Raw genomic sequence first — 72,089 nt, 5'->3', positions numbered from 1 at the left:
CTGTCTACCAGTAACTCACTCTTCACTCTAATGCTCCCCTAACGTTTCTATCAGGAGAGAACCAGATTCCCCACCTCTCTTTCCAAACACAGAGACTGAGTGTTTCAGAATGCTTCTTAAGTGGCATCATTCAGTTTTGCAGTTATTTTGAGAAAACTTGGGAACAAACAGAATGTTTTTCAGCTAACACAAAAGCAGAGTATATCTGAGTGAAAATGTATCTCCTTTTCCAAAGGCATCTCTGTCATTACATTTTTTGAGGATACACCTGTTTAAAAATTCATAATTAGTTTACCGTTCCACAGACTTAAAAAATTAGACCTTTTTCTATGTAACTGTACCTGGGTACCAGTAATTCCATGACTCAATGTAATGAGAATAGCAGATATGAAGCCATGTAAAAAACAAATTTAATTCTGTGAAGAGGTCCTTGAAACATCATGAACTATGAACATGGCAGTTAAGCATTTTGCCATTGGAATCCTAAATGGGTAATTTCCTTCTTTTTGGCATATTCTCATACCCTTGTATTTGTTTATATACCACACTAACTAAAATAATCTTTCTCAAGTGATCTTGGTTTTATTTCATGTCATCTTGTCATTTCTCACACTACTTGAATGAACTGCAGTCTCTGAGATGATATGGAACTGTATGTGAAATTTAAATTTTCTCTTTCAACTTTTTACCGTACTAACACCCACCCTCATTTGGAACTTAATCCCTTGTCTTGACTCCTAAACTTTCATGAGATTATGATTCATTCAGCTATGTTTATGAATTAACAGTCTCTCCCAACACCTTTATTTCATGTCTTTTTTGCCCTTTCTCTTCCTCTACCCCTTTCTCCTGTCAGGTAAAATAAAACATTCTTTTTTTTTTCTCTTCATCATCATGTTTTTCCATGGAGTTCAAGGCTTACCCATTCCAGGTGAGTCCAAGCAATAGTCCTGATCTACAAGCTACTGCCACTTATTCATGTGTATATTAAAAATTTATTTTGCCAAAGTTTGGAAGAACAGTAACAGCACCCTCTAATTATTTTTTTTTTCCTTTCTCCTGTTATTACTTCAAATATCAATATACAGATGTTGTTCATCAATCTATCATTTAGGAAATTTCAATGTTGCCTGAAGACCTGTTTCTCCAGAATATTTGGAATGTTCACTGACAACTCTAAGGGGAGGAATAAGTGAAGAACACTGCTAAACAAAATCACTACAGGTAAGAAAGACTGAGACCAAGCTATTAAAACATTCACCAAATGTCTGCAAGAAAAGCGAAGGTCATTTCATTCCAGATGATATCACAGTGCACTTCATTGCATAGAGCATTCATTTAAGAGACCATATCCTTATGACTTAACCTACTTTTAAATCCCAGATGAAATTATGCATTCTAAGTCTATAGTTTTATCACTTTTCAGGCTCAGGACATGAATAAACATTTTGTACATCAACTGTTTTCAGTTTGATTTGTTTGATTGCCCTTTTAGTTAATATTTAACACGGTGGTGCGTCAGATAAATTATTTTATCAGCCAGGCAAATGTAGTTGCTCTCTTACCAGCAAATAAAGTAAATTTTGTACACTAACTCCAAACTGTGCATACTATAAAAATTATGCATTTGCACAAAATATTGAAAATCTAGGCCTTTCTTTTATCCCATGGGTATTGCATTAACTAATAAACTGTATCAAATTAAAGGTACAGTTGGATCAAGCAGACTTGATGTAAGCAGAAAAATATTAAGGAAATTTGAAACCAAATATTAAATCTATTCTTGGGATTGTTTACAAAATAAGTGTTAAAGTCAGCCTAGCAAGCACAGAAAGATGCTGAAGAAATATATTTGTTTCTACAAAGCAGAATTACCAAGTTTCGTAACTGCAATAAAGTGTCTTTTTTTTGTTGTTGTAACACAATTATAACTGAATTAATAAAAGATCTAATGCTTCAGGAGAGAAATCTTGGAGCGAGACTTGGGGTGAGGGAGTTGTTAATTTGATTACTTCCTCCATAATACAAAGCACAGTTTTCAATTAATATTCACTCATATAAAAAAGGGTCCACTTTTTTTTTTAAGGAAACAGTGAGGCTTATTCTTGTGACTGATAACTGAATTCAGATGACATCCTTTCTAACAGGGCATTCTAAAAGATATCTTGCAGTAAGCTTCATCTCCCTAGACACCTGGAAAATAGACCAACGTAGTCATCTTCCTTTATCTAATGGTGAAAAACAGGTGTTTCCAAAGGACAACTCATATTTTCTATTAAAGGTATTATTCTCTGTAGGTGACTCCCTCTCTCTTTTACAGTCTTTTTGTCTATAATGGGACTTACATGACTAAATTGAATTAGGTAGGTAAGTGCTGGTTATTTTCAGATGCAATTCAGCTGCCCATGCATTGACAACACATACCATATAAGTGCCCAAGGACGTCCAGTCACTCACATGGGGTTGGCAGAGGAGGTACAGAAGATATGTGCTTTTCTGGAGCAATAGAAACTTTAGGGCACCTCAAAAAGTGCTACACATCTGTGTCTTGGCATCAAAATCATTCTTTTAATGTCCTAGTCATATAAATACTGCTCATGCATACACTGTAATTTATACTATTTCTATAATGAACTACTCAGTGAGATATGCTGTTACCTCAGTGTTATGTGAATGATTTGGGAAGAAATTAAACCTTTAGATTTAGTAATACTTCAATCAAGTCAGAGGTCCCAGAAAAAGCAGTTGTTGTCCTAGAACTGACTGAAAGACAATTGTTATAGAGGCTTTCAAACAACAACCAAAAATTAACATTTTATTATTAACACAATTAACTAGCCTTCCACAACCATTCAACAGCAGGTTCGAATGCCCGTGAGAGCAGAACAAAACACCACTTCCTAGGGTTTAACGACAACACAAAATGCTCTATCAGTCACCTAACAAATGAGGACTCAGTCTTGAGGAACTTCTCAGGGCAGTGTCCCAACCCACAGGAACTTCAGCAGTTTCCTTGGACAGTGTCCTGACCCAAGGGAAGAGTCCTTGACCTCACCATGTTGCTCCAGGGGCGGTCTAGCTCAAAATGGCTCCCCCAAGGGACTCCATTTACACCCAGCTGAATCTGATCTGTGGTCAATAGCGGCTCCCATTGGCCAAAGGCCCCAACTACCGTGAAACCCTGATAACAAGGGCATGGAAGAAGGAAATCAATATCTGCTACACTTCAGCAGCCAAGAGGCACTATAAACATTGGATGGGTGCACCTGTCACACAATCCAGCCCGTGACCATAGTCATGATTTGGCTGGTTTCCTTGAAGTGGTGGGGCAGTCACCTTTGCCTTCAAGGTTAAAAGGGAGTGCAGTCCTAGTGAGTTTCCATACTTCTTGTGGATCATCATTCCTAGATAATTATACACTCTAACACAGACACTACTACATACAATCTATTACAATCAAAATTGAAGGTAGTTAATTAACCATTCTAACAAGGAAGATTCAAATATATCCAGTCAACCGATTAATGCTTAACACAACAACAATTGCCTCAAGTCTCTTGCCATATTCTTCATTTGTTTACCTACAGTGGCATTAACACAATCCGGATATAAATACTCTTTCCTCCCTCAATAGCACCATGTTCAATCATATTCATCTGAAAGGTGCTAAGTTCATAAGATTCATTTACCACCATGTTGTCATCCAAATCTTGATTGCCTATATGGATCACCATCACTACTGCCAATCAGGATGCTGAAACCATCTGTTTCTTCAAGATCCTAAAAAAAAAACCCCACAGAACTAGGCTTGGATTACAACCTGGTCATCAAGTTAAAAGTCAGGGATTATCCATCGGGCGCTAATACAGTGTGGTTTTCCACCCTTATCTAAGGCCTCCCAAGTATATAAACCCCTAAGTTTTACTAAGGTTATAGGCACAATGCCAATTGAAGGTAACTTCACCATGATAGGTTGGCCTGAATATATTTTCAATGGTAACTGGCACTTATGATTGTCAAATATACAAGTATTACCAACCTATAACCCCACAGGGCAAAATGCTTATATCTTTGGGTTCCCACAATTTCCCCAGTGGTTATTAACAATAAAAACCATTTGTGATAATCATATGTCCCAGTTAGGTCATGAGACATTGGCATGTCTCTTGATCAAACCATTAATTCACTGGACTATGACATTAGCTTGAGGGCAGTATGGGGTATGAAAAACCCACTGTACTCCTTGTATGCCCACTCCTGGACCACATCAAAGTAAAGTGGCTCCCGTTATCTGGTTGAATTGATCTGGGTGTGGACAGGTAACTAAACCATTGTTTTAACCCCTTCACCATATTTTCCCTAGTAAAGAACAAAACAGGCCTAGTAAAATGAGACAAACAATACACATAATAAGTCCCATGGTGAGCTTCTGAAAACCTGCAAAATACTGCTATAAAGACAAACTATAGACACTATAAACACTATAAACATTGGGTGGGTGCACCTGCCACAACAATGTGCTTTCTCATGCTTTATTTACACGTTCAGAACCTATGTACACAACAAACTAAGTTGAAACACCATCCTATTTTCTCCTTTAAATCTTTAATGGAAAGAATGTGAGGGGCCATAGATAAGAGATGAAGCTTTCATAAAATTTAATGATTCTTTTTTCTCTTTTGTTGTTCCTTCAGATGTATGTGTGTCTCAGCAACACACTCCATGCAACATTGATGAGTTCCCTGGTGAAGTTCTGACCACCATCAGGAATAAACATTGAGAGTTCTTAGTTTCTAGTGAACAGGATACAAAAGGCAAATTTTTCACATGAAACCCCAGTATTAGACCAATAAAAGTTCAAATGAAAAGGATTTCCTTTTGCAATAATGTCTGTTCTATTTCATTTATATTGGTATGCTGTTCTAAGTCAGCAGGGTGAATTTCACTGCCAGTTAATGGAAATCCACTCCTTCTTCATTTACCATTAAATATCTTTCAGGAAGAGTCGGATCCAAGTAGATTTGCAAGTTAAAGAATGTGTCCTGGTCCAGTTATAAACAGGTTTTCTTACGTGTTATAGAGGGCATACCTTGTATTTATAGTACATTTCATTGCATTTCTGAGTTATGCTTCTATCTTATTCAAAGCAAAACTTCTTCTTTTTGTAGTGCCTAAAACCATTTTGTCTTGAATGATAAATCATTTTTTAATAAAAAAGAGTGAGCTAGTGTATTCTGAAATGAACATGTTATGAAATCCTCTACTGTGTTAGGAAATTTATTTACATTCATTCAAGTAATAAATATTTTATTGTGAGTTGAAGAAAATTGTTAGGACAGCTTGGAAGAAGCTTTCTCCTCTGGTTATTGTCTTGCTACTCACCAAATCACCCATTGCTTTAGTGCTTAAAAAACCACAGGGGTATCTATTGAACCTATGTGTACAGAGATATTCTGAAAAATATTGACTACTCCAGAAAGAAAATAATAAAATCTCTCAAAACTTTTTCATTTTCTGATTGACTTTTTAAAAATCATTTGAATAGAGCATTACATTTTTAGACTATAAAAGTTGAAATTAAATACTATACAGTTTCAGTACACACCTTACAACACAGTTTATTAAATTTCTAATTAATTGCTTACATTTATCTCCATATAAAAGTCATGCATTCAGATGCAGTGGCTGCCCTGCTCTGATCCATTTCAGTTTGGGAGAAGCTTTGGCTCTTAACTCTCCAGCTTAAGTTTCATTTTGGTGTTTTCTTGATGTTGGTCTAAAGGTCCTTCTATGAAAAAAACTGCAAAGGGATTGTTCCAGAGTAATTTAGTTACCAGAGGAATTAATATTCCACGGAGTTCCTCAGCCAAATCCTTATGTCTTATAAAAGGGTCTAGTAATGGTGTTTGCGTACAGAGCTCCACATTTGTGCAGGGGTAATTTTTCCTGGGCTGGGCACAATGATTTAAAAAAGCAAGTTCTGCAGCAATATAACATAAAAGCATTTGCACAATAGAACAAACCCAGCTTGTTGATGTCATTTTAGCAAATCAATAAAATAATACTATTAGATTACTTTTGTTATTGCATATTTAGAGTAACACTACTTAACATTTATCTAGTATATTAGCAAATGAGTTACATTCTAAAGCACTTCATAAACATTAAATAATTAATGTCACTTGTAGAAGGCAATAAAGATTTTTTTTACTTCATGACATTTACAAATCCACACAGCAATTGTAGCATACAGATACCTCATGCATTACAAAAATATATCTTCTTGTGATGCACTTATTTCAGTGTTTTTCAGATATAGAATTCTCTATATAATTTCTCTTTAATTGTACCCATAATAGTTTTTAAAGAATTTTAGAACACGGTGGTATTTTCTACACACTGCGTGTATACAAAGGATATGCATCTCCACATCTGTAATTCAGCCATTTGGTTTCTGGATAAGGTGGTGAATATCAAGGTCTTTACTTTTTCCAAGTTTTTGTGATTCTTCTGAGTAGTACATTCTGGTACTAATATGTAACTGCACTAAACTGTCATAAAATCAGTATTGCAATTTGGAAAAAAGTCCCAGAATACTATTAAATGCATATTTATATAGTTAATATATATATTTATAGGTGATAATGCAATCTCCTTATCCAGATACATTAAGAAATCAGATTCTAAGTCTGAAAATGGTTATAAACAAGGTGGTCTTGCAAGAGTTTTGTAGACATGCGTTTTCTTCTAATGTATCATGTTAACAATTAGATATTTTCATAATTTTTTTCTTCAAATTCAAAGCTGTTTGAATATAAGTGCAACGATATGGACTTTGAGCCAGAGATGTATGACTGTCTTTATATTTGAAAGCATCTCAGGACTCCCAGTGAAGTCAGAGAGCCAAAACATGCATTGCAGTCCAAAATGGAGTGTCTTTCTTGGTTTGAATCATTTAGCTGATAATCATAAATCAAGCAGTGGATACAAAAACCAGCAACATTTATTTTTTAAATAAACATTTATACATTTAAAAAATCATTGAATTTCCAACCCCTAATATTTGAGCAATCTTTTTCTAATAATACCTTAAAGATAGTCAGTTAAAAACACTAAATTGTGATGAAAGAAATCTCCTGTTAAGGTTTTGGCTCTTTCTCCAGTGTCTGCAACTCCTATTATTCAGGGATTCTGATCTCTCCGATCAATAACTTAAGCCACTATCAATACTGTGATTGAGGTAGTATCACAGACACCACAGGAGCCTTGTACTGCTTACAAAATCATCATTGCCCCTACAACTGTCTCACAGCTAAAAGTCCAAAGGCTTTGCATCTTCGGACAAGAACACTTTTTACTTAATATCACTTTTACACGACCCTTGATACATTGCTTTACTCATTAAATGAACAGTTTGCTTAGGCACAGTGCACAACTAAACATTCTTGAGCTGTATCTACTCAATCAGTTTGCTATTTCACAAGATGGAATATAAATCAGTTTAGTTATTAATGTTAATTATTTTTCTAAATGCTTATAGCTTTTCATGGTACTGTATCAGAAGAGATTCTTTGCATTTGGCTATTCAAGTTCATTTATAATTAGTCAAGCTCAAACATACCCACTAATGTCAAGTGAACTGTCAGACTTTATCACTGTTTTAACATCAGGGCTAGCTGTGCATCAGTTGCCTTAGGCATAAGACAGTTCACGGGCTGCCATTTTGAAATGGAAAAGCACCTTACTAAGCACAGGAAGACATCCTTCTTCTGGGACAGGCACAGTTTTGGTGTTAGAACACATGCTACTATCTTTAGGTAGCTTTGACACCAAAGCTCATTTCTGCCCCTATCTCCAGCATGTTTGGCTGTATATAAAACAGTGTGAATCACTGTGGATCAATATGATATTCAGACCAGAAAAAGTCTTCTGGAATATCCATGTGGGCAAGATGTGTAGAATTTAACAGTACTAAATAGAGATTCACAGGATTCTCTTGCTCTCTAAAATTTGAAAGAGAATGGTCTTTTACACCATTTCCCATACACTCTTTGGTTTATTTCCACATTTTCTAATTATCTAAACCATTTATAATTCCTATATAAATTAAATGGGATATTTCTAATATATATGTAAATGTGTTCATATTGTTTAATTCTAGATCACTGTTCTGTAGCATAATATATTTTGATAGCTACAACAGTAGCTATCAACACTATTACAACAGTAAAACAGTGTTAAACACTTTTACTAGTACACTTTAAGACATTTAATAAAGTACCATTTTAGAAAAACATCTGTCAGTGATTAATTTCCTGAGTAATAAACAATGCAGAAATCTATCTTCTTGTTAGTAAAACTAGCATATGAGTGGATTAAAATAAATTATCAGCTTCATCATTAGGCTTCAGCCTGAGGACAGTGTTCCACTGGCTTGAAGGTTTGTGTCTAGCTACATTTTTCATTTTTAAACAAGCATTCAAGACTGAATGCAAAAATTCAGATGATGCCTTAGGGTCTTAAGCCACCTGATCATTATACACCAGAAACTGGCCAAGCCAGAAGCCATTATTACTCAAACAAAATTAATTACTGAAAAGTTATTTTCTGGTTTCACATATTGCCTAGAGAAAAAGTAGATGCACTTCCTCAGCAAGCACGAAAAAATAGCCCGGTGTGTTCTTTGACGTTTGAAGCCTCTCCACCTGCTGGAAACAAAGAGGTAGATATGTTAACAACAGCAAAAAAGGTATCCTGTTTTACAGGCTCTGATGTGTGACTGCAACATATGTTTCCTGTTCAGTAAGATAAGGAAGTGGTGTTCTGCCCAGGAGGAATATACGGGGCTATCCATGTTGCTGAAAACCAGGAGTGTGCGTGGCTGGAGACGTTTCTGGCTGGATTTGAGACGAGAAATTGTGAACCTATCTTCATATCTGAAATAGCAGTGAAAGTGTGGCCTGTGTGGACTTCTGTTAAGTCAGACATGAATAATATACTGAAGTGTTTCTGCATTTTTTCTTAGTATGTTTGTCTTTGCTAAGGCTGAAATAAAAGCTTGCTGTCTCTTAAATAAGATGAGCCATTTGCTTCCTTCTACACATAGGTACTGCTTTGGGGACTTTTTTTAATATATATATACACATAATTAAAGTTTAATATATGAAAATAGATAAATAGAAGATAAATAGAAAGAACTAGGAAAAACTTTCAATTCTATTCCATTTTATTTGCATTTTTTATAGTCCTGTTCTGTGGCTTAAAATCATCACTTGATTTCTAAGTTATCTGTGAATTTTGAAAATATAGAGTTGCATTAGTATTTGCTGTTTAATGTCAAAGAACAGTTCCCCTGTCTCCATAAATATATCATAAAAAAATTTCTAAGAAAAATTCCTGAAAATAAATATTGATTATTCTTAAACTGATTATTAGAAATGGCAGAATCCATTTAACTTAAACTTCTATAAATGCACAGGAGGATTAAAAAAACCTTTGTTGAACATTACCTATAAAAATAGAAAATAATGAACAAATTAATATCAGACCTAAAATTGAGCCTTAGATTAATTGCTGATATCTTTTCCTTATGCAACTACTTTTTTCAAATGTGTGCCATAAGGTTGCCAGTCATAAACAATGCGGTTTACTTGAACAAGTCACAGTGTAAAGAGAAGTGTTCACTTACCATTGTCAAACCTAATTATTGTTGTGCTGGTTGTGCAGTAAGTTCCAATATGCTGAAGTCTGAACTAAATGAAATATATCCTAGGATGAAATGCTGCCTTTACACTAGTTTCCAAAGACTGGGACCTTTGTTACTGCCTTTCACTGTAGGTATTGTCAGGTTTACAAATAAGATCTTCAGAAGTTAAGAACTAGCTTGTTCCACTGATACTGTATCAACTCTGAAACCTCTGACTTCTGAAAAAACAGACATGAGAAAGCTGTGTAAAAACCATGAGGCATTTCATAAGAATAATTAGAAATACATACTTTGTTGCAAAAAGATTACACACAAGACAAAAACAGCCACTATTTTTTTGTTACAGCATGTACAACAATACAGGGGGGTTTTGTTCAAGGAGAGCCAGGCTTAAATGAAATAAGCTTGTCTATTTCTATTTTTTCTCATTGAAGCATTTTTTTAATCTTTCTCTAGAATAAAATATACCAAAACAAATGTATGTACACTTCAGGATGACCTGAGAAGCATCTCATTCTGAAAAAAAAAAAAAAAAAAAGGTTATCACGTAGAAAAGAACACACTGATGGCGTTGGTACCTTCTCCAATCCTTGCCATGTGCTGTCAAATACCCCCCAGCAGCGCTACAGGCTTGGGAGGAGTGGCTGGAAAGCTGCCAGTCAGAGAGGGACCTGGGGGTGTTGATTGACATCCAGACGAACATGAGCCAGCAGTGTGCCCAGGTGGCCAAGAAGACCAATGGCATCCTGGCTTGTGTCAGAAATAGTGTGGCCAGCAGGGACAGGGAAGGGATCTTACCCCTGTACTCGGCACTGGTGAGGCCACACCTCGATTACTGTGTTCAATTTGGGGCCCCTCACTACAAAAAGGACATTGAATTACTTGAGCGTGTCCAGAGAAGGGCAACGAAGCTGGTGAAGGGTCTGGAGCACATGTTGTATGAGGAGCGGCTGAGGGAACTGGGGTTGTTTAGTCTGGAGAAGAGGAGGCTGAGGGGAGACCTCATCACCCTCTATGACTAACTGAAAGGAGGTTGCAGAGAGCTGGGGATGAGTCCCTTTAATGAAGTAACAAATGATATGAAAAGAGGGAATGGCCTCAAGTTGCGCCAGGGAAGGTTTAGACTAGATATTAGGAAGTATTTCTTTACAGAACAGGTTGTTAGGCGTTGGAATGGGCTGCCCAGGGAGGTGGTGGAGTCCCCATCCCTGGAGGTGTTTAAGAGTCGGTTTGACATAACACTTAGAGATATGGTGTAGTTGGGAACTGTCAATGTTAGATCAATGGTTGGACTGGATGATCTTCAAGGTCTTTTCCAACCTAGACAATTTTGTGATTCTGTAAATTAAGCTAAGAATTGGTTCTTCCCTCCCATTTTATCTTTATCTCAACTTGTTCCCAGCAGACCAGTTATTCAGAAACTTTTTGCACTAAATGTGGTGACAAACTCCATTTTCAGTAGTGATTAATCCCACTACTATAAGTGCATGTATCATTTTGAAGTTAGTTTGAGAGCTGCAGGCTTAAATTAAACTATTTTTAACTATTTAGACTATGTTAGACTATTTAGATTATTAAAATAAATTACAGTTCAGCTATTAGTAAATGTGATCCTGCCTGGGATTTGTACATGTTACTACAGCATTAATATTATCAACATTATTGAATATATTTCCCATAGGTTTGATACTGACTTTACTGACTTCACAGAATCTAAATGGCGTCAGCTTCATCCTTTTAGCTAGTTTATATTCTCCACAGATCTTTTTAATTATATCATATGCTCACATAACAAGAAAATGCAATTATTTATTTATTTGTTCATTCATTTTACATGCATCATTAAATAAACCATTGTGACTAAGCTGCTATGCTTATTTCAGGAGTTATTTATTTCAATCACACAGGCTTATTCCATGTACTTAAAATATCAGACAGTATTAATTTATATGATCATGCATTTTTTATAATCAATAACTTATATTATTACATCTAAATTTCATTTTCTGAATATGTTAAATCTCAAGCACTACAATCAGTCTACCCACAAATTTGTAAATTCCTGTGAGTCTAAACTCCCACAGCAAAACAGAAGCAATACAGTTTGTTCCTACAGTGTTGTCCAAAATGAAAGACAGTACTGTTGTTTTCATTTTTTGGTTTTTATCTGGAATTATTTTATGTGGTTTTAGTTCTGAATCCAATGTTATTCAGTAATAAAGTCAATTCTTTTTGACAGCTTCTTAAAATTCTCAGGAGCATTCCTCCAAAATGAAACCATATTGCTCTCATAAAGGGAACTCTGTGTGGCATCTTGATGACTTTATGTCAAGGAACATACACTTGCTTCTATGGAACTGAAGTTTAAAAAACAAAAAAAGCACAGAACTGTGTTTTGCAAAACGTACATACCAATGAGTTTGCCCAGGAAGAAGATGCTGAATTTGCATATATGCACATATATGGAATTTGAGTGTACCTTTGTATGAATTTTCATACAGTTGCGTGTTCAAAGGTAGACTTTGTATAAGACATTAGAACATTTTTAGCATCTATTGTAATAAATTTGGTTCACCTTGACTCACAAAATATTTTAAATTAAATGGGTTGGACTGGATGCACAACAGTCATATTGTGGATATGTTACTTTACAGAGGCAATCTGAACTGCTCAGACAGCTAATATACATTTTGAGAAGGGCGTAAGAGCCATAGCACTTCATGGGTCTCCTTCCAGACTATTTACCCATAAATCTGGCTGGTACTTAACAATATAGTCTATCCAAATGCCTGCTCTCTTGTTTCATTTCACCTGCAATAAATATATTTTAGTTGAAACCATTTAACGCCTATACACAAATCAATTATAGTAGTGAAGCTATTCAGTATTCAAAATTACAGAAGAAGACACAAACATAAAATTATGTAGTGACTCCAAGACACTGTTCAGAAAGGAACAAAACAGTTGTGTCAGAAGAACTTTATTGAGCAATATGTCAACTTGTTCCGTTTTTTTTTCCCCCCCTATAACAAAAAGGTGGATTGTTCTGCATTGAGAAACATGACTGTCCTTTCAGCTGTCTGAGACACAATGACCTAAGCTGGAGCCTTCCATGTCAATCATAACTGTATTTTCACCTATGATGTTCATTGGTGCTGCAAGCCTAAGTCTTACTATGGAAAAAAATATAGAGCATTACTCTCCCAATAGAATATCTATATTTGAACATACAACATCCTCTCAGTTCACAGCTTTCAAAAGTTATTAATATTTTTGCTTACTTGACACAGTAGCTTCTGTTACATTTTAACAAGCACAGTAATTCAGACTGCTATAAATACTGATGATGTTAGCAAACAATCCATTTGCATTTACATTTGAATGCTACCCTCAAACAAAACTGATAGTCCTTAATCCAGTACCATGAGATAGTTGAACAGATAGATAGATAGATAGATAGATAGATAGATAGATAGATAGCAAGTAACATCTCAGGCAAATGTTAAGAATCATGGTTCTCAACAAACCAGATCATAAATCAATGAGTAAGCTGACTGATAGTGAAAAAGAGAAATAGTAGAAGAAATTGCATTTAAAAAGACTGATAGTATCCTTTTATTTAAAGTAGATTCTGGTTTCCTTGCCCTTAGAGATGTTATGGCTATCGAGGCCAGGTACATCCAACCAAATGAAACAAAGCAAAGTGTAAAATACCTGTAGAGTTACAGCTCTTTAAAGGATCCTTTTGGATACCTCTCTTACAACACAAAAAAAAAAAAAAAAAAAAAAAAAAAAAAGGTTGCTTTTACAATTTCAATTATAAATAATGCTCAACAGATCTACTTTCCTTATGCAGCAAAGAGATCAAAGAAAGGCAAAAGGCTAAACTATATATACCATCCAAAAATACTGGTCCTTTTTATTAAAAAATATAGGACACAAGTCTGCTGCAACCACTGGAGTTTCACAAAGACAAACATAAAATTTTTCTCCTTTCCTTATTCAATTCACAGAGCTACCCTGAACAGGCACTGGGAAGTGGATTTACCTTTCATGAGTAAGAAAAATATGTCAGAAGTACTGTTACACTAATGCCCATGGGGTTCCTATAAAACAACTTCAAAAATACATGTATTTTGAAAAGACTGTTTCTCAGCTGTCATAGCCCCCTGCCAATGGATCTTCAGCCAGTGGAGAAGTTTTTAAGCAAGTCAGAAGAATCTTATATAAATATTTCTGGAAAAAATTTTATCAGATCCTTCAAACAAATTAATCTTGAATTAATATGTTAGTTTCCTTCAGGGAAATAGCTAGATGAGACATTTTAAACTAAATTTTTAATTTTATTTTTTCATAGAAATGTTTTTTGAACTGAAATGAATTTTAATGGTTTTTTCCAACTTAAAAAGTAAATATTACAACATATGTTCTGATTTTATCTTGGTTGAGTGAAATAAACATTGTTTTGTGTTCATGTCACATGATATTTCAAAATTCTGTGGGTTTATATTGCAAAATGCCAAAAAAGTCATGTCTGTGGAAATTCCCAGTGGAAAAAAAAAAAAAAAAACAACCAAACAAACCTATTTCAAATTCAGCTTAACTAAGCAATGTCAATGACACAATTATTAGTCTTTCCTAATGGTGGGAGGAGAAGGAAGGGGAGAATGGGAGATTTCAAAAGTGCCTTTTGGTACCACAACACCCCAGTAAAACTCTTCAGAGTTTAGAATTTAGTTAGAATTCTGGGCTTTCTAAATTTAAAAGGGGCAAGGAGGTGTTAAAATTATTCTGCTGTCCTCCTAGGTCCCAGTTTGTCTGCATGTTAAGAAGATTATTAAAGTCTTTCAGTAAAAGATTAAGATACTTTTTCTCCACACCAGTCTGAAGTTTGGTCCTTTATATGATGTAAGTTAAACAAATATTTTCAGCTTAAGATTTTCACCTTGCTCTAAATATCATACAAAAGGCCTTTTACCTTGCCTTTTTGTAGTCAGGAGAGGCCTTGCCTTTAGCAAAACATTCTTCATCTCTTTGGAGCACTCCTTCAATGTTTTGTGTCCTCAATGTACATCTTCTAGGTATTGTATATTATTATAGTTCAATTTGCAACTAAATTTTTTGATAAATCAATTAGCTGAATGTTCTTAGATGTTTCCTAACATGTTACCTGGACTAGACTACAGATCATTCTCATAACTCTTCTCTGAACCATTTATAATCTTTGTCTTTTTAAAACAGACTCCAAAATTAGGCAGAGCAGTCTGACCACAGTCTCAGACATAATAAACAGGGGGAAAAAAAAAAAAAAAAATAATTCCTGCATATCGTGGCTTAACATTTTTCAGACAACATCTCAAAGTGTAAGAATTTCTAATGGAACATGAGCTATGGTGTTATGGTTAGGTATCAGCAGTGGTCTTGTAGTTGTTCTGCAAGATATAGTGAAGAGATTTACAAATCTTGAAATTTTATTGTTTTCTATGTGCACCTTGTGCCTGGTATTTCTTCTAAATTCAGCGCATACCCAGAAGAAAGGAATGCTTGAAGTCCAAAGTATCATTCCATTCTGCAAATATGGCAGCATCAAGGGAGTTTCTCTAGTCTTTGTAAATGTTGCATAAAAATAACATCTCCTGGTGAGGTTTTGTAGATTTTCATTTTATGAAAGGAGCTTAGAAATTGTCCCATTGCATTCTGTGACTCTGTAAGCAAACCATGTACTTCTTTGGTTGGCTTTACTCTAAGATTTGAATGTGAAATGGATTCCTGTCTTAAGACTAAAAGGCTAGGGTGGAAACCAGTTACTTCTGAATGCCAAAAGTGTCTTGCTTTTATAGCATTATGACGATGGCAGTCTCAGTAGTCTCCTTCTCTGTTTAACTCCAAAAACATTAGGAACTCCTTAAGTTTGGGATAATTTTCTCACAGGATCAGTTACAAAATTTGATCTAGACCTGTAATATGATTTTAAATATCCCTAAAGCAAGTTTCCTTCATTTCTGGAGACACTTAATTTGCTTTAAGTAGTTGGAAACAAAGGATAGCAAAAGCTTTGCCAACATTTCTTTGCATTACTGAAAAACAAACTTTTTTTGCCTATTTGGTTGATTTAATTTATCATATTCCAGTTTCTTTAGAATGACGTAGTAGAATTTTCACTTGCAGAGGCAGCCCTCACTTGTATGCTTATCCAGCTTCTACATCTTTGCTGTGGGTTTAAATTCTCTTCAACAGAATTTGGAAATAAGCCACCATTTTGAGTGATTCTCCTATGGTACAGCTAACTGCTCCTTAATGTCACTTCTGAAATAGAAATGCTTAAAATATGAAATCAGTTTACATAAAAAATGTCAAGTAGTCAGTGCTGTAGGAAACATTGCGACTTCTTAAGACTACAACACTATTCTTTTGAAGACATTATCTCAACCTCTATAAGATATTTTATTAGGTAAAACATTTATTTATGTTTGAACTGGCAAATGCAGTCACCCAGATAATTAAGTAGCTGAAAATTATTGATCTGTTAGGCATAATGTGGTCAATGTCAAAAATGTTTACTAGAATAACATTAACATTAATACATTCTATTCCCTTATACAATTATTTGGTTGGGTCTTAAGACCACATCTCTTTCCAATAATCTTCAAAGATTCAACAGAATCCTAGTTCCTTCTATTTGTGAGGAGTGAGGCAACTTAAAAATGTTTAATACAAGTTTATTTTTGAAGCCTGTAAAACTATCCCTTGAGATATACTCAGCATGATACTGTAATATCTGTCATGATCAGTCTGGTCACGAATTTCACAAGAAGTTTGCAAAAGATATAATTAATTAACAGTCTGTCGCCACAATGAACATTTAGAGCCATTAATACAGACACATCAAAACACTTGTGTGAAAATTTCTTTCTACACAATGTGCCAGCAAAGATACTTCCAGTGCTAGTTTGGCTTGTCATCATAGATATAGCACATTGTTCACTAGAAATAAATTTGAAACTTCATGGTGAAATTAGCAACTGAAAGCAACAGTAAACATTCTTTGCTTTCAGCAGGGTTATGGCTTGTGACTTTTCATTGCAAAATCCGTTTACCAGTTATTTACAAAAGTGTTATTTAAAACCTGGTAATTAATTTAGGCTAGATAGGCCAACCAGATTTTCCAACTGATTTATTTCTGTTGTACATACTTTCTCTCTACATTTCTGCATTATCATGAACTGTATGACATCAAGCACCATCATTCTATAGGTTGGCACCCAAATGGTTCCAGTCATTTAAAATAAAGATTATATTTGCACCTGTTAGACTTTATCTATAAAAGCCCAAGTGATATAAAGAAGGCAAATAGCTGATGATTGTTCATAGTCTTAATAAATACAAGAACTAAGGAGTGGTAAAAAAAGCTCAATGTGCTGGTTCAAAAGAGAAGGAAGCTGTTCTTCATGTAATTAAGCTGTGGAGCTCTTTGCCAAAGACTGCATACTAAAAATCCACAGAGGCTGAAGAAGTACCTGGCTTAAATCATGGAAAAAGATCTGTAGCGGGCTATTAAGTATGAAAACATCCCCATTGAGTCAGAAAGTCCCTGAACTGCAATTTGTTTGAGACTAGAGGAATAGTCTGGGGAACTATTACTGCTTACTTGTGCTTATATTTTTTCCTAGACCTCCACTGTGGACCATTGTCAGAGAGTCATGATGCTGAGCTAAATAAACTTTTAGTGTGAACAAAAGCCCATTTTGGATTTCTTATGTATCAACAATATCACCTGGCACCTATAGTTCTAGTTTTACTTCTATTTACTTGAGGTAAGGCTACTGGAAAAAAGAATAAATCAAAACTATTTAAATTTAATTATTTACATTACTTAAAATTAAGATGTCAGATACATGAATGTTCTTTAAATACATTGTCACAAAGTTTTTATTTCCATGTAGATGGCTGAGGAATTGTATAATTTCTTGCTGATTGTTTCTCTCAATGCATAGAAGATGTCTTTCCATTTTTTTCCCCAACAATGGAGCTGTAGGTTTGCTTGTCTTGTAACTGTGTCATTGCACAGAAGTTTCAAGTCTGTGCAAAGGATAAAGTCTTTATTTAAAAAAAGAAAAAGAAAAACTCACATTTAACAAGTAGCAATAACAGGTACAACAAAGTTACCAGAACAAAAGCTTCATTAACCGCCTTTGCAAATTTTTCCGTGGCTAGAATGTCTTTCTTCTATGCAAATGGCTGTATTAAGACTCAGGATTTTTTCAAAGACTTCATTATTTTTATTAAAGGCTAAGAATTAATATCAATTTTAGTGAAATATTCACATCTCCAACTGCATTATAGGTTTGTACATCCAAAATATAGACACTAGAAATTACTGTATCCTCATATAGTGTTTAACACTATAAGCTCCTGATTTCACTATAACTTACATTTTCACTAGAACCCTCCTCTCAATATCAATGTGATGTCTCTGCTATGACAAATTCAGCACCCAACACATGCATCAGTACTGTCTGTCATTCACAAACTAGGAATCTCTTCTGCCTAACTCAGCTCTAATCTCTGAACTAAGAAGTATACTCTGAGCACACCTACTTCCACACAGACATAAACAAGGAGAAAAGTCAGTGACAGCAACTGTTTTTTATATCCCAATACAACTTGGGATACAGGAGACTTCACTTTACATTCCTGGTCTGGAATAGACTACTCAGACCAGAGATTTCTGGATAATTTTTCTATATGACATTACCCAGGGTGAAGTGATAAGCATCAGCAACATACAAAATGTAAGATCACCACAACCACTTCTTCCTCCTCCAGTCTTTTGTAAGAAGGTCAGGCAGCAAACATCCTTTCAACCAGGATATCTATGCCCATCTCCTCTTTTCAACATTTCCCAGTGATGTGAATCAGCTCAGCACTTACCTGAATTCTGTTCTTTGACTTATCTCTCCTCAGGCACTGGAGTTTCTATTCTATCTTTTGAAACAGCATCTCCAATTTAGGCATGGTGATGCTTAAGTCCCCTTCATATATCTACCCCTTACTGTCAAATATTACATTCATTGATGTCAATACCATTGTCCTGGTTTAACCAGGATAGGGTTAAGTTTGCCCAGCAATGGGGGGGGAGCTCTAGCCGGGTTCTTCAGATACCCTGTGGATGTCACATCCTGGCAGGTCACATTTTCCTGGCGCGGAGCGCGGTGCACTCGTGGTTTTGTACATCGTGCTTCTCACTGCTGTATTTGGTAGCTATTTTGCTCTGTTCATTGCTATCACTATTACTGTTATTGTTATTGTTGTTGTTGGTTGTGTTGCTCTTGCATTGTTGTATTAAACCTTTCCTTATTTCAGTCTTGGGGCTTTGTATTTCACTCCCTTTGTGGGGGAGGGGCAGCGGCCGCGTGGTCTCAGACCCCGGCAGGGGCTAAACCACCACAGCTTTGGCGCCCAACGTGGGGCTGGAGAAGACTGAAATAAGGACAAAAGGAGAAGTGTGTTAGAGCAATCTGTTAGGTGTAATTTTTCTGTTTTACTTGTATTGTTTGATAAGAAATGTTTGCAATGCTGGGCAATTTGCTTGCGTGGTGGGGCTGGATTAATCCTCATATCCACTCTATGCTCCTAGTGCTGGTGTTTGTTCTCGGTGGAAAATGTATCAAGGGACTTGTTTTGCTCTACTGGTTACTGTCTGCTTATAATGGGCTCGTTTCGCTGCTTGTGGGGGTGCACCGCTACCTGTTTGCTGCCTGGTCTTTTGTTTGGGGTCTCACCCCCTCTATGGGTGAGCCAGGGGAAGAGATTCTCTCAGTTTTTGAGAGTTTCAGCTATCCCTGGAGCCTCCTGGCCACTGTGTTCGCGGCACAATGCTTTCTAAATGCCTGCCAGATCTTGTTTTGGGCCATGTGGTACTTCTCCAACAATAGCACCACCTGGAAACCTGCCCCGGGGGCAGATAGTTATAAATGGCAAGGTGTGTGGGAGAAGATGGGCAAGTGCCTGAGTCAGTGGTCACCCCAATGCTTTGGGATCTCACTGTTGAACAAGTGCAGAGTCCTGATAAACTGGTGGAGTGTTTGGAAAAGGTGTGCTGCCAATCTGACAAATCCCGGAAGACACAAATCCTTGCGATGTGCTGGGGGCTTGCCCATGCTTACCGTGTCATCTTTAACACTGTTCACTGCCCCCAAGGGGGCAAAAGAGCTGCAGGGTCTGAAAGTGAGCCTGCTGGTACAGCAGCTGGGCCAGGGGGACAGGCAGCGCCAGTACCGGTCACCTCCACCAGCACAGCAGCTGAGCCGAAGGGACAAGCAGTACCAGTATCAGTTGCCCCGATATGGAAAACCAAATATACCAAAAAATCCCCTCGCAATGTACAGGGTGATAATGAACCAGGCCCACCACAAGAGCAGGAGGAAGAGCCGGAGGTAATCATCCGATCTCTATCCCTCAGTGAGTTACGAGATATGCGGAAGGATTACAGCCGCATTGCAGGCGAGCAAATTTGTACCTGGTTGCTCCGGTGCTGGGATACTGGAGCTGCTGGTTTGGAATTGGAGGGGAGAGAGGCCAAGCAGGTGGGACATTTAGCCAAGCAGGCTGGTATTGACAAGGCAATAGGGAAACAGGCTCAAACCCTCAGCCTTTGGAGGCGACTCCTGCTCGCTGTGAGGGAGAGGTACCCCTACAAGGATGATTCTCTATGTCGGTTAGGCAAGTGGACCGACATGGAGAAAGGCATCCAAAACCTCGGGGAAATGGTTGTGTTTGATATGATCTATGGTGATCTGAATGATGAGCAGTCACCATTGGATCCAGATCAGGTCCCTTGCACACAGCTGATGTGGTGGAAGTTCCTGCAAAGTGGACCAGAGGGACATTCCAAAGCATTAGCAGCAGCATCCTGGTGGCGAGACAATCAGACAGTGGATGAAGTGACTATGCAGCTCCGGCACTATGAGGGAAGTCTCCCTTCCTCCCAACATGCTTTGGTTTCAGCCGTAGAGGAACTGTCTCAGAGGCTCCAGAAAATGGAACAGGACATGTCCTATGTTCCGCCTGCACGGGCCGATGTCTCAGCCATTAGAAGCAGGCGTTTCCCCACCCAAGAGAAGGGCGGTAGAAGGTACACACCACGGGGCACCCTGTGGTTCTTCCTCCACGACAATGGGGAGAACATGAGAAGGTGGCATGGACAGCCCACTTCCGCCCTAGCTGCACGAGTACAGCAACTGAAAGGGAAGATCACCATGAAAGGGGAGTCTTCCAAGAGAGATGCAGCTCCAGTGTCTAGTCAGAAATCCCCCAGACAGAATAGAATGGCCAACAGTATGCTTGACCCTCTTGAGGGGACCAGGAAGTCATTCCTGCAGGAGTCACTCTTAGATCAAGTGAGTGATGGTGAGCAGGATTAGAGGGGCCCTGCCTCCAGCCAGGTGGAGGAAAGGGATAATCGGATTTACTGGAAGGTGTGGATCCGATGGCCTGGCACATCAGAACCACAAGAATATAAGGCCTTGGTAGACACTGGCACACAGTGCACTCTGATGCCATCAAGCCACAGTGGGGTTGAATCCATCTGCATCTCTGGAGTGACAGGGGGGTCCCAACAGCTGACCCTATTAGAAGCTGAAGTAAGCTTAACTGGGAAGGACTGGCATAAGCACCCCATTGTGACTGGCCCAGATGCCCCGTGCATCCTAGGTATAGACTACCTCAGGAGAGGGTACTTTAAAGACCCAAAAGGGTACCAGTGGGCCTTTGGTATAGCTGCCCTGGAGGAGGTTGAGCAATTGTCCACCTTACCCAGCCTCTCAGAGGACCCCTCGGTGGTGGGGTCGCTTAAGGTCGAAGAGCAGCGAGTGCCAATTGCTACCAAGACGGTGCACCGGCGGCAGTACCGTACTAACCGAGATTCCCTGGTCCCCATCCATCAGCTGATCCGTCGACTAGAAAGCCAGGAGGTGATCAGCAAGACTCACTCACCTTTCAACAGCCCTATATGGCCAGTGAGAAAACCTAATGGCGAATGGAGACTGACTGTGGACTACCGTGGCCTGAATGAAGTTACGCCAGCGATGAGTGCTGCAGTGCCGGACATGCTAGAGCTCCAGTATGAGCTGGAGTCGAAGGCAGCCAAGTGGTACGCCATGATTGACATCGCTAACGCGTTTTTCTCCATTCCAATAGCACCAGAGTGCAGGCCACAGTTTGCGTTCACTTGGAGGGGTATTCAGTACACCTGGAATCGATTGCCCCAGGGGTGGAAACACAGCTCCACCATTTGCCATAGACTGGTCCATACTGCACTGGAGAAAGGTGGGGCTCCGGAACACCTGCAGTTCATTGATGATATCATTGTATGGGGGGACACAGCTGAGGAAGTCTTTGAGAAAGGAAAGAAGGTAATTGAAATCCTTCTGAAGGCTGGTTTTGCCATCAAGTGACAGAAGGTTAAGGGGCCTGGAAGGGAGATTCAGTTCCTAGGAATAAAATGGCAAAATGGGCGTCGCCACATCCCAATGGAGGTGATAAACAAGATAACAGCCATGGCCCCACCAACCACCAAAAAAGAGACTCAATCTTTCCTGGGCGCTGTGGGGTTCTGGAGGATGCACATCCCAAACTACAGCCTGATTGTGAGCCCTCTCTACCACGTAACCTGCAAGAAGAACGATTTTAAATGGGGCCCAGAGCAACAACAAGCCTTTGAACAAATTAAGCAGGAGATTACCCAGGCAGTGGCTCTCGGGCCAGTCCAGACAGGGCAGGAGATTAAGAACGTGCTCTACACTGCAGCCGGGGAGAATGGCCCTTCCTGGAGCCTTTGGCAGAGAGCAGATGGGGAATCCCGAGGCCGACCTCTAGGCTTTTGGAGCCGGGGATACAAAGGCTCTGAAGCTAACTATACCCTGACTGAGAAGGAGATACTGGCAGCGTATGAAGGAATTCGAGCTGCCTCAGAAGTGGTCGGCACTGAGACACAGCTCCTCCTGGCACCTCGACTGCCGGTGCTGGGATAGATGTTCAAAGGAAAGGCTCCCTCCACACATCATGCAACAGATGCCACGTGGAGTAAATGGGTTGCGTTGATAACACAACGGGCTCGAATAGGGAACCGCGACCCCCCAGGATTAGTGGAAATGATCATGAACTGGCCAGAGAGCAAGGATGCTGGGATGTCACCAGAACAAGAGGTGAAACATGCTGAGGAGGCCCCACCATATAACGAGCTGCCAGAGGAAGAAAAACAATATGCCCTGTTCACTGATGGGTCTTGCTGCATTGTGGGAAAACATCGACGATGGAAGGCTGCAGTGTGGCATCCCACACGAGAAACCACTGAAGCTGTTGAGGGACAAGGTGAATCGAGCCAGTTCGCAGAGGTGAAAGCCATCCAATTGGCTTTGGAGATTGCTGAGCGAGAAAAGTGGCTGAGGCTCTATATCTACACTGACTCGTGGGTGATGGCAAGTGCCCTGTGGATGTGGTTGCAGCAATGGAAACAGAACAACTGGCAACGCAAGGGCAGACCCATCTGGGCCGCTGAAGTATGGCAGAACATTGCAGCCCGGGTGGAGAACCTCGTTGTGAAGGTGCGCCATGTGGACGCCCATATACCCAAGAGTCGAGCCACTGATGAACATCAGCATAACCAGCAGGCGGACCAAGCTGCTAAGATTGAGGTGGCTCAGGTGGACTTGGACTGGCAGCGTAAAGGTGAACTGTTTATAGCCCGGTGGGCCCATGAGACCTCGGGCCACCAAGGCAGAGATGCAACATATAGGTGGGCTCGAGATCGAGGGGTGGACCTCACCATTGACACCATCGCAGAGATCATCCACGGATGTGAGACGTGTGCTGCAATCAAACAAGCCAAACGGGTGAAGCCCCAGCGGAATGAAGATCGATGGATGAAATATAAATATGGAGAAGCCTGGCAGATCGACTACATCACACTGCCACAGACCCGCCGAGGCAAGCGCCACGTGCTCACAATGGTGGAAGCAACCACTGGGTGGCTCGAAACTTATCCAGTGTCCCACACCACCGCCCGAAATACCATCCTGGGCCTTGAAGAGCGAGTCCTGTGGCGACACGGCACCCCAGAGAGGATTGAGTCGGACAACGGGACTCACTTCCGAAATAACCTCATAGATGCCTGGGCAGAGAACACGGCATCGAGTGGATCTACCACATCCCCTACCACGCACCAGCCTCCGGGAAGATCGAGCGCTACAATGGACTGTTAAAAACTACATTGAGAGCAATGGGGGGTGGAACCTTCAAACACTGGGACACACATCTGACAAAGGCCACTTGGTTAGTCAATACAAGAGGATCTGCCAATCGAGCTGTCCCGGCTCAGTCAAAACTTCCACGTGTTGTGGACGGGGATAGAGTCCCTGTGGTGCGCATGAGGGACCTGCTGGGAAAAATGGTCTGGGTTAGTCCTGCGCCAGGCAAAGGCAAACCCATCCACAGGATTGTTTTTGCTCCAGGACCTAGGTGCACCTGGTGGGTGATGCAGAAGGATGGAGAGGTCCGATGCGTACCACAAGGGGACTTGATTGTGGGTGAAAACACACCGTGAGTTATACTGTGCTTTTGTTAATTTTTCTTTGTCAATGCTAATTGCTAAGTGGCAGCTGGATGTGATGCACATGGTATAGAATAAAGGGGTGGATTATGTCCTGGTTTAACCAGGATAGGGTTAAGTTTCCCCAGCAGTGGGGGGGGAGCTCTAGCCGGGTTATTCAGATACCATGCGGACGTCACATCCTGGCAGGTCACATTTTCCTGGCGCGGAGCGCAGTGCACTCGTGGTTTTGTACATCGTGCTTCCCACTGCTGTATTTGGTAGCTATTTTGCTCTGTTCATTGCTATCACTATTACTGTTATTGTTATTGTTGTTGTTGGTTGTGTTGCTCTTGCATTGTTGTATTAAACTTTTCCTTATTTCAGTCTTGGGGCTTTGTATTTCACTCCCTTTGTGGGGGAGGGGCAGCGGCCGCGTGGTCTCAGACCCCGGCAGGGGCTAAACCATCACAACCATGAACTTTATTCTCTGTTAAAAATTATAGACCAGGTCAAAAATTTTACATCTTTGATTTTCACTCCTGAGTGTGCTTATTAGTTTTCTTGGGCCTGATTCCAGTTTTACCACATAAAATGGAAAAATGGTAAAATGGAGAGACCTCTGGAGGGAGCAATACCCATGTACCACAGAAGGTAAGGAAGAGCAGGCATGTACTCATTTGCAATAATGTTTTTAAGTTTAGTCATCTAACTTTAAGGTGCCTTGAGTGGTCTATAGTTGAGATGAGTCAGATCCAGAGCTCATGTTTACTACTTCATTAGTAAAGCCAGCTTATGACATGAAATGCAAAACAGGGGATATACTATGAGAAGAATTTTAAAATGGACTATCTAAAAGAAAGTAAAAGAGCATAGGAAGAAAAAGAGCATGGGAAGATGTATCTTTTAAGTCAGCACAGTCTACGTTTCTGATCAGGAAGGTTTCTCATTCAGTAACGTAGCTGAATGAGGTGTCATGCAGAAAATTTGATTTCCATCAGTTCAGACATGATGCAGAAAGTACCATCTCTCTCGTGACTTTTTGTGGATTGGTTTTGTCATTGCAGCGATCCTCTAAATGCAGCCTCATGGACCCCAGCACAGGTACCATCAGCTACCTGGGGAATGTGCAGTCAGCTTAGCCCGTGAATGCTTTTGTTCTTAAAGTTCTGTGCATCACAATAATACTAATTTTGAATTTGTTTCTCACTGTTGGTTTTTGTTTTGGATTGGGGGGGGGGGGGGGGGCGGGCTTTGGTTTGCAGGTGTGGGGGGGGTGTTCAGAGGAAGTTATTAGAGTGATTAGATCCAGTCTGAGATCTTCAGACTGGTTCTAATCTTAATTGTGACTGGTAAAGGATGCCACAGAATATGACAACCTTAAACTGGACATAAAAAAAGCGTCAAAGTTGAGAATCTAAGATCTAGATATAATCTGATTTATCAGTTAAATTTGGTCAACGGACTTGAGCTGATTTTTGTCTACTTAATATCTCTGCCCCATTATTTTTCACCTATTTTAGAAAATGTAAAAGCCAGACTCAGAAGGCTTTACACACTTTAGATTCACATCTCAACCTCACTAGTGTCTGTATCAAATTCTCTCACAGAGTTAAGACACAACTTTAGTGTTCTGCCTTCAGATGCTTGCTCTTTTGTACTCCCAGATGTGAGAGACAAGTTCATGGATGGGTTTCCCTAGCAGGCTGGTTTATCTTTGCTTGTACTATTGCCAAGAAGAAATATACTGTTCTTGTTTTTAGCTATTACCTGGAACACAACATTGTAGTGTCTTCAACTTCCTCCCTATCTTCTACATCAGTGGAAAAATTTTTGATCAATATCCAGGCTGTTGTGGTTTAACCCCAGCCAGTAATTAAGCCCCACACAGCTGTTCGCTCAGTCCCCATCCGGTGGGATGAGGGAGAGAATCAGATGAGTAAAAATGAGAAAACTTGTGATTTGAGATAAAGATAAAGACAGTAGGTAAAGCAAAAGCTGCACACACAAGCAAAGCAAACGAAGGAATTCACTCACCACTTCCATTCGGCAGGCAGGTGTTCAGCCATCTCCAGGAGAGCAGGGATCCATCATGTGTAATGGTTACTTGGGAAGACAAACACCAACATTCCAAACATCCCTCCTTCCTTCTTCTTCCCCCAGCTTTATATGCTGAGCCTGACGTCATATGGTATGGAATATCCTTTTGGTCAAGTGAGGTCAGCTGTCCCAGCCGTGTCCCCTCCCAACTTCTTGTGCACCCCCAGCCTGCTCACCGGTAGGGTGAGGTGAGAATCAAAAAAAGGCCTTCACTCTGTATAAGCACTGCTCAGCAGTAATGAAAACATCCCTGTATTATCAACACTGTTTTCATCACAAAACCAAAATATAGCCCCATGCTAGCTACCGTGAAGAATATTAACTCTATCCCAGCCAAAACCAGCACACAGACTTACAAAAGAAACATATAATTAAGGAAATATTCCAAGAATGGATTTGATCAAAAATGAAAGAAATGAGAATTTTGCACTGACTTTTCAACAGGGATTGGTTTCCTGAATCCTGTAAAGCATCATTAAGAGAATTTTATCTGAATATTTCATTTGAATGTGTTCACAATTCTTCTTCTTTCCAAGTTATTACACCTAGTCAGTGAAAGAGATTTTTCCCCCATATTTTTAGCATTTTAGTATAAATTTCAGAATCATTTAAGATAGTCCTAGGAATAGAGTAATGAAAAATTATTTGTGCCTGGGAAATTTATAGTTTAGGTTGTTGCTTGGGCAGCAAAAAATTAGAATTAAGCAACAGGGAAACTACTGTGAGATATTCAAGACAATGGAGCATTAAATTCATGCTTATATTGTTATTACTAAACTACAATAGAAGTTGTAATATACAACTGTCCTGGTTTAGCTAGGATAGGGTTAAGTTTCCCCAGCAGTGGGGGGAAGCTCTAGCCGGGTTATTCAATACCATGCTGACGTCACCTCCGGGTGCCCAAGCGCGGGAGCGCGGGAGAATCGGTGAGCGCGTGTGTTATACGATCTCTCTGCTCTCACTGCTGTATCGGTAGATATCTTGCTCTGTTCATTGTTATTACTGTTACTGTTATTGTTGTTGTTTGTTTTGTTGCTGTCGCACTGTTGTATTAAACCTCTCCTTATCTCAGCCCCGGGGCTTTGTATTTCACTCCCTTTGTGGGGGAGGGGCAGCAGCTGTGTGGTCTCACACAGAGTCAGAAAGTGAAAATGTATTTTCCTCTAGTATTTCTAATGCTTATTCTTATATTTCAATCAATAAATAATTTATCTCCAAAGTATGAGACTTTCCTAGAAAACAGTAGAAGAAATAACAATGGCGAAAAGAATATCAGGAATAATCTTGGACTGTAAATTCCTTAAAGAATTGTGTTTTGATTTGGGGGTTGTTTTTCAGTCAGAGTTTTTCCAGATTAGGATTGTCTCACACTGTTTTCAAATGTCAGTAGTTGACTGTAATTAAGAAATTGGGGGGCAGGAGTGTTTAAATCATAGATAAAGAAGAGGACACCATTTGTCTCTTTGAATTTCTGCTTGGAACTAGAAAGCATTTTATTTTCTGGTCAGTTTGATTTCGGGAGTTGAGGGACGGGAGTAATATCCTGAACTATTTCACCTCCTCTTTATTTCAATTTCACTGTGTTATGTAAACTATTCAAAAGCTTAATCTATCTATTTCTATACACAAATAGGTTTGGGGACTTATGTGTCTAATCCAGAGAGCTTTGGCAATACAAATCATTAATTGTAGCTTTAGTTAAACTATTTATTTCTGAAATAGTTTTTTGATAATAAAATAAGTTTTTAACTCAAATTTAATATTTTTTTAAATATTTGGGTTCAATATTTCAACCCTAAAGAATTTCAATTGTTTCTGTGAAAAAATAAATTAATAAAAAATTCATGCTAACACTAAAAACTTCAGAGTATTAAATAATACTGATTTTTTTCAAGTTTTTCATGAAGAAAACTTTTTTCTTTTATCATTTTTGTCAGTATTTCCAGATTAATAACTGCAACTGGCTGACCAGCTAAATTGAGTACTGCTAGCAATACCTACTATGATTTCACTGCCAAAGACTATAACTGTAAATATTTACAATGTTTTTCTATCATGCTGCCAGATGACTGCTAGGAAACACGCTGGGTTCATTTTTCGCTCTTGTTATTTATTTGTTGTGTAAAGAATGATTCATGTCATGCCAGTCTGCATTCATACTCAGTTTTGTGATAGATTCTTCTGCACCAAGTAACATCACTGTTTTCTGTCGGCTCTAAAACCGGTCTGAGCTAGCACAGCTTGAGACAACCTATGCAGCCAGTCAAATATGCAGCACCTCATGAAGGATGAAGGTAGTAGTGATTCTCCATCCTTGGCAGCATCTATGACACATGCCTAGTTCAGAGCACCAGAGACCATGGTACCATATGTCTCATTAAGGTATCTCTCCTCATTCTCATTTCTCTTTCTGCAAACATGACAGTTGTAGGAGACGGTTATATATCGGACAGATAATTGGTACAAGGTTCTAAGTCGCCTTGATCTTGCACAGACTTAGAGCTTGTCAGCACACTGTCACTGCATTCCAGCAGAGCTCTTATTAGTTAACTGTACTTGACAGCACCTCAGAAATTGTATATTTTAAGTTTAAGCAGCTTGACATGATAAAGGTTATCACTTTCTTTTCCTGGATAATTACTGTCAACATTGATAAACATGTATTTCTTTTCCAGTCCATCAGAAGACTGATGGGAATAAGTCAAGAACATGTCTCTTTATGGTTTAAATTTTAAAGTTCCTGACACTTTGCAGAATCATTTATTGTTGAAGTCCTTGGCTCATAATGTAATTATAGGCCTATATATACACACATCTATATATTTATATGCATCTTTGCCCATTTGACTATTATTTCTCAGCCTTCACAGTATGAATGAAGACATATTTGATCTGAATAGGAGAGGCAATTCCAAGGACCAGAACTGGAACATTTGTTGATTTCCTGTGCTTTTATTTATTTATCTATCTATCTTTTGATCTACTTATCTATCTAGTGCTTTGAACCTCAAACACTACTGTTCTTTCTTGTCAGAAACAATCACAATGCTGCAGGAATTTGTTCTTGTAATGACTCTGAAGCAGGATAGAAGGGACAACTAGGCTTAATCAAGGTGATTGACAACCTTATTTTGTGAGTTGCCCTGCTGTTTTCTATGTGCATTGTCCTGTACTATAGACTATAAGTACTGGTATCTGAATATGGTCATAATCAGTGTAGTTAAACTTACCAGAAAAATGGTACAGGATTGTTAAAATCTTTTTGGGAATCAGCTACAGCTGTTCAGCAACTACAAGCAAAGGGAAACTTCTCAAAGTGGCATGTGGAAAAATACAAGAATTAAACTAACATAACATCTTGACACAGTATTCCTAGCTATGCATGGCTGTCACAGCTGATCTTCCAACTTTTCTATGTGTTCTTACCACAGAGTAGTAGAAAACATTTGCTTTGCAGTGGACTCTTTCTAGTGAGGGAATAATGAACTATTTTTGCATCTTCTGATGTGATAGTCTAGAGACTCCAGTCTAAGCTTTCAAAAGAGACTGGTGATTTGAGGTAGCCAAAGTGAAACAGTTTAGAGTGAAAGACTGAGTATCTGCTCTCTGAAAACCAGACCATTATATCTTTCTCAAACTATGCATTTGAAAAACTGAGGAATGTATTACTCTAGAGGTTACTTGTGAAAATGCAGGAACATGACATCCCGCTACCAGAGAAGGAGATATTTTATTTTAGTGGGAGGAACAGATGACTTTGATAGAAGTTGCCAAAGGGTTGGACTGCAAAAAAATTGGTCATGTTATTTCAGAAAAGGAGACTCAGCCATTCTGCTCTCAAGGACAACATTCTGCCATCATGGAGAGCTGCATAAGAATGAAAAACAATTTACGTAATATTGGTGCAGGAGTTTGATGCATGCTTCTTGATAAAGTTGAAGCTGAGGAAGAACAGTCACCTTTAGGAATGAAACTTCCAAAGAAGAAACTAAAAGGAGATTGATTCAGGATACTTTGCTTGCCTCTCTGCCTTGTGCACTCAGTTCCTGTGGATTTTAGCCATATATTCTAGCACATGCATTGCATAGGTCTAAGCTATGATGTGGAAAATCAAATCAACGTCATGACATCATGACCAGCCACAAATCCATTTAGACAGTTTTAAATGAAAGATGTTATGTCTGCAGAACTAGTAAGAAAGATTTGACTAGTTCAGTTACTCAAAACAGGTTCCTTTATAATAAATAGTTTTTCAAGACACCAAAAATAAACCTCAGGAATCTATAGAATAATAGACAAAAAAGGGAGAAAGGGAAATTTCTCTTTGAACTTCTCTTTGAACTTCTTTTATTGGGGAAAAAAGTGAGAGAGATACAGAGGCAGGGGAGAAAGAGGGTGGAACACATATTACAGTGGTGACTGATTTAAGAAATACATCTGTTGGGAAGGAAGTCTGATAAGTTTAGCTTTCAATATTTTAATAGTGTCTATGAAACTTCAATAACATGGCATATTTTTAATAACATTTGTGGTTTGGTTTTTTTAATATTTTTGCACACACACTTATTTGGTATAGAATATAGAAGATATAAACTTCTAAGAAATTATTTTAATATTTATGCTGCATACAATCGGTTAGTTTTATCTGCTGTGTTTACATAGTAAACACTGGGCAGTAAAGTAAGAACTATTGTCTTTGCTCAGAAATGTTCTCTACAATCACAGAGCAATTAAAAATGAAGAATGCTGAGAGTAGAATTTGCCTCTTAAAGACAGCAAATTTCATGGAATTGTGCACATATCAAATATTTCACAGCGTATTTCTCATCTGCCGCCATGAAGAAATTTGTTCGTGGCATATCTGACATTGAAGAAGGCCAAATTAAGTGCCATCAGGGGCTTCATGAAGGGATTCTTCCATAAAATTGACTATATTCCTAAAAAGCTTGAAATCCAGAGGCCTAATACAAATCATCTAGCGAAATAATTTAACCAATTCTTTGCTCTGTGGACATGTACCAAAGACCATGTAGTTTTCTTGATAAAATAATTAAAATATCTCTGAAAGCGGCTGGCTACACATTTTAACTACTGGAACACACAATTCTCTAACAATTTACATAACACAGTATTTGAATGGAAACTGAAAGTAGCTGTTCTCCCTCTCCTGTCTCCCTCTACTGATCCCCGCTATCATACAAATGTACAAAGCCTCACTTTGTACATTTGTATGATAGCGGATGAGCTGAGATACTTAACCATTTTGAGGGAGAGACTTTCCCAGTCTTTTGCAACATTTAAAATAGCTGTGATGATCATACAGTAACTGGTAAACTAGTACATTTGAAAGAAAATTATGAATAGATCCTGGGAATCAAAATATCTCAAATTTTAAGGCAAGATTTGTGCATCAAAAATAAAACAGAATTAAAAAAAAAAATTCATTATATATCAGAAGAACATGTTATTTTTCTTCCTCTGTTTAGACCTTAATTTCTTTTGAAATCAAGATGTTTTTTCATTTATATTTCATGTATATTTTTCACGAATATTTTTCATTCCTATATTTTCTCTTTTTAGTGTCTTTTTCTGAACACAATACAGTTACATTTTGATTTGCTTTGATTTGTTCCTTCCCCCCGTTATTGCATATATTTGAAAAGGCAGATATCAGATGATGTGTATATAAAAAGGCCAAATCCAAGTTTTATTTTTTCTTATATATTCTATTAATCTTTTCAGATCAGAAATTCCCATTTATAATGAACACTGCTTGGGTTTAATTCCTGCATTATTAGAAAAAAAAATTTAGAATAATATATATAACTCACAAATTCTAAGGTAAGAAGTTCTTATTCCATGACAAGAAGTTATTCAAATATGTAACCCTTTCTGTTGGGATTACTCAAAAAATGTAAATGATCTGATAGGTACCTAATAGGTTTACAGTCTGGTTCCAAAAGGGGAATATTAAATTAGAATTCATTAAACAATCTTTTTAATAATAATGTTCAACTAGCTCTATTGAATAACATAAATTATACTGATTAAAAAAAAATTACATAGGAGAGCAACTTGCAGAAACATTTCTCATGGCCTGTGGTTGGGTTTTAGTAAAGTGGCTTGAGATCCCATGATACAAAGTAACAGAGAAATCCCCAATATCAGTATAGACTAGGAGGTGAATGGATTGAGAGCAGTCATGTGGGGAAAGAGTTGGGGATACTAGGGGATGAAAAATTGGGCATGAGCCAGCAGTGTGTGCTTGCAGCCCAGAAAACCAATTGTATCCTAGGCTGCATACACAGAAGCATGACCAAGGGTCACCACAGGTCAGGGGAGGTCATTCTCCCCCTCTACTCTGCTCTTGTGAGTACTGCATCCAGCTCTTGGATCCCCAGAACAAGAAAGAGATGGACCTGTCAAAGCAGGTCCAGTGGAGGACCACGAAAATGTCAGTGGGTTGGAACACCTCTCATATGAAGAAAGCTTGAGAGGATGGGGTTGTTCAACCTGGAGCAGTGATTTTAAACTCAAAGAGTGTAGGTTTAGATTGGATAAAAGGAAGAAATTCTTTACTGTGAGGGTGGTGAGACACTGGAACAGGTTGCCCAGAGAAGTTTTGGATGCCCCTCCCTGGAAGTGTTCAAGGTCAAGTGGGATGGGTCTTTGAGCAACACGATCTAGTAACAGAGGTCCCTGCCCATGGCAGAGAGGTTGGATTAGATGATCTTTAAAGGTTCCTTCCAGCAGAAACCATTCTATGATTCTACAATTCTATGAAATATAAGCTGAAGAGTAATTTCAGACTAGAATATGTTACAAAAAAAGCCTCTTTCTTTCTTTCCTTCTATTTCCTCTGAACATCTCTGTAGAAAACATAAGACCAAAACACATTTTGCACATCTAATTAAATACAGTTTACATGATAGAGGGATCTCTCTTCTTTTATTCCTTCTTTTAGTTGTACTCATCTGCTAGTAGGGTTCAACTGTTTTGATAATATTGGAATCCAAAGTATTTTTTACTTTGACTTGTGGATCCTGCTGCTTTGGGTACACAATGTCATCTTAAGACACTTGATAGAATTATCCTGGTGGATACTCCAATTGTTATCCACCTTGTGGATAACAAGAACTGAGGGGGGGGAAAGAGAATAATCAAGCAAAAGAGAAACATAGATGAATCTTTGGAAATTACCTATTCACTTATATGTCTTTACAGTTGATATTAACATTAGTAATCTTTGAAATTTTACTTTGGTTCAACCACCACAGTATATATCTCAAATTTGTGAGATGAAAAGACAAATTTGACATGAAATATGAAGACTGTTCACAAATTTCCCACTGGCCATAATGCAAAATCTCTCTTTACCAATAATGTCTTATTGTCTCCCGGCAAAGGTTTGACATTTGTTGCTTTATATCCCTCTCATGAGCAGCTTGCTATAAGTAATTAATTCAATTACATCATCTAAACAGACACAAGGGAGCTTTATGTCAACTTTACAAAGTATAACGGACAGTGCCTACCAGGAAGAGATTCTAATGGGTGTTGAATGTACTTTACTCATATTTTCAGTAACAATTAAAAAATTACAAAGGAGTTAAAAATAAAATGAAAGAATGGTCTAACAATTTAAAAGGAAAGATAAAAGAAAGAGATCTGGTCACAAACAACTGACTTGCACAGTTATGTTTCCTGATATATTCAGAAAACTTAAGAGGTGAAATATCCGAAAGAAATCTAGTTGCTCTATATGCTTCTTTTAGACTGTTAAATTCTGTATTCCCCACTCAATATATCACTATCTTTAACACTGTATTTATCCAGTCTTTATGCTTAGTTGAAATCTATTTTGTCTTGCTCTTAAAGTATTTCTGTGACATTATACACTTTCTTGTATCTGTCTCTTTTTATTTAAAATAAGATGGCTAAGAGGCGATAGGACAAATACAAATTATCTACATATCAGCTTGACAAACGGAGAGTGGCATCAGATGTATAATTTCAACGTCTTCAGGAGCTCTCTAAGGGAAGTAATCAGCTGAGAAATGCAGAGCGTGTTGGGACAAGAGTAGGACAGCCAAAGTTAGAAGGTTAGAATAGACTGGGGCAATTGAGAAATATGTCTGATAAAATAATAGGAGAGACAAAGGAGTTAGTGGAGAATTTACTTGTTAGTTGTTCTACTGAAAAATGGTTCTAGGGAGCATGATAAAGAAATGATTGACCAAGGGAAAGCTGGCAGGTCTACTGAAAGGTTTCCATGAGAGATGCCAGTGTAATTGTTAGACATCCATTAGTAAGAAAGGCCTTCAAAGAAGGAACCGAAATCAAAATTAAGACTAAATAATTTCTAGGAAGGTTAAGTTTGAACTCTAATAATGTACCAGAATGTCTTGCTGGACTTCACCCCGCTCTCTTCACCTGAAGAGAGTATTGCATAATGAGAAAACTTTCTGTACTGCCTTTTTCTCAATCCAAGGTGCTCACTTCAGATTCTCATGCACTCTGCTCTCTATCCAGGTTCTGATCAACTAATAATCCATCCTGTAATTAGATCATTCACATGTAAACATATCTATTGAAAACTTTACAATTCTCAGAGTATTGCATAAAGGATTATGATCAAGAATTAGGAAAAAAGCAAATAGAAGATTTCAAAAACTTAATTTAAAGTTGACTTCAATGCATGTCCAGAGGCATGCTGAATTTAGTGACAGTTTAAACCGTTTAAGGAAGTTGCTTTGAAAGTCAAGATATTGGGCGGGCAAACAGGCCGTGGCGCGTCAGAAGGGTGAGGCGCAGCAGTTTGCATGGTAGTTCACACAGGCAGGGCGAGTGGGCAGGACGCATCTTCTGGGACTAGAACTTTTCTGAGCTAGTTTCATCTTATCGTCCTCCACAAGTAGACTCAACCATGGTCTCCACTCGCGTCAGAACCACCACCAGAAAGAACATGGTGACCCAGACAGAGCTGCCATGCAAACATGCAGCAGTCCAGGTCCCGGGCTGCAGGGAGTGCCTGAGCCTGTCAATGCTGGCAGAGGGCAGCAGTGACAGCACCTGTGTGTGCTGCAATCAGCTGGATGACCTGCTCAGCCTGGTGGCGGAACTCAGAGAAGAGCTTGAAAATTAAGAAATATTAGGGAGTGTGAAAGGGAAATTGATTGGTGGAGTAGCACCTTGGCACCCATGAAGCAACAGGAGCAAATGGAGGCCCCAAACGAGGCAGTCAATCCCTCACCCTCTTGCCACCAGGCAGAAGGAGGAGACCTAAGAGATGGGGGAGACTGGAAACAGGTCCCTGCTCAGGGAGGCAGGAAAATCCTCTCCTGACCTCCCTCACCCTCCATGGTGTCCCTTCACAATAGATTCAGGGCCCTTGAACTTTTGAATGAAGAAGAGAAGGAGGAAGAAAATGAGTCAAACAAGGAGGAAGACCAAGGTCCACCAAGGTCAGATAGCTCTACATCAGGTATTAAAACCACTTCTAAAAAGAACCCCAGAAGAGTCATTGTAGTGGGTGACTCCATTCTGAGGGGTGTCGAAGGCCCAATATGCAGACCAGACCCACTTCATAGGGAAGTCTGCTGCCTCCCTGGGTCAAGGACCTCAAGGCAAAACTCCCCCCCTCTAGTGAGACCCAAGGACTACTACCCTCTCTTGGTTTTTCAGGTAGGTAGTGACAGCATTACCAGGAGAAGTCCTAAAGCAATAAAGAGAGATTTCAGGTCCTTAGGGAAAACTGATTAAGGGGTTGGGGGCACAAACTGTGTTCTCCTCCATCCCTTCAGTTGTGGGGATGGATAAAGATGAATACAGGAGAACTCAACAGATGAACTTGTGGCTCTGAGACTGGTGTTACCAAGACTGGTGTTACCGTCAAGGCTTTGGATTTTTTAATCATGGGTTGATATACAAGATGCCAGATCTTTTGGCATCAGATGGGATGCACCTGTCCCAGAGGGGGAAAAGGATCTTGTGACAGGAGTTCGCTCGATTCATTGAGAGAACTTTAAACTAGATTTGAAGGGGGAAGGGGGCAAATCATCAGTCCATCTGAAGTGCATGTATACTGATGCACAAAGCATGGGTAACAAACAGGAGGAGCTTGAAGCCATGTTGAAACAGGAAAATTATGATGTAGTGGTTATTACATAAACATGGTGGGATGTCTCCCATGACTGGAGTGTGACAATTGATGGCTACAAGCTCTTTAGGAGGGACAGACAAGGAAGGAGAGGCGGTGGGGTGGTGCTGTATGTTAGGGACTGTTATGATTGCTTTACATACAAGTGTACTGAAGACAGGGCAGAGTGTCTTTGCGTTAGAATCAGGGGGAAGCCCAACAGGGCAGATGTTGTAGTAGGAGTCTCTTATAGGCCACCGAACAAAGACAGAGAGGTAGATGAAACATTCTATAGGTACTTAGGAGAAATCTCACGATCACTTGCCCTTGTACTTGTGGGACACTTTAACGTCCCAGACATCTGCTGGAAGTACAACACAGCAGAGTGGGACCAGTCCCAGAGATTCCTGGAATGTGTGGCAGATAACTTCCTGATGCAGCTGGTGACTGAACCAACCAGAGAAGGTGCCCTGCTGGATCTCCTCTTTGTGATCAGAGAAGGACTGGTGGATGATGTGATGGTTGGGGACCGACTAGGGCACAGCGATCATGAAATAATAGAGTTCTCTGTTCTTAGAGAGGCCAGGAGATGGGGCAGCAGAACTGACATCCTGGACTTCCCAAAGGGCTGACTTTGACTTGTTTAGGCACCTGCTTTACAGGATTCTTTGGGAGACGATCCTGAAGGTTATAGGGGTCCAGGAAGGCTGGGCACTCTTTAAGAAGGAAGTCCTAATGGCACAGGAGCAGGCTGTCACCAGGTGCTGTAAGAGAAGCCGGTGGCACAGAAGACCACCCTGGCTGAACAGGGAGCTTTGGTTGCAACTCAGGGAGAAAAGGAGAGTTTAGGTCCTTTGGAAGAAAGGGCTAGTGACTCACAATGATTACAAAGATGCTGTGAGGCTATGCAGGGTGGAAATCAGGTGGTCTAAAGCTCAGCTGGAAATTAATCTGGCTTCAACAATCAAGGACAACAAGAAATGCAGCAAAAGAAAGACCAGAGAGAGCCTCCATCCCCTGCTAGATGCAGGAAGAAACATGGTAACAAGTGATGAGGAGAAGACTGAGGTGCTTAATGCCTTCTTTGCCTCAGTCTTTAATAACAAGACTAGTTGTACTGAGGGAATACAGCCTCCTCAGCCAGAAGACAGAGACTGGAAGAATGACCCTCCCGCAATCCAGGAGGAGATAGTCAGTGATCTACTGCATCACGTAGACATACACAAGTATGGGACTGGATGGGATACACCTGAGGGTGCTGAAGGAGCTGTCTGGGGTGCTCGCCAAGCTGCTTTCCATCATTTACCAGCAGTCCTGGCTGACCGGGGAGGTCCCAACTGATTGGAAATTGGCCAATGTGATGCCCATCTATAAGAAGGGTCGGAATGATGATGCGTGAAATTACAGGGCTGTCAGCTTGACTTCGGTGCCCGGGAAGCTGATGGAGCAGCTCATCCTGAGTACCATCATACAACACATGCAGAACAACCAGATGATCAGGCCCAGTCAGCATGGGTTTATGAAAGGCAGGTCCTGCTTGACAAACTTGATCTCCTTCTACAACAGAGCGACCTGCTTATTGGATGAGGGAAAGGCTGTGGATGTTGTCTACCTTGACTTCAGTAAGGCCTTTGACACCATTTCCCACAGAATTCTCCTGGCGAAACTGGCTGCTCGCGGCTTGGATGGGCACATGCTTTGCTGGGTAAAAAACTGGCTGGATGGCCGGGCCCAAAGAGTTGTGGTGAACGGAGTTAAATCCAGTTGGTGGCCGGTCACGAGTGGTGTCCCCCAGGGCTCAGTTTTGGGGCCACTTTTGTTTAAAATCTTTATTGATGATCTACATGAGGGGATCAAGTGCACCCTCAGTAAGTTTGCAGATGACACCAAGGTGGGTGGGAGTGTTGATTGGCTTGAGGGTAGGGAGGCTCTGCAGAGAGACCTGGGCAGGCTGGAGCGATGGGCTAAGGCCAACTGTAGGAGTTTCAATAAGACCAAATGCTGGGTGCTGCACTTGGGCCACAACAACCCCCAGCAGCGCTACAGGCTTGGGGAGGAGTGGCTGGAGAGCTGCCAGTCAGAGAGGGACCTGGGGGTGTTGATTGACAGCCGGCTGAACATGAGCCAGCAGTGTGCCCGGGTGGCCAAGAAGGCCAATGGCATCCTGGCTTGCATCAGAAATAGTGTGGCCAGCAGGGACAGGGAAGTGATCTTACCCCTGTACTCGGCACTGGTGAGGCCGCACCTCGATTCCTGTGTTCGGTTTTGGGCCCCTCACTACAAAAAGGACATTGAATTACTTGAGCGTGTCCAGAGAAGGGCAACGAAGCTGGTGAAGGGTCTGGAGCACATGTCGTATGAGGAGTGGCTGAGAGAACTGGGGTTGTTTAGTCTGGAGAAGAGGAGTCTGAGGGGAGAACTCGTCGCTCTCTACAACTACCCAAAAGGAGGTTGCAGAGAGCTGGGGATGAGTCTCTTTAACCAAGTAACAAGCGATAGGACAAGAGGGAATGGCCTCAAGTTGCACCAGGGAAGGTTTAGACTGGATATTAGGAAGTATTTCTTTACAGAACAGGTTGTTAGGCATTGGAAAGGGGTGCCCAGGGGGGTGGTGGTGTCCCCATCCCTGGAGGTGTTTAAGAGTCGGTTTGACATAGCGCTTAGGGATATGGTGTAGTTGGGAACTGTCAATGTTAGATCAATGGTTGGACTGGATGATCTTCAAGGTCTTTTCCAACACAGATGATTCTGTGATATTTCATTTTTTTAGTCTCAAATCATCTCATTTAAAGTTTATTTATTTTATGGTAATAACAAAGCCTTTAAGAAATATTTAAACAGAAAAAAAATGTTGGTTTACGTGGAATGAATTACTTAGATAAAACCTTCAGCTATGTTTTATTGTTCTCCCAAGAAGAAAAAAGTGTTTGTCGTGATACAAGAACAGTGCTTTTTTCAGTTTGGTCAGGGATCAATGAATGAATTATTCATGCAATAACTTCTTATTCAAGCTACCCAGCCACTCCATTTGGCCTTGAAGGAGTAAACAGAAATATAGGTCTCCTTAATTCTACTAGGAACATGAGAAGGAATGAATTATTTAATTCTTTAATGTCCATTGATTGATACAGATTGGGTGTTCTACCAGACATTGTAAAATTACTACCACTGTCCTAACAGAGACAACAGTTGCAGTTGAGGGCCTAGAAATTTCTTAGATGCCATGTCCTATTTGCTCTGTTTACATTTATGTATTCCACATTTGATGCTTTGCTCAGAACTTAAATTCATGGTCTTGTATTTTGTTGGCCATTTCAGTATAGGAGGCTTAGACAACCTTGTGGCTTGATTATAATTATATTTGGAAAAAAGAAATATTTCATCACAGGATCATATTTGGCCTGATACATTACTGTTTCCTAAGAAAAATGATTTGAAAATGTTATACAGGACTACATAGTTGGCAGCCAACAAAATGGAAAGTGATTTTCATAGTTAAATAAATTTAAAGGGAGATGTACATTCTTTCTGAGATTCTTGCTTTTCCCAAAAGCCAAAAATGTGAGGATAGACACATAAGTGTGGCTTCTGTTATTATTTCTCCCTAGGAAAGTCCAAGGCTTCTTCACATTTAAATTTTTATCTTTATATTTGATCACAAGACCGCATAATGACAATATGCTACAATAAGATCAGAAGGTCATCTAGTTATTGTTCTCTTTCTGGCTGAGAATATATAAAAACTTGCTGTTAGTGGCCTGCAGCAGGAACATGGATGCTGAAATACTGCTAAGTGACATTTAAAAAGACTGTATTAATATCTACATTTTTCTCAGTACAGACATAAATAATATATAATGGAAAAAGAAGATGCATGGTTTGTGGACATTCATCTTTGAGTTCAGTGCAATTTTGCTGTGCGTTGACACATCACAGCTTTCTTCAATAATCTCTTTCATCATAAAGAACTAGATATTGAATGAGCAAAGCCAGAACAACCTAACTTTCTCCATCTGTACTCTGAAAATACCCACGTTTCTGGGGAGCACTGAAAGAAAGCCTGAAAATGTTCAGAAACACTGTCTCACCATCTCTCATTTTCTGCCCTGAGGTGTAGGTAGAAGTTTTAATTTGGGTTGTGGGAATTGCTCTCAAGTTCTCTGTTCTTTATTCCTCTATGTCAGCGTTCAGAAGGAGAGTAAAACCGGAGTGACAAATCATAAAACCCTTAATCACCTCAATCAAGATAATCAGATGACAAAGGGTTGTATAATGGGCTGTAGGCTGAACAAAGAAGGGACAAATTCCAATAACACTCTTCCATATTTCAGAAACATATACATGCCACCAAGAAAGGAAAGGTATTTGTTTCCTGTTATAAAGACACTAATTTCCTATATTGATGTCAAGGATCTAACTGGAACTTGTGATTCTTGGGTTACTTGAAAAATAGACCCTGTATTCTATGTGGTCTGGGAGTAAAAATAAGGCAAAGACTGTGAGTAGAAAGAATAGCCTTTATTAAAAAGAAGTGAAATATATAAACCTTGTCCTGTTAATTCCATGGATAGTGGGTTCATTCTCTGGAATTTAGACAGTTTCTTCCTGATGCAATTTTACCCCATGCTAATTGATAAAGGCTGTAAATGGTCAGTCTCCCAAACTGCAAAATTATGCAAATGTCCATGGATACTTAAGAGAGTCTACAACCAAATTCAAGAATTAATGCCCAGGGGATTGCACTATCTTAGGGGAAGGAGAGAGATTGTGTGCAGTTGTGAGTCCATCTCTTATCTTCTGTGACATATAGCAAAGGCAGGGTAAGAAAGTGGCATCAAATTGAAGCTATTATGCTTGATCCAAATTCATAGCTGCTGTTGCAGTCCAGGGAGAACTGTTGCGCAGGTCTGGTAAGTAGGAGGCAGAAACAGGAGTTAGAAGATGCCTGAGGGAAAGAGGAGAGTTAAAAATGCCTCTGAGAGCTAAAAACGTCTCCCTGCCATTCTGGTGACATTATCTAACATATGAAAAATACCCATATGTGTAAGCCTTCTGTATTATTCAATTACCACAGGATGCTCAGCAAAGCCATACTGCAAACGCTGCTTTCACATTTCCTCACCCTTTGTCCCTTTTTGCTCTGCAGCCTTGCCATTGCATTGCCATAGATGTAGGCTGGACTGACCATTCAGCTGCATGAAGAAAGGAAGTTCTTTAAAAGGTTTTAAACTGTCATAAAAACAATGCTGAAGTGGCCTGTCAATCCTGCTTTTTTGGGTGTACAAATATTTTGATGCCTATCTGTAAGGAGTTTGAGTTCACATTACAGAAAAGCTCTTTGCTTACAGAATGTTTACCAAATCCTGTTTTTGGCATGTAATTCAACACTAAAGGACCTTCTTAGTGTCTGTTTCTATGGTCTGTCCTTGTGTCATCTAGGTGTATGATGCTAAATGAAACTAGGAAAATGTAATCTATGGTAACATCTGATAACTGTTTGAAATTGAACATTTCCTGAAAATAGTAATTTATCTAGGCTCCTTTTCAAAATCATGCATGAGATGCATAGGGAACATGACATAGGAGGTTAACTAAAACACCACAGGAAGAATCTGTATGTCTGCCCTATATGCTAATCTTCTAAGGACTGCAACAATTTGTTACAAATACATCACATAAATAGAGATTGCTTCTTCCCTGAACTGTTGGATTAGTATCAAAGCAGTAAATGGAATACATTGAGAAGGGCTTTTATACACTTTCCTTGAGGCTTTGTTCAGATCTTGGATAATCTTAGTCATTTATGCATTGTTGCTAGCTCTACAGTGTCAAACATCATGTGCCAGGATAACAAACTATGAATGTCTTTTTTAAAACTTCAATATTTCTAAGCCAAATAATAAATATTGGATCCTTTTAATTTCTTTCTGATCTTTGATATTTTTGTTATCATGTCTTTCTCCAGAATATCTTACAAGGAATTTTCTACTTTAAGCTTTTTATACTGGTTTTACTACTTACATAACCAAGCCATGAGAAAAAAACACAGCATGGGCAATACATTGTTGATATATTAGTAAAAGAAATCAATGTTAACATTAGAATACTAAAAACAATGGTTCTTCAAATTAGTACTCATCTTACTCTCATGTTCAAGACACAAGGCTTCCAACTGCTTTATTTCAAAGCAAGCAGTGTATGATTTGTTCTGGAAAGATGTAATTGATCTATATATAACTTGAACCCTATAATGCAGTAAGTGATAAGGCATTTACATTGATTGTCCAGGGAATCCTTCCAGTTCTGATGGAAGAAAATCTGATGTTTCAGTATGATGATATAATATATGATAGGGACAGAGTTCAATGGCCTGCTACCATTTTGAATGCACTACTACTGAAAAAATATTGAGTAAATAGAGAATATACAAGAAATGAAAAATATTAGAAATGCAAATTTCATTAAGACATTGCATGACAAACTTTCTTTCAGAATAACATATTTTCATTTTTTTTAAATTAAAAAGTTTTGTTTTGTAGAATTTTAATCTAAGCAAACACAGAAATAAATATCAAAGCCTGTATTTACTAAGAGTTGAAAACTCGAACATGCTATCAGAAGTAAAAGACATGCTTTGTTCTTTCTAGAACAGATTATAGAGTTGCACTTATATTTTTGAGGAAATAATTTAAGACAAGGATTTGGCCAGGAAATTAATTCAGTTAACTCATAATTTAGCTGCAGGTAAAAAGGAAGATGCAACAGGAGACTTATTAAACAACTTAGTCAAGTTGTTACTGAGAAATATTAACATGCCTGATCTAAATTTATCAGAAGTGAAGGATCAGAAACTATTGACATCTAGCCAAAAGGGTAGAAACTGGTGAGTCCAGATGGCTGAGATCTTAACCTACAGAAAAAAGATGATTAGAGAAAAAGACAAACTTTCAACACATGTTATCACTAAAATGTAAGGATTCTTTATCATTACTATTTTTCTTAACTTTTAGAAAAAATTGCATTCAATTTAAACTGGAAATAACTTTTACTTTGATTTTATCCATTCAATGCCCCAAATATTTTAAATGAAACTTGTTTAAGTAAACATAAACTGTATTACATTGTTCAATAAATATTTCTTTTAAAAACACGCATTTTTGAAATTTTGATCTCAATAGAGTCATTGTATTTTTTTACTAATTTAGCTTATAATTCTAATGTAAAGCATTCTGATATAAGGAGACAGTTATTTTAAGAGAGAAATAAAATGCCTTGGGGGCTTTCCAGTCCTCCACACAGGGTTTAACTAATGCTTCAGTGTGTAGGGGACATGTATTTTCTACAGGGTTTTTTTGAAAACTGAAGTTACTGCAACTCTCAGTCCGTATGACCACCTGAATTTTTGGAACAGAAAAAACCAGCTGTTACAACTGTATTGTCTGGTTTCTGATACCTTTTCACATCTAAAATCATATTCATCTAATCATGTTTTTTTAAAATCACAGTGTAAAATGGCTGGTTATATCACACTCAGATTTCCACAGTAGCATTAGGTACTTTTAGACATTTCATAGACTTTGTCTATATACAGAAGTCTGATTGCATCCTCCAAGATCTCCCCATAGTCAATCTACTTTACCCAAAGTACACAAAGTGAAAAAGACCGACACTGACATTGCAATAATTGACTACAGAAACAATTTAGTTCTAGGTTTTCGGAAACACTAGCATCCTCTTTGATCTATACCATCATACTGAAGCCAGAATGGTTGTTGTCTATGGCTTTAGTAGCATCTATTTTGAATATTTGCAGAGTCAGAACTCTCAGGTGAAAAACACACTGCAATGGACAAGAGGAACCAAAGCAAAAGACGTAGGACACAGTGGAAGTTGATAAAAGCTGCTGGCTTCTTTCTCTTTTTGCCAGAGAAATGACATCTTAAATGCTCAGGTTCTGCTTAACCTCATCTTAATCTTATTAGAATTTATTGAATAACAGAAAGGAAATTGAATTTGAGCAGAAGTAGAAATATCCTTATGAAAAGCTCTAGGCACCCTGAAAACTGTTTTAACAAATTATGTAATTAAATGTGCAAAATACATTCTCAACCTCACATAACTAGAAGTGGTTTAAAAACTCAGCTATCTAAAAAATAACCATACAGTTTTTATATTAAATCTCATTAAGCTCTACCACTACATTAATTATCAATAAAATTTTACAATGCAGCATGTCCTAGTTGTTTATACAGCATCAGACCCTTCATTTTTTTCTTACATGCAGGCTTCCCAATGCGGAGTAGCCAGGACGTTGCAGTGAGAAGTGTCCTTCTTGTGTAACTTGACATTCAGTACCGGGTAATCATGGAATGATATTGGTAAACAAAGAATGCCATAGATCTTGGCAAACCTGGAGAACTGCATCTGCATGCTCTGATTATAAATACCCTTGGTGTTTTTCTATAGACTGCATCAAATTAGAAAGCAAATCATCACAACTTATATCACAGATAGAACAGCTCTGCTTGTCTCAGTCACCAAAGCCATTAAAGCCACAAAGTCACTGAAGCAATTGAAGTCATGGTGATGAGACAATTAGGTAATGTTTCAACACACACTGAGTACAACTGTTTGTCACAGGATGCTTCTAAAGCTTCATTTTCAGTGGCTGGTCCAGAAAGAACCTACAAAAAACAACTTAAAGTGTATATTGCTTTGAATATTCCCCTGAGTTTTAAATTAAGAGTTTTTGAAGGGAAAGTTTTTGATCATTCTTAGTACTGTTGTTTTGTTTTGATTTTAAACAACAGATGTAGGATCCTGAGTGTGTGTTCAACTGCAGCTGCAGATTTTGTGCCTCATGCATATTTCATAAACAACAAAAACAGAAATGAAGAAAAATTGCTTTTTCTGAGTCATTCAGGCCACATATTTGTTTAATTTTAGTATACTTCTCCCATGCAAGAAAATGCTCTTAAGGAAAGCAAACAAGGATTTGAGAACATAAGTGAGGTATTTAGATACATACAAATATACTAAACAGGTCACAAACTCACTGGCTCCTTTCTAATAAATTGGACAGCAGTGATTTGAACATATGCAATAGTTGTGCCACCTTACACTGCCTCCCCTTTTAAATATAACATTTTCATCATAGGTCCAGCTTCCGGTATTCTTTTTCTCATGGCCTCAATTCAACAAAGTGCTGAAATACATGAGTAATCTATGATCTCATCTGGAGGTTAAGAAAGTGATGAAACAACCTGTGGATATCCATCAGGGTATTTCTGAGTCATCATCCCTGAAGGTATTTAAAAGATGTGTAGATGTGGCACTTAGGGACATGGTTTAGTAGTGAATGTGACAGTGTTATGTTTACAGTTGGGCTTGGTGATCTCAAGGGTCTTTTCCAACCTAAATGATTCTATGATAAAATAAAAATTGGGATCATTGATGGAGTTCCTGAGAAAAAGTGCTACTGCTGTGAGGGTCTTGACATGATCACATGTTATCACACACTGGCAGTCCCAGTATTTATTTCTTATGAATCTTCAAAGCAAATATATATGTAAGTACCCCAGTGTTTAACAGAGAATGTTCACAGATAATCCAATTACTTTATAAAATTTCTGTAAAAATATAATAAATGTATTAGAAACTATATTTAGAGCTATTCAAAACCTGAAATGGAGACTTCATTCTTTCATGTTTCTACTGTTTAGCACTTCTGATATCACACTTAGGTAAATATATTTGACGGATGTGCTATGAGAATTAAACAATTAATTATTAGAGAAAAAAAAGTACCCCACTTGAAATCATAACAGTAGGAGACTTCATAACCAGAAATCATCCTTTATTTTATTTTTTAAAAACTAGGGATGGTTCAATGTAGTTCAGTATCCATAGTTTCCATATCTGAGAACTTTTCTCTGGGAAAGAACTGAAAAAATCTCCTGTCTGAATTCTCCTCTTCATGTAATAAATGCTTTAGTGTACTTGTTCAAAAGGTAAATTTTAAATCTGATGTGAAATTACTATCCTGGATCTATCTAGGGGAGCAGTGTGAGGAGGCAAGGACCACAAATTCTGGAAAAAGATATTGTCCCTAATTAGTCAAAACTGGTTTGGAAAGCTTTCTGTTTGGGATGCATTGGATTCCCTGTTCTTCCAGTGCTGTGAAGGAAGAGCACCTCTTGCCATTTTTGTGCACAATTCCCACTTCCAGCCCACAGTCCCAATATCATGCCTGCCTCCACTGCCTTCTACTGCTCTGCTTGTTCCAGCAAGACCTCCATGGTTCCAAGTGCCCACATCCATACTCTGGCTGCTTACTGTGAAGGCCCAGGCATGGACCCAGATAAGTGAACCCCAGATCACCCCATGCCAGAAACAGAGCTTGAGCTACTTAGTAGGCAATGTAGAGAGTCAGGAATTTTGAACTTAAAGAGTAAGTCTGGATTCCAAGCTGACTTGACAGTATAGATAATACCATACTATACTACCCAAGACAGACAGTAAAGACAAGACATGGCTAATATAAGCAGGAGAGAAAATTATTTCACTCTTTCCCTACTATTCTTCCTTGTGGAGTCAAGTCCAGATAGAATGGGAGAGTCACTACATTTCCAGATACATTAAGGACCACACAAGACAAACACAAGAAACAGTTTTGTCAGGTATGAGTTTTACAGTATTTGATTTTTCTGCTTCAGTTCTCAGCCCAGGAAATTTAACACTAGACAAAACCAGGAACATCATCAACTTGATGTTTATCTGTATAAAAACTCTTATTCTATCTTAAATAATATAGAATACTTTGACAAATGTACATTTAAACCAACAGTAAACTTCAGAGATATCTGAAGATTTTTTCATTACAAACATCTGAAAGTTTCTGGTATGTTTAGGAATCATGTTTGCTTCTTCATTTGTTAACACTACATTGATATCATATTTTTAACATATCAAGATTATTTTTTTTAATTCTAGCTCAGTGTTCAACATTTTTAATAACTTACATGTTTAAATTTTATCTTTTTCTTGCTCCATATGGCAATATTTGTGGTTTTGTCCAGTTTTCTCAAAAAAATCCCATTGAAACAAAAAACTTCAATAAATACTTACTGTCTGAAATGATGTTTAGAGGAATTGTATTGAAATGCAAACCGAACACATGAGATTAGTACCTACATTATACACCCAAGATCTGAAAATGTTCATGATGTACCTTGAAGAACTTCAAGAATGTCTACAATGAGACTTTAAAAGAAGGAATTAAAGAAAAATCAATATTTCACTATTTTATTTCTTAGTACTGTGTTGCAAGTTTTGGTAACTATAGTAGTTAAACAGTAAAGGATTTGTGCAATGGAAGAATACCAGTAGCTTATGTATCTGACAGGATAACTGAACCATACTGTGGATCTACTTGGGTAACATATCACATGCACTTTTCCAATCCCAAGGATTGTTAACGGATTTATAACACACTGAGATTCCAAGAATGCTATCCAATTTTTGTTTACTTCTGTATAATTGATAAATAATATGAGTTTAAACCTGAAACTGGCATTTTAATCCTGTTTCTCAATTTGGGATGTGGGATGAAGGGCCTAATTTACAGAACAGGAAAGAAGTGAACCTCGTAATGCAGTTACCCTGGTATGGAGAGTGTGGGAGCCCTAAACTGACTCTTGGCTTCAGGATTCCCCAATCATTGCTGCCCCACACTAGCATAGCCCCTGCATTTCACTTTATGCCCTAGCCACAGACATATGGGTATGTATGTGAGTCTGGAAGTGAAGGAGAGAAACGTGGCATGAAGAAATCTCTTTACTGGAGGATAATATACAGCTTCTGAGTGCTTGCTCAGCAGACTCAGCAAAGTAAATAAGGACAGCAGATAAGAATACCTTGTATTCAGATGCATGCACAGAATCTAAGAGAACAGACATGACAGGACAGGTGCAAACTTTTGATAACTTTTAGTAAAGACAGGAAATCTTGTGAATTACCTTGAATAATATCTCTGTTTCAATATGCTACTTGCTTTTAACAAGGAGCTGATAGCCACACCCTGGCATAAATAAGCACCATTAGTTCAGTGCATTCATTTTCCATTGTTAGGGTTTTAATAATTTATAATAAATCTCTTGAGGGTGCTTCTTCCTATATTTTTTTATTACCATTATTTTAAAAACAATTTTTCAGATGAAGATATGTTTCAGAGTTACAAACATAAGATTTGACAATACCTACTAATCTCATCTACAAATCATATAGTGTCTCAAATATACCTTCTTCAATCTGACAAATGGGAGTAATATATATTTCTGCAACAGCAGGCTTCAAATATTGAGTACTATTTCTAAACTTCCCAATCAGTTTTGCTGTCACTAATAAGATTTTTGTTGTGAAAGTTTCCATTTAGTGAAAACACTTTCTACATTTTTCAAGTGGGAGAAAATACTATTTACATTATTTCATTTTAAAGTATTATACAGCATTTTATCCTGCAAGGGTGGTGGTGGGGGGAAGCTTAAAATATGTTTCATATTTATGTGTGTCACATTTTTAAATGCTAACACAGTACTACTCAGTTTCCCATGTTTCCTTTTATAATAAAATCATTGCAGTCTTGTTATATTACTTCAGCAACATTTTTTATTTAAAAAAAAACATTTTTCCCTTAAGTTCACTTGGAAAAGAAATTGCAAGAATAAAACAATTAAGTATGCCAAGCCTTCACTTCCCTGAACAGTGTTCTCAAGGCTGATTGAAAGGAATCCCATGGTTAATTCTTTCTTCTATTCCCTTGTTAATCTTTTTTCAACATCAAACCTGTTCATTTAATCATTAAAAGTACTGTGGATAGGATTCAATTCACCTAACTTTAGACATTTATATCACAGATCTCCTTGTGACATACTTGAATTACATTAAGCAAAGAGAAACCGGCATATTTAGAATCATAGAATCATAAAATGGTTTGGGTTGGAAGGGACCTTAAAGATCATCTAGTCCAGCCCCTCCCCTGACATGGACAGGGACACCTTCCACTAGATCAGGCTGCTCAAAGTCCCATCCAACCTGGCCTTGAATACTTCCAATGACAGGGAAGTTGTGGATGCACAGCTCTTCTGGGCAACCTGTTCCAGTGTCTCATTATCCTTATCATTGAAAAATTTCTTCCTCATATCCAATCTACACCCTTTCAGTTCAAAACCATTGCCCCTTGTCCTGTCACTACAGGCCCTGGTAAAAAGTATCTCTTCATCTTTCTTATAAGCCCACTTAAAGTATTAAAATGCTGCAATAAGGTCTCCCCAGACCCTGCTCCTCTTCAGGCTGAACAAACCCAAATCTCTCAGCCTTTCTTCATAGAAGAGGTATTCCAGTCCTCTGACCATTTTTGTGGCCCTCTCCTGGATCCACTCTGACAGGTCCATGACTTTCTTGTGGTGGTGGGCCCAGAGCTGGATGCAGTATTCCAGGTGGGATGTCACGACATCAGAGTAGAGGGGGAATATAACCTCCTTCTACCTACTGGTCATGCTTCTTTCTATACATTCCAGGATACAATTGGCTTCCTGGGCTGCAAGTGCACATTGGCGGTTCAGGTCTGATTTTTCATCTACCATTATTCCCAAGTCCTTCTCTGCAGGGTGGCTCTCTATCCATTCATCCTACAATCTATACTGATATTGGGGATTGCCCCAACCCATGTGCAGAACCTTGCACTTGACCTTGTTGAACTTCACAAGGTTCTCATGGGCCCACCTCTCAAGCCTGTCAAGGTCCCTCTGGATGACATCCCATCCCTCAAGTGTATGAACTGTACCAGTCATCTTGGTGTCACCCACAAACTTGCTGAGGGTGCACTCAATCCCACTGTCTATGTCATTAATAAAGGTACTGGACAGTATTAGTCCCAATATGGACCCCTGAGGGACACAATTTGTTACTGATCTCCACGTGGACATTGAGCCACTGACTGCTCTTTAGATGTGGTCATCGAGCCAATCCCTTATCCATCTAAAAGTCTATCCATCAAACCTGCATCTCTCCAAATGAGAAGTAAGGATGTCAAGGACCTTACAGAAGTCAAGGTAGATGACATCAGTTGCTCTGCCCTTACCCATCAACACAGTCACTCCATTGCAGGAGGCCACTAGATTAGTCAGGCATGACTTGCCCTTGGTGAAGTCATGTTGGCTGTCTCTGTCACTTCCCTGCCTTCTGTATGCCTTGAAACAGCTTCCAGGAGTATCTGTTCCATGATCTTACAGGGAACAGAGGTGAGGCTTACTGGTCAGTGTTTCCCAGGGTCTTCACTTTCACCCTTTTTAAAACTGGGTGTAATGTTTCCCTTTTTCCAGTGACTAGGGATTTCACCTGACTGCCATGGCTTTCAAATATGATGGAGAGTGACTTGGTAGTTGCATCTGCCAGTTTAGGATGTAATCTGTCTGATTTAGTTTAGATGTCTGCTATAGGGCACAAGTAATCTCTCCTATATGACATAATTTCCTCACATGGAAACAGGCACTTTAGGGTGACAGTTCAGATGTAGACATTACAACATAAACATGTACATTGCCTGTTTTTTTCTACCCTGGTCCTTACCACTATCTTTTATGATCAAAAAGTATAAAGTTTTACTTTTTCATTATTTTTTCCCTCTTATTAGCATTTAAATTTTGGAAACTGGTCAAACAGCCCAGTGACCATTCCACACCTGAAACAAAAACATTTTGCTTCATTTCAGTGGACAGGTAAAAAATTCCTAATGTTTTTGCAGAAAGATTTATTCAACAGATACACAGAGAAGAAATAAAATTTTGTAACAAGAGCAGATGCTGACATTTTCATTTTGACATCTATCATTTCTATGCCCTGCGTAGGAAAAAAAAGCAAACACCCACACAAAAGAAACACAACATCTTTTATCACATTCTTATTTATCCATCTATGATTTAGATTACACTGATCACAGAATAATATTGTAGATACTTGTCTGGATTTTTGACAGGTTGAATGTAAGATGATGGAGTTAGGACCAGGAAGCTGGAAAGGCACTGAGATAATTTCAGGAATATGTATGTGTCCTCAACCCAGATGGAGCTCTGAACATGACCTTGATCAAGTAATCACATAAGGAAGCATAAATTTGTAAGACCCTGTAACCCATGTCCAAGAGGTTCATCTGTCTATGACCAAAAACCCAGTTTTGTGTAACACAGCTGGGTGGCTTTCTGTCAGAGAAAATTGTTGCTGAGGTGTGACAAAGTAGAAAAGTTAAAGCCAAGCAAGATAAGAAAAGCAAAAACACAGACAGAAGTAAAACTGTTGAGATAATAATAGTTACTGATTCAAAGATTCGAAGAAGGGGAAAAAAAAAACCAAAAAAACCAAAAAAAAACCAAACCAAAACAAAAAACAAACAAAAAAACAAACAAAAAAAAAACCTGACAAGTTTTCCTGAGGAATAAAGTCATAAGAAAAAAAACACAGAGAATTGGAAGACAAGCACTTAGCAAGATTGAGGATCAGCCCTTTGCAAGGAGCAAAGAGGAAGCTCTTCTGCAGCTGACTGATGACTGCCTGGCCAGAAGAGACTCATCTGGTGTCTCATCAGGGCCAGTGAGCAAATTAATGCTAAGCCTAGTAGCATGACTTTGCTATCAGCAGTGTATATGAGACAGTAAATAATTGCTTTGAACATTTAAGTTATATATCCTGCTTGCAGGATCTCTGTGAATGGTAAAAGATGCCTGAACAAAAGTGACCCAGTTAAGGAGGTTACAGTTCCACATTTTACACTAGCAAACAGCTTCTGCATGTGGAATATACCCCTCCTGAGCTTTTCATTTACTTGCACACTTTGATACAGTCTGTGAATGAAATCAGTGTACGGTAGATTATTGCTCTGACCAGGACCACATCAAGAGCCTGTTTTCTCTGAGAAGAAATGGAATAGACATTTCTGGAACTCTGAAAACTAGATAAAACCAATCCCTAGGAAATTCACAGCACGTTTGTATGCTTGCACCAGCACTATTGTTTCTTTCTGGTACATTCTACAAAGCTGACATTCATTTCTGAGGTAATTGCTGTGACTTCTGGAAGTTGCAGTTATGTCTTACAGTCCTGATAATATTTTGCCAAAGTGTGTGCAATGTTACATGGTGAAGATGTCTATTTTCTTATGCCTCCTTCCTATTTTACTCCTTTCCTCTTAAATCTCTTCAATATTTCAGCAATTTCTACTGTGTCACTAATAAGTTCAGATCTATATTTTTCCTCCCAGGAAGATTCTAACTGTGAAACAGATCTCTCAGGTAACAAACAGACATTTCAATACCCTTTCTTTCCCCAAGTCTCTATAAATAAGAGTTAAAAAGCTTGGTCTTCGATGTATATAATTTTTTGGTAATTTTATAGTAAAAGTCACTGTATAATCTACTAGTTACATGACAGATTGAATCACTTGGTACTACTAAACCAATGCCTTTCACAGTAGTTCTTAAGTATTTTAATGTATATGTATTTGTTTATACATATATTCTATTGTACACACCTAATTAAAGGCTTTTTTGAGCTTTAAGAAAAGTACTGCAGCTTTGACATCTGAAACATTTTGCCAGTAGCCTTAATCAATGTTGTGTGTTTTATCATCTACTAAATAGCCACAGGCACTGATCAATACAACAGCAGAGCCACTCTTCATTAATCTTAATCTGGTTTAGGTCAGCATCCTGATACCTTTGACTGAGAATTTTAATGCTTATCTAATATATCCTTTTCTTATTCCTCGGCATTGTACTTTTCCCACTCATACCCTAACATAGGAGCTAAGCTTATTTCTGGTGACTTCTATTTGAACCCCAAAATAAAATTCAAGATTGTCAAGATTTTGTTTTTTTCTTTTAACAAATCCATTTTCAACACTGCAGGACTGTACATTCTTGCCACAATAGCAATAAAATGCAGAGGGTCTGCTGGCATCCATTTGAATTAGTTTTTCTAATAGTGGTTAGTACTCCATGTATTAGAGACGTGTGGGAATTCTTGACATTAAAAAGGTACAGAAATCATAAACTGTAAAGCCATGTCTTGAAAAGCACAAGTTCAGGCAGCTATTCTGGCTCTTAAGTGTTTTCTACCAATAAGGAATTGCCCTGAACCAAGAAGCAAGAGCAATACCTGAATAGCCAGCAGAATTTCTACACCTTGTCAATGGCATTAATTTAATCTAAGATATGTTAAAGCAAGACATCAAAACTAAGAGGTCCAGGATCTGTTTAGAGCTGACAGGGAGATATCTGCCTCCAGAGGACAGTGCCTCCCTCTCTAAGTTGAATATCCAAAAGATGGGATAAATTACCATAGAATGCCAGTTTGACAGAATATCAGATTGCTCATCCAGCCTTACAAGATCTGCTCAGCAGACAGCAGTCTTTCGGTTTTGCAGTCTTCGGTACTAGCAACTGTTTGGATTCATCTCACATAACTTGGGCTATTAAGAATAATTAATTAATGTGATCATAATATGGATTTCCGGGTGTAATCGATCATTCTTTGGCAATGCCCCTCTCATTTCTTTTCCAGTGATTACAGAAGGAGATAACCAGAATCATTTATAAGCTTAACATTTGGATGGCTAAAATTAGGGTGACTTCAAACCTTGTTGGGCAACTGTAAGGGCTGTTCCTATACAACAAGCTTTGCATGGCTTAAAACAAATAACTAATGGATCTTTCATATGTTAGTAATACACAGAAACTGCCTTCTTGTCTCTTCAAATACTTAATGTAAAATCGAGTCACCAGAGATTTGAAATAGAATCATAGAATCATAGAATGGTTTGAGTTGGAAGGGGCCTTTAAAGGTCATCTAGTCCAACCCCCCTGCAATGGGCAGGGTCATCTTCAACTAGATCAAGTTGCTCAGAGCTCTTTCCAACCTGACCTTGAATGTTTCAAGGAATGGGCATCTAAAACCTCTCTGGGCAACTTGTTTCAGTGTTTCACAACCCTCATCGTAAAAAATTTCTTTCTTATACCAAACAATGTCATCATGTATTCAAACTTCTAATCTGCTTCTTCAAACTGAGTCCTGTCCTTTGTCATAAAGTACATTCAGTATTAATGTCAGACTGTTTTGCCCAGAGTGGCATTCCATTCCTTGAATTTTCAGAAAGAATCTAAGTGCTACCAGAATAATGAAGCTGTTTAATAATTTGCTTGGGATAACAGCAGCCAAATATCATCCATAAAAAATGTAAGTAAAACCACCTTATTTTTAAAGATTAATGAAAAGTACAATTGATTATAATAAACAAATATTTACAATTTTCTTAAAAAAGAACAATTATTTACTAAAACAGGATAGCTACTTAGGTATTTCTGCTGATAAAAAAATCCTAATATAGCCATAGATACAAGCAATTAATCTGTCATGATTTAACCAGCCTGAAAGTGATTAATTCTGAGTAATTGTGCTCATCTATTAGGCTTTTACTTAATTATCTTAAAAAGCAAAACAAAGAACCGTTTACACAGATGTCTGTATCTGTATTGGGCTCCACTTGAACTGACTGTGACAGAAAACTGAAGTATCAACATTTCACATTAAGGGCAGAAAGAGATGGATCTTTCTGCCAGATTAGCATCAGAGATAATAATCCTGTGGGACAGGGACTCTTATTTCCCAGTAAATGTAAACAATGCCTAGTGTATTGATGTCCTGGGATTTTTTGTTATTTTGTTTTCAATCATATTGTAATTAAAAAAAAAAAAACAAACCTCCTTCAAAACATACTGGATTCTGAGGCTTAAAAGGTTTGTAGAAACAAAGAGCCCCTGAACCTGATGGCATTTCTTCCATTTATCTCCACTAATGGTGAGGGATGTTTCCATAAGTATAGAAACCGTCTCTGAGAATTGTTCACAATAATATGTACAAGCTTCCTCTTAATTTCTTAATGTTTATCTAGTGTGTTATATAGGACTTGTGTGTAATACCAGCAAACCTGCATCACTGGTTGTAAGCAGCAAGCCCAGAGGAAAGAAAGCAAAGATACTGGTGATGCGCCAGAGCACATAACAGCAGGACCTATCTAGTGACCCAAAACAACCTGTACAGGATATGCACTTGTCATCATCCCCACCTCAGGAACACTTCCACTGTTCTGCCACATGAGGTATGCAGCATAAGTCTATTCTGCAAGTGGAAAATTTTAATTTCGTTTTTTAAGGGAGTGCTGGAAAGATATACAGAGAATGTATGTATATAGAATATGTCTGTGTCATGTACAGATTCCTCAGCTAGGTCCAAAACTAGAATTATTGAAGTCTCCTAAACACTGCTCTGTCAAAGCTAATTGACTGCTACTGAAAAGAGAAGGCAATTAGCTTGGGAGCAACCCTTCACTGACATAGCCTTATCTTTTCTGGTATCAAAACTTCTGAACCATGTTATTATTATTATCATTATAATAGCACTGAATACCAAGCTAAGGTGTCTTTTATGGGATGGTATTGACTAGAACACACAGGGACTTCTCAGCTGCTGTACTGGGTCTGCATTAACCATTCGTTAAATGTAGGGTGCAGAAAGATGACAGCAATGTCATGTCTTAGTAGTGTGGTACTAGGAAGCTGAAAAGAGGAACGAGACAGAGTCACTCCAGGCCTCAGTCTTGACCCATTTCCTGAAATCAGCAGTGCCACGCGTCTGCAGAGGTACAGGAAAGAGGAGAGGGCCCATGATGGTAAAGCCGGTGCAAGAGATTGAAGGTAAATAGGAAAGGACAACATAGAGTAAAAGGCAAAGTCATGAGGTCCACCTAAACAAGTCTGGGGACCTCAGTTTTTAAAAATGAAATATCCTCTGCTTTAACTATCAAGACTTACAAAGTTATGTTTGTGTAAGTGAAGGTATATTGTGTGCAAGATACTTGTAAATTAAATATTGTATTTGCAGTATAGGACACTATCTTGTGCCTCCATCCATCCAATAGCACACACCCTTGATTTTCACAGTGTAAAAGAATGGAGAAGACACAGGCGGATCTTTTCAATGTATATGAAAAACAGATACAAAGGAGTTAAGAAAACAGCCAGAAACTTCTCAGTGGTACCCAGTGACAGGGCAAGAGGCAACAGGCACAGACTGAATTATGGGAAATTCCATTTTGAAACAACAATAAGTTTTTTTTACTGTGATGGTGGCCCAACACTACAAGAGGTTGCCCAGCCAGATAGTAGAGTCTTCATCCTTGGAAATACTCATGCCCCAGCTGGACATAATCCTGGTCAACCTGCTCTAAACAGGGGTTAGACTAGATGATCCCCAGAGGTGCCATCCAATCTCAGTTCCTCTGTGACTCCACAGTGGGTCAAATATTCAGCAGGCACTAGTAGTTTGCATTCCTAGACCCTTACCTAATTGATGACACAACTAGATTATGAATCAGGGGGTTCCTGAATAGTTTGTCAACCTCAATTTTAGATTAAATTTACTGGAAAATTTTATTCATGTTTCAAATTAGGCTATAGAGTAAAGAAAAAAAAGATTGCATGAACCACTTGTTAAGGAAAAAAGTACATGAAATACTTGTTAAGATAAAAATTAGAGTGCAATCATTTAAGGATAATGCAGAGAAATTTAATAATTGGGTGACACAGTTAATATGAAATAATGGGAATAAAATGTCAACAGGGAATACAAGCAATTTGATTTATGTGTTTGATTTTGAGTTTCAACTGAAATACAAAAGGTAAGAAGATAGAAGGACATAATGTGGGATAAAAGAACGTGTAATTACATCCTGAACTCTAATGATCATCATATGCTGTTGCACCAAAGTGCATAGCTGGTATTCACTCCTACCTTGTTTTTAAGAGAAAATTCCGACCTTAGAGAAAACACCAGGAGAACTGGTTTCTTACCACACGCCTGGGGAAAAATGTTCAGCTCAAGAACAGATATTATTTTACCTGATAAATATATATTTAAGAAAAGGACCAAAGGTTAATTAATAAACAGTAGTATTTTTTCATTTTGGTCCAGTTGTAAGGCTTTCTAAGCAAGTGCTTTCACTGTTTTCAGGGACACTTTTCTAGAAGCTGGATCCAGGAAAGGATTTGTGCGTAGCAATGCTCCAAGTTGTAGGGGCAAAATTCTAAGTACTGTTTATGGTATCATAATACGCAGTCCTTTATAAGGCTTCTATACAATGGGTAAAGGTAGATATGCATGTAAACTAGGGAAAATATTTTACTTAGGATTTGCTGCAATTACACCTATCCTAGATTCAAGGTATAAAGTTACTTCTTTTCCAGAAATTTCTTCTGCTTGGTGCATGCATTAAGCAGATGCAGTAAAAGGTCTGGTCTAGATCTAGAGTATTTTCCTAATTTTTGTAAATCAACAGTGGGACCCCACAAAAATGGTTTGTTTTCTGGGCTCTCAGCCCAGGAAGCCAACCATATCCTGGGCTACATCAAAAGAAGTGTGGTCAGCAGGTCTAGGGAGGTGATTCTCCACCTCTACTCTGCTCTTGTGAGACCCCACCTGCAGTACTGTGTCCAGCTCTGGGGTGCCCAACACAAGAAGGACATGAACCTGTTCAAGCTGGTCCAGAGGAGGCCACAAAGATGATCAGGGGGCTGAAGCACCTCCCTTATGAGGACAGTCCAAGAGTTGGGGTTGTTCAACCTAGAGAAGAGAAGGTTCTGGGTAGACCTCATTGCAGCCTTTCAATACTTACAAGAAATATAGAGATAGACTTTTTAGTAGGGCCTGTTCTGATAGGACAAGGGGTGATGGCTTTAAACTGAAAAAGGGTAGATTCAGACTGAATATAAGAAAGAAATTTTTTACAATGAGGGTGGTGAATGACTAGAACAGGTTGCCCAGAGTTGATACTAGGTAGATGACCCAACCCTGGAAACATTCAAGGTCAGGTTGAATGGGGCTCTGAGCAACCTGATCTAGCTGAAGATGTCCATATTCATTGCAGGAGGGTTGGACCAGATGACCTTTAAAGGTCCCTTCCAACCCAAACCATTCTATGATTCTACAATCCTATGAACAATGACAACAGTGACATTGGTCTGGGAAACCTCTCTGCTTTTCACATTGCTGTTCACTTCAGAAAACCTCTCACTTGTACATTCAATGTGACAATACAGTGAGATGCTTTGATAGTGGAAACCATACTCATTCCCATCGAGGACTAGTGAAAGTGCAGGAAATTGAGAGGATGTTCATAAACTTTAGACATTCATCAAAGTTAGTTGCAAAATACTTGAAAAAAGCTGGTGTTTTGGGAATCAGAAGTGAGCATGTTACTTACTCTGGAGATCACCTGGTTGTTACTTTATGAACTGGAAGTGAAAATGCTAATGATTACAGTTAGTTGAAAGAGATCACAAGTAATGACGTTGCTGTAAGCACAGGCCATGTTGTATGTGCCATTTTTTTCTGTACCTCCACTGGTGATCTAGAAATGAGACAGAGTGCACTCTCAGATATTTGTGCATGATACTAAATTAGAGAGAGTGGTTGACATATCAGTTGATAGAGCTTCAGTTCAGGGGACCCTGAAAAACTTAAGAGTTAGTAGCAGCTCTGCAGAAATGGACTTAGGGATCCAGCTGATACCAAGCTGAGTTTGTCAGCAATGCTTTCTTATTGTGAGATACATGTCAGATGCTGGGTTATAGTGTGACCAAAGTGCAGGTAGAAGACTGAAGGGAAGTGTTAGCCTACTCTACTTGACATTGTTGAGTCTGGACCTGGAATATTGTGTTCATTTTTCACGTCTTCATAACATCAGGAAGTATAAGAGCAGCAGTCACAAATTCCAGCTTGGGGTCTTCAAAATGGATATTAGCAAAATTGTTTTGAGTTTGAGATTTGGCTAGACAAAAACACTGCTAAACTGATCTAGAGTGAGTAGCAGTCCCACTTAAAGTAGGAGGCAGGAATATGTGACCTCCATAAGTCCCTTCCAACTCATATTTTTATGTCTTTGTAAAATACTCATTCAAAATACACTATTTTGTTCCCCTTGGTTTTGCTTGGCTGAACAACTGAATAACAGAGAAGACAGGAGAGCTAAGTCCTAGATGTACTGTAACATATTGCACATTTCCTGCCATAGTAAACTATGAAAAAAAAAGAAGTGGCTCTCTATTCAGAATGACTGAATTTTAATATTATTTTTTTACTTTAGTTCTCCAGTATATGAGATAAAAAAACAGAGAACATAATGAAACTAATAAAAAAAAAGCTGAAGCAGATGTGATCATATATTGCAAGATGTTTCCTACCCTTCTGCAAAAACTGGACTGAATAAACCAATCTTTACTACTACCAGTGAAAACACATGGCTTTAGTGGTCATATAACACAATTAAACTAAATTCTTCTGCATTAGTGTCAATTAAAAAAAGATGTAGAAAATTATTACAAAGGAACTTGAAGGGTAAGAGATGAAATAGATTAGCACTTCCTAGATGTTACAAAACTTGAAAAAAGTTAATTGCCATGTCATTGCAGACAAAGAATAAAAAGAATTTGCAGATAAAAGCAGTGAAAATTGCATGGATATATTTTAATATGTTAAATTACTTCTATTTAACACAACTATCAAAACTTAAAATATACTTTAATTGTATGACACTTAACCCAAAGAAAAACTATATATATTCACATAGAAAATGAAATATATAATACACATGTTAAATTAAAATTGTTATTATAAAGGAGTCCTACAGATCTTATGCTAGAGGCTACATGCAAGCCTAAGAGTAGAAGTGAGTCTTCTCTTCATGCAGTTGGGGTCATATGAAGCAATAAAAAAGACTGATACTCCTGATACAGAAAAATCTGTAACCTGATTGGTTACCTCAGAAAAGTGTATCCTCAAACCAAGAAATTCTCAGGAAAAAAATGCTGAAGTGTGTTGCCATCACAACAATCCACAGCTGCTGCTCTTCTCAATTGTGGAGCTCAGGAATATGAATATCTTCACTCCTGTGACATACGGGTTTCTCTGAGCTATAAACTATTGATATACCCATTCACTATGCCTCTTGCTCGAATTTTTTCTCTGTGCTGAGATATGTCCAAGCTACGTGTAACTTTACTCCCCTGGAATGACTGCAACACAGGCATCAAAGGTAGCCCTTTCAGAAGTAAATCCTGTAGTTAAAATGAAAAAGGGTGGTTTTTCTAAAAAAAATTTTCTGTTAGAAAATAATGACTTGTCACAAGGAAAATTGTTGGCAAACACAAATTAGTTTCAACAAATTTTTATAACAATGTCTCTCAGGTTTACAGTGGAACATTTCAAAAAAAAATAAAGTGTCACCCCAGTACAGTTCCAAGGCTGAGACTTCTAACCAAAAAAGCTGTGGCCTTATGTTGCATCTCTTAACTATCCCAGCCAGAACCAGTACACTATGCAGACAGCACGCTACTCTCTCTCATCTGGAAACATGTTTTTTTAATTATTTCTACAAAATTTAGGTAGGTCCAACAAATGAAAAAGAGAAACCAGCCGATGTCAAACTTGCTGACTAGAACATTCACGCACCTTGTGAATAATTTCTTCAAATTAACAAAGGAGAGATTTTAACCTTCTTTTTCTTAATCTTCTCTCATCTACATCACAGATGAGTATTTCAACTACCTCTTCTTTTTTTTTTTTCCTGGGGTGACACTCTCTTTATTCCTTCTTCTCCATAAATTTGCAGAAGTGGTATGTCCTTCCACAGTTAAGAAGTGAGAGGAGGAATTGTGTTAATTTTCTTAATTGTTGGCATTATTTCTTTTTTCTTTCCAGCTGAGCATTCACTGGTCTTTGCTTCTAACACATGCACAGCACCTGGGCATAACTCTTAGCCTCTTCAAGGTAGCAAATACCTGCTTTCACATAAACTGTGTGTCCTAAAGACCCTATTAGAGGGCATCTTAAGTAATGCTTAAGTTTCTTTGAAAGGATAGTGATTGCTCAGATCATTTAGATTCCTGCTAAAATGGGATCTGACCTGAAAATCTTGACATATGATTTGAACATCCTAAAGTTCACATCATGTTTCACAACACACCTGGATTCAACATCTAAACTCTTTGCAGAAGCAGAGGAAAAGAGAAGCGATATTTTTGAGAACTACTTCTAAACTTTGCAAAATTAATTTTCTTGTAATATGAGTGACTCATTGGCTAACATACTATTGGTATCTAGCAATGTACAGACATACTTAAGAGAAAACAATCTGAGAACACTGTGACCCAGACAATTTCAGTTTGGAAATAGAGATAAAAGCTGAATTACTATGGACAGTGTCATGGTTTAACCCCAGCTGGCAACTAGAGTACCACCCAGCGCTCACTCACTCCCCTCACAGTGGGATGGGAGAGAGAATCAGATGAGTAAAAGTGAGAAAACTCGTGGATTGAGATAAAGACATAATAGGTAATAATAGGTAAAGCAAAAGTCATACGTGCAAACAAAGCAAAACAAGGAATTCATTCACCACTTCCCATGGGCAGGCAGGTGTTCAGCCATCTCCAGGAGAGCAGGGCTCCGTCACATGTAACGGTTACTTGGGAAGACAAGAACCATAAATCCAAACGTCCCCCTTCCTTCTTCTTCCCCAAGCTTTATATGCTCAGCATGATGTCATATGGTATGGAATATCCCTTTGGTCAGTTGGGATCAGCTGTCCCGGCTGTATCCCCTCCCAACTTCTTTGCACCCCCAGTCCACTTGCTGGTGGGGTGGTGCGAGAAGCAGAAAAGGCCTTGACTCTGTGCAAGCACTGCTCAGCAATAATGAAAACATCTCTGCATTATCAACACTGTTTTCAGCACAAATCCAAAACAGCCCCATATCAGCTACTGTGAAGAAAATTAACTCCATCCCAGCCAAAACCAGCACAGACAGAGAGCCTAGGTTCACCACTATCACCTAAAAGAGGCAAAATAACCTTATTATGTGAAAAATAACCTTATTTCATGCAAAATAAGTATATGTAAAGTGGAAAAAAAAAAAAAAAAAAAAGACATAAACCAAACCAGCAAGCATTAACAACAGCATGGTCAGTAGGTGAAGCTAAATGGTTATTCCCTTCTGTCTGGCATTTGAGTCTGAAGCACTATGTCCAGTTTATAGTCATTCCAATGCAAAAGAGACAAACAGGAGATTGCCCTGTGAAGGGCTACCAGGTTGGTCAGTGTGCAGAAGCACAGGATGTATGAGGAGAGACTAACGGAGTTGGGTTTTCTTAGCTGTAAGAAAAGAAGGATAATGATCTTACTGCTATCTTCAACTACATATTGGGTAGATATGGAGTCAAACTCCATTTGGAGAGGCAACAATCGTAAAAGAAATTCCTACTAAATATTAAGAAATAAAACTCACCATGAGGGCAGTCAAATACTATAGCAGGCTGCCCAGAGAGACTAAAGAACCTCCATTCTTGGAGATATTGAAAAGGGAGCAACCTGAGCAACCTGACTAAACACTGAAGTTCACCCTACTTTGAGTCAGGGATTGGACCAGATGATTTCAGGAGTCCCTTCCAACCTAAATATTCTTTGGTTCTGTGACTCATTGTTTAACTGAGGAATGTGTCCTCCTTGTATGCTTCAGTATTCTTGGGACTACAACTCCAATCTTGCCTTTAAGTCTTTCTCTGTGTATACATGAAGACCTGCAACCACATGTTTTTCTGTTGGCATTCAGAAGTGTTTGGCTCAGCTAATAGAAATATTTGTTCTCTTTGAGAAATGTATCTCTTATTTCAGTGTGACCCAATGTAATGAGTGCACAGGAAACAATAGTCCACAAACAATTAGATTAGTCATTTATCTCTTTCTAATATATGTTGGTAATCAATAAAAATTACCAGCTAAACCATCATTTCCAATAACAACATGCCCACTTTAATTACAAAGAAACTGATAGTGAACAGGATTCATTTAAGGCTGACAAATTAGGATAGGCATTCACTGCATATTTTTATTCCCATACATTTTATCACAATAAAGAGTTGTCAAAGGAGATAGGGAGACACTGTGTAACTGAAGATATTGAATGATTCAGCAACTGTTGTCCATAAAAGCTTATTATGGGCTATAACACATTTTATGAAACCTACAGAGACAAAATATTCTCTTTGAAGAAATGCAGCAGACATAGGGCCTGAAATTGAAATCATAACTCTAATTTCCCAATTATAGACAGTAAGACAGTATTAAGTATTCTGTAAAAAATAAAATACTCTTCTTGGATCTGTGTGTAAGCCAGCAATTTTCAAAACTGGTAGCTGTGGCTGTTGAACCAATAGAGATTTCATGTATGGCCACCGAATAAAAATGAGTTGTTACTAGTCAGTTTTTCTGAATTAAACTGCCAGTACTCTTGCCAGTGTGAATATGCTGCTCTGATATGTTAAAGAACCCCAAAACACAAGAGCTTATCTTAGAAGTCATACATTTCCATACTTAAAGTATGCATTCCATACCTAAAGATATTGTACCAGCCTCATTTAGTAAATTGTTTCTCTTTGCTTTGCAATAACTGTGTTGTGTTTGGAAATCACTTCTGAAATAGCTATGTTTTGATTAAAAAGGAATAAGAATTCTCCTGCATCTTTATAACATCCCATTTAATGAAGAATATATTTTGAACATGAGCTGTTGAGGAGCTCACATGTCATGAGTTAGAGAGGAATGAAATAAAAAAAGCCCAAACCTCCTGGAAACAGTCACATTAGTGGGAAAGTGCACAAAACATACATGAATTCTGTGTTTTCTCTGAAGGTGGAATTCCCACAAAGACTGGTGAGAAATAAAATGTTTATGGCACAGACTGAAATTCAATAATATAGTCCTTTAACAAAATTATCCAACTTGCAGTCTTCATATGTCCAGCTAACAAAGGGATTTGCCTTATAAAATACTTCTTTGAGTACCCAGAACAATGATTTACTTACAAGTAGGTTTTAGTCAATTAATACTTTGTAGGAAAGGCAACTAACTAGGAATATTGCATTTCATTTTAGCTTGAAATAGTTGTTCTTTCTGATACAAACTCCTTACTTCACTTTTTTTCCTGATTTCCTCTTTTAAAAAAAAATAATGATGTGATAGAAGGACTCAGTATGGCACCTGGTAGATTGGGGGTTAAAAGAATGAGTCATGAAAGCAGAGACCTGCTATGACTGATGTCAGTGATTACTCCTGCCAGACTAATTGGTCAGACTCCTGAGTTTCTCAGCTTCCTTAGCTCACATCCGGGACTGACTTTTGCAATGCAGGAACCTTGACCCTGAGCAGCATTAAGTTTATGTTTGAACTGGAGCTGAAGGAAGCCTTCATTATACATTCTGACTAAAAGTCGCTATGCAAGGCCTTTTCCTTGATCTAACCAAATACTGCAGTGATCAGCATGTCATCTTTTGATATGGAAAAGAAGGTATCTTTGTGCAGAAGGTCAATTAGAATTGAATACTTATACATTATTCCAAGCAAGTTCAGCTAAGAAAGTTATCAGTTAGGAAAGTTCATATCATTGGAAAATGGCTCACAGCAACTCTGGTTCTAATTCACCTTAGAAACAGAAATGCAGAAACAATAGATAACGTATTGCTCTAACGATCAAGAAAAAAGTGAATTAATGGGCAGAAAAATCTGACGTGGACCAGTGTTTTTATAGTGTGTATATGACTTTCACTTGCAGAACATCTTTGCAAAAGTGAGGTTTGGATAACAGGTTTGAATTTTAGGTAGAAAAGATCAAATTAACAAATGTTTTGCTCACAGAAACAGTATTTGTTTACCAGAAGTTCGTAAGGAAGTAGTTTTGCATAGGTTAAAATAAGGTTTAAACAAAGTTAGGAAGATTGCTCCAAAAGAAACAAGTATTCATTCTTCTAAAATATTTATAATGGCACTAATAGTAAATACAGTACATTTGTTTGCTCTCCCTGCCACAAATCATCCATCAGTGGGGACCTGAGCTAGTCCATAAAATCCTTAGCATACAAGAGAATCTATATGAATATACAGGACTGACAGGTAAATAAACATCATCCGGCCTTAAATGTATTTCTTTTTCCACTTCCTACAGATTCATGCCATTTGTATTGATTTTTTTCCAGACAAAGTAATAACCACAGCATAATACTGGTCTCCAGTGTACTACCTTTATTCATTTACAAGAGACTGAAACATTTTTCCTAGTGACTTAAAATATTTACACAACAAAAATTAATCCATTTTGTCCAACTGTTAGTAATACATAATTTTGGATACATAGGGCTGGCAATGAGGGCATCTTTTGTGCATAAAAATCCGCAAACTAGCTCCATCAATGGAATTTAAACTTACGCTTAAATCTTGAAAAAAAAAGGAGTAATTTAAAAGGGCTGAGAAAGAGAAGCATTTTAAAAATTGCAGAACTGAGTAGACAATTCTGCTAACTACTTCTTATCTTCAAAAAATAGCCAAACTTGGGCTCCTGAAGGATCACAACTGAAATTACTGGAAAAGCATCTCAACCTATGACATAACCACTTTTTTTTTTTTTAATCTTTAAAATAAGTGGGTTTTTTTAGTTTAGAAGAATGTAAAAATTTTAACAATTTAAATTAATTTTTAAATGGACAAATATGGTCTATTTAACTTAATAGTCCATTAAAATAGTTTAAATATTTATGTCCATACAGGACCTAAAATAGTCTCACATTATATCCAACATAAACATACTGTTGTTCGTAGGTCTCCATACAACCATCACTACTGCAACAAACTCATTTAGTCAGTTGCCCAAGTATATTTTCCTGCATATTCCTCTTGTCCCATGGACAGACAATTGTATATGTAATTGCATGGGGCATTTTTAATTGCTGAAACCCTGGGTCTTTTTTTCCACTTTTTCTCTTTTACATTCTGAAAATGCCACAATAATTCTAAAAACATGATTTATTTTTTTTTTCCTCTGAGCTACTTTTCTTATATGTTTAGGAGCAGAGGCTGATTTTTTGGTCTTTTGATCTGAATGCAATAATCTTCAGTTCTGCTTATAACTATACAAATGTTTCCCTAATCAAGGTAATCTTTCAGCACTGTTCAACTGCTCTAGCAAATCTGAAGTTTCTTTACCAAATCCACTAGAGCAAATGATCTGTGAGGATCAAGGGGTATAGCAAATCTTCTGTGATTTGCAGTAACTAGACTCTGGATATCAATATGACTCAAAGTCTGGAAAATCATAGAGAAAGGATATTGATTTAATGTCATCTTTGCAGGCATCCCCTTACAGCAGACATGCAAAGACCAGATACCAGGTCCGAATTCCCCACTGTTTCAGGGGTTTAGACTTTAATAACAAATAGGATTGTTAATCACTTATAACTTCAACTTAATGGTAAATATTCAGAAAAAAAGTATTGTATATTTAATTCCTAATCCTCTCAGATGCTCAAATAATTTCAGTTTATAGAATTGGCCTTGCTTGTATAACACAAGGCACAGAAGAAAGTGATATGCAATTAATAAATTGAAAATACATTGCCACCAATGGATATGCATTTCTTTGCAAGATAGGCATTACCTTACAGGTATTTATCTGTCCTTCCCTTTAACCACTTTACAGTTAAACTAAGAAACAGAGACTGAGCTTGAGGGTTGTTTTTTTTCTAAGAACATCAGATTCAACGATATCTCATATAATGTGGAAAATGCCCCAAAGAGAACAAATATCAGTAAAACTGCTCCAGAACAGACACACCCATATGCTTGCATTGCTGCTGCTAAGCAACAAGAACAAAAAACTCAACACAAGTCAATTCTCATTTAAAGAACTAACACTAATTTCATTCTTGTTTTGGAAAGAGAAATGAAATTAATGCAAAATAAAAAAAAAAAAAAAAGCAAGAAGCTCTTTTTTTTTTCTTTTACTACCTTTCTGATAAGAAAGTATGATTTTTATTAACAACTAATCTGAGTGAAAGGGAATAAAGATTTGCTACTGTTATTAGCCACATGGAACAGAAGTTCATATGATGATTAGTACAGTGAAGTCTAAATCAGTGACCAGACTGAAATATGCCTATTAACAATAAAATTGTGACCTTATGAATCAGTGTGCATTTCCCCTTTTTCAGTTTGGATTCTTGGGTTGTTTTTCCTCTGATCAGATCCAGCGAACTACGCCTTTATGCACAAACCTTGGTTGCCTCTTGATGAGATGAGATGACCTGTTCTCTGCAGAAACATAAATGTGAACTTCCACCAAAGAGTTTAACGACTCTTTTGAGAAAATCAAAGCTGATGTAGAAGTTTAAATGCAAAGAAAAAGAGAAAGCAAATGTCCAATTTAAAATATGACAGCAATCACCACATTGCTCTAAGGCTAGTTTCTCCCATACTCAGATTACAATTTTATGAATGATCTCATATGTTGATATAAGCAAAATACTTTTAGTTTTCTGAGTTTCAGTCACAAATTGTGTCTTAGTGTAAATGTCTCTGCCCTCGAGTAGTGCCTACTTTGGTTTCTGCCCTATGTATTTTTGAAAGCAATTACCATAGATTCAATATGTGAAGTTCTAATATCTGCTTGATTTCTGTCATAAATTGATCATCTATAAAACAAATGCAGACAGTATTCTATAACACTGACTTGGTACACAGAGGCTATGAGAGTTGCTTTGTTGTTAGACTGCAGAAGAACATACTTAACAAAATGCTACATACATTGCAGATAAATGCCTGTTTTGCCACATGGTAAGCACCCCTGCAGACCAAACAGCAAAGTAACAAAACACCTGGCAACTGTTTGGATATTAAAAGGTAATGGATGCCCCCTGGTTGCTGATACATTCAAAGACAGGTTGGACTGTCTGGCAGCTTTTACAAGATGAGTGAGAATGAAATTCTTCTGAGGTGCATTATTCCAAAGTATTCTGGTATGGAATTAATTTTAGACAAGCTAATTGTAGTAGCAAGGTCACTGTGCTGAGAGGACAACTTGCATTTCAGGTACCTGTCTGGAAGAGAATATGTAAACCATTATATGGAAGTAATCTGTTTTTTGAGAAACGATGCTGTAAAGAAATTTACTTCCAAAACTGGAAGCAAAATCAGAACTATGTTGTACCAGACCCCGTTGCTACTGATGGGACTGGGTCAAATTTGTTTCTTGCCTTGATTTCATTGTCAGGAGGAACTGAGAGAGATGTTTAGCCAACATATTCCATTTGAGATTAGAAGAAATATCCTTGGAAGCACTTGGAAGCATCACTTAACAGCTAATGAAGAGACTCATCTGGACTACTTTACTGGCCTACTCACCTTTATATCCTACTTGGATGATATCCAAGAGACCTGAAGTAGGAAAAAAGCCTAAATACTAGTGAAAAGTGTTGGGAGGGAGGAGGCAGAAACAATTTTTTTCATTAGGATGAAACAAAATGAAGAAAAGGGAAACACCAAGTAAAAATGTACATGATACCTTGTGAGTCATTGTCAGACACCAAGGAAGAATAGACAGTTCTCACCAACTTGGACAAAAGAGGAAGAAGCCAAGGCAAAGGTGATATAACTCCAAATTTCCATTACTAATCTCTCAATTGCAGTCCTTCATGTAATAAGTTAGACTGGCTCATATACCATATATGTTTAAATTATAATGGAACTACCTGTTTTTGTAGAAAATGCAATGGATACATGTGTTCTTGGAACTGAAGATGAGTTTTACTACTCCAATGCCCTAAAGGCACAATCTATTTTATGTGTATGATTCAGTAAGATTTCCACATGACATTGTCAATGTACACTTGATTTTCTATAATATGGCACATCTACTTTTTCCTAGTTGTTGTGGTTTGAACTCAGCTGGTAGCCAATCACCACATGGCCAGTTGTTTACTTTCCCCCCAGCAGCAGTCCCAACCACAACAGAAATCCTGCCACGCCAACCCAGAAACTGAAACCGAAAAAGGGGCATGGGAGAGCACGTGTCCACCTATATACTGAGCATGATGTCACATGATATGGAATATTTCATTAACCGATCTGGGCCCGGGCCTCTAGCTGTGCTCATGCTCAGCCCAAGGAAAGTTAACTCTATCCTGGCCGAAACCAGGACACTAGTTCTGTTTGAACTGTTTGCTATAATGCATGCAAGCTCCACAACAAGCATCCATTTTTATTTTAATGTATAAAGACGTGTTGAGTTCTTGCTGGTATGAGATGTTGCTTTTTTCCACATATCCACTTGTTATCTAATTTATGTATATAGTGCTCATTTCCACAAGTATCTAAAAACACCTCAAAATTATAGTGTCACTGCCTTTATAAACCTTTTGGTGTGAGAAAGCAATACCTTCACCACATTTAACAGATGGAGATTCAGTTAAACAGAATGAGATTCAAATCACCAGAGATGAAAGGAGTTGAATTCCTGTTAAAACCAGAGGAATACTGTCTTGATAGTTTGAAGATCTTCACCAAGGAGACTTGTGACAAGATTCACAAAGGATTATATACATGGTGACATTCAATCACCAAAGAAAGTGTTAGTTGCCTGAGTAAAGAGGCACCTGGACAACTAAAGGCTGCAATATCACTCTTTCCCAGGGTTTGTTTTTTAACTTCTGTGAAGTTAAGACACCAAAACAAAGAATGTGAGAACAGCTGGCAAGATTTTTGTTTGTCTGGAAAGAAGTATCTGAAATATCTGAAAATCAAGTGAGTATCTTCGGGAACCTTCAGAAACATCTTGTTGTCATGTCAGGCATGTACAGACATCATGTGTAATTAATAAGATAACTCTGTTGGTCTGACAAATTCAAATGAATATAAGAAATAATCTCATGACATGAGATGATCTGAGAATCTCTGAAGTTTTCTTCTTATAAAATGATCTTCTTGCCATTGAATTGTGATAGTGAAGGAAAAGATGTGATTATCAAAACATTATTTAGAGCCTGAGTGGAGAAAAGTCTACTTTTCTAGGTTTATTTGCAATTCCTCCACCAGTGTTCTCAAAAAAACAGTTTTATTCTCATAAGCTAGACAAATCTAATTAAAAGCTAATTTTTTTTTTTTCTTTCTGTCCTGGTTTCAGCTGGGATAGAGTTAACTTTCTTCCTAGTATCTGGTACAGTGCTGTGTTTTTGATTTAGTGTGAGAATAATGTTCATAACACAGTGATATTTTAGTTGTTGCTAAGTAGTTCTTATCCTAAGTTAAGGATTTTTCGGTTTCAAATGCTCTGCCAGCGAGGAGGTGCATAAGACACTGGGAGGGAGCATGGCCAGGACAGCTGACACAAAATAGCCAAAGTGATATTCCATACCATAGGACATCATGCTCAGTATATAAATTAAGGGAAGAGGAGTGAGCAAGCAGCTGTGTGGTTCTTAGTTGCCAGCTGGGGTTAAACCACGATGTTTTCTCAGCTACACTGGGGAAGAAACATAAGGTAATGTTGTGCTGTGGGGATTTTTCCTACCTTATTTTAATTCATTGAGAAGTTAATGTACAGGTGATCTTTCTATGCTTTGAAAGGAAAGAAGCATGAGTGATATAAGGAGGTGTCTCAACCTTACCTCAGGCCACAGTTACACGAGCCTGATGGTCTGACCCATATAGACTTCCTCCTGAGATATCTGCCAAATATGTCAAGCTTAGATGAAGTAATTAGGAAAGGAATAGAAGATGAATAAGCTGACAAAGGCTGGTACTGACCCAAGGTAAAACTCCTCTATGCCTAGGAGAAATGGCTTTTAGTACTTTGAGAACTACTCTGTTCCTGAAAGGGAGAGAAGGTTCGTCAAAATTTCTCAGCAGGATGGAAATCTCAGTTACAAGTTCAACATCTCATAAGTCCAATTCAACTTCTTTGTCAGAGAAGAGACTGCTCAAATGTCACACCAAGGAACCTGAAGATCAGCTGGTAATGAATCCATTCTCCACTTGAATGTGCAAACTATTTAATGATAAAAAACTAGGGAATGATTCATCAGGTTGCTTGAAGAGTAAGGAAGGTGTAGGAGGGGATTGGATATACATGTCTTTGTCCCTTTGAAACTGATTCATTTTAAATCACAGGTTCTATAAGTCAATTGCCTCACCAGAGCTGCTGGTTTTTTAAGAAACATTTACAAACAGTCCAGAACCACTAATATTCACTCTTATGGACAGAGACTGTCATGTAAAAGTAAATAAGGATAGTAAACACTACAAAGTTTGCTAATTTGTTCTAAGTTATTGACAAGTCATCAGTGTCAGATGACAAACTCATCCAGACAGCTGTGAATAGGATGCACTTCAGGTAACATTAGACTGAAAAAGTTATGTATGTACTGTAAAATAAGCTCTTTAGGTACCTTCCAAGATCAACAGAGATGGTTATTCTTAGACTGCACAATTATTTTAGATTGCACATTTCATGCTTTGATGGACAATGTGAGACAAGACGAATCCCACCCTTAATCACAAGAAAAACAATGTCACTCTAACAAA

Source organism: Strix uralensis, chromosome 1 (assembly GCF_047716275.1).
Source record: "Strix uralensis isolate ZFMK-TIS-50842 chromosome 1, bStrUra1, whole genome shotgun sequence".
Lineage (NCBI taxonomy): Eukaryota > Metazoa > Chordata > Aves > Strigiformes > Strigidae > Strix > Strix uralensis.
Note: the sequence above shows the minus strand (reverse complement) of the source record.